The sequence below is a fragment of the Phoenix dactylifera genome, unplaced genomic scaffold (genome assembly GCF_009389715.1).
Source record: "Phoenix dactylifera cultivar Barhee BC4 unplaced genomic scaffold, palm_55x_up_171113_PBpolish2nd_filt_p 000447F, whole genome shotgun sequence".
Lineage (NCBI taxonomy): Eukaryota > Viridiplantae > Streptophyta > Magnoliopsida > Arecales > Arecaceae > Phoenix > Phoenix dactylifera.
In genome coordinates this window covers 114,244-186,332 of record NW_024067879.1, presented here as the reverse complement: position 1 = coordinate 186,332, position 72,089 = coordinate 114,244, and the positions used below count along the sequence as shown (strand labels likewise).

At 42.5% G+C, this 72,089-nt stretch overlaps 1 protein-coding gene, 1 non-coding gene and 1 pseudogene across 2 annotated transcripts; 2 read left to right on the top strand and 1 right to left on the bottom strand.

Annotated features, from left to right (window-relative positions):
- Window positions 1–10,129: 10,129 nt before the first annotated feature.
- Window positions 10,130–10,236, top strand: LOC120106073. Its single transcript, XR_005508301.1, has one exon. It is a non-coding gene; the product is annotated as a small nucleolar RNA R71 (small nucleolar RNA).
- A 30,618-nt stretch (window positions 10,237–40,854) lies between these two features.
- LOC103719920 (ubiquitin-conjugating enzyme E2 2-like) lies at window positions 40,855–49,442 on the top strand. Its single transcript, XM_008809402.4, has 5 exons — window positions 40,855–41,135; window positions 41,227–41,252; window positions 44,993–45,082; window positions 45,285–45,373; window positions 48,971–49,442. The coding sequence occupies exons 1-5, from the start codon at window positions 41,011–41,013 to the stop codon at window positions 49,097–49,099; spliced, it is 459 nt and encodes a 152-aa protein (XP_008807624.1). The 5' UTR covers window positions 40,855–41,010; the 3' UTR covers window positions 49,100–49,442.
- Window positions 49,443–49,754: 312 nt separating this feature from the next.
- Window positions 49,755–71,502, bottom strand: LOC103719935 (annotated as a pseudogene).
- Between the last annotated feature and the right edge of the window lie 587 nt (window positions 71,503–72,089).

The window sequence follows — 72,089 nt, the reverse complement described above, 5'->3', positions numbered from 1 at the left end:
ATAATCTATTCCTTCTTCCTGATTGTATCCTTTAGCTACAAGTCTAGCCTTATTTCTTATAACTACTCCATTTTCATCTAATTTATTTCTAAATACCCATTTTGTTCCAATTACTGAATTATGTTTTGGTCTTTCAGTTAATGTCCATACATTACTTCTTTTAAATTGATTTAATTCCTCTTGCATGGCATTTATCCAGTTAGTATCTTTTTCAGCTTCTTCATAAGTTTTAGGTTCTAATTGTGAAACAAAAGCAAGATAATCATTTAAATTCCTAAGAGAAGATCGAGTTCTTACCCCTTGAGATGGATCACCAATAATTAAGTCTTTGGGATGTCCATGTGCATACCTCCATTCTTTTGGCACGTCTTGGGGTTGTGGTGGCAGGCAATCTTCTCCCTTATCTTGATTTGGCACGTCATCTATATTCAACTTTTCAAAGTCTATAATTCCTGTATCATCATCAACAATACTTTCTTTCCTAGCAGACTCACTATCAGACTCATCAAATATAATATTGACCGACTCTTCCACTACTAAGGTTCTTTTGTTGAATACTCTGTATGCCTTGCTAGATGTGGAGTATCCTAAGAAGATACCTTCATCTGACTTGGCATCAAATTTACTTAAATCCTCCTTGCCATTATTTAAGATAAAACATCTACATCCAAATACTTTAAAATATTTTGCAGTTGGTTTCCTATTGTTCAAAAGTTCATAAGGAGTTTTCTTAGTTATAGGTCGTATTAAGACTCGATTTAGAATATGGCAAGAAGTGTTTATAGCTTCAGCCCAAAAGTACTTTGGAAGATTTGACTCGCACAACATTGTGCGTGCCATTTCTGCCAATGTCCTATTTTTCCTTTCAACAACCCCATTTTGTTGAGGCGTTCTAGGTGCTGAAAATTGATGTGATATTCCATTTTTAGTGCAGAATTCCACGAAGTGTTGATTTTCAAATTCCGTGCCATGATCACTTCGAATTGCTACCAATGTGAGTTTCTTTTCATTTATGATTTTATTGTATAGTTTCAAAAATTCTGAAAATGCTTCATTCTTATGTGCCAAAAATAAAACCCATGTGTACCTCGAAAAATCATCTACAATAACTAGTCCATACTTCTTCCCTCCTAGACTTGTAGTTCTAGTAGGTCCAAATAAATCCATATGTATGAGTTCAAATGGTCTAGTTGTTGAGACTACATTTTTCGATTTGAAGGATGACTTAGTTTGTTTTCCCAATGAACATGGTCCACATATTTTGTCCTTTTCAAAAGTCAATTTTGGCACATCTTTTATTAACTCCTTCTTAACTAGTTTTGATATTAATTCCATACTAGCATGTCCTAGTCTTCGATGCCAAAGCCAACTAGTTTCATTTTTCTTTTCTTCATTAGTAATTAAGCATAAACCATTTTTCTTGCCTAATTCTTGAAGATCTACTAAATAAATATTCCTTTGCCTTTGTCCTACAAGTACAATACTATTATCTTTAGGATTTGTGATTATACATACAGATGCTTCAAATGTAACTTTAAATCCTTTATCACAAAACTGACTTATGCTAAGAAGATTATGTTTCAAACCTTTAACTAATAAGACATTTTCTATAAAAACAGATGGAGCAATGAAAATTTTACCCTTTCCAATGATATACCCTTTACCATTGTCTCCATAGGTTACTACTCCACCATTCTTTGGTTCCAAGGTGACAAATTGATCTTCGTCACCAGTCATGTGTCTTGAACACCCGCTATCTAGATACCAACGTTTTTCAACTTTGTCAGCTGCAAGACACACCTGCAATCAAAATCAAGAAGAAACTTTAGGTACCCAAACTAAGTTGGGTCCTTTAGGGTTAGTACTCCATGTTCCTTTTGGAACCCAAACTTTTTTGAATTTTATCTTTTGATTATTACTTGATTTGTTTTGACTAGACTTTCTAAAGTTACATTCATATGCTCTATGTCCTAACTTATTGCAATAATAACAAGTAATATCTTCATTTTTAGCTTTTACAAAAATATTCTTTAATAATTTTTGTTTCCTATTTGTTTTGTATCCTAAACCGGCCTTATCATATACAGCTTTTTGGCTATCAAGAATCAAATTTAATTTGGTAGAACTAAGAGTAAATTTATCAACCAAAGTTTTATATTTTTCAGCATCTTCTTTTAACTTAATATTTTCAGCAATTAAGTTCTTGGTTTCATTTTCAAGTTTCCTACTTAATGTTTCGTAGTTATGAGACAGTTTTATCTTATCTTTAATGAGAGATTGATTTTCTTCTTTTAGAGCTTTGTTTTTATTAATTACTTTTTTATGTTCTTCCATGAGTTCTAAAAATGCATCATGTAATTCATCAACAGTAAAATCGCAGTCAAGTTCAGAATCTACCTCATCGTCATTGGCCATATGACATATTTGGGCCGTGTCTTGATGATCTTCGTCCTCCGAACTTGATTCCTCACTCTCACTCCAATCGGCCATAAAATTCTTCTTTTTCAATTTTCTTGCCATCCACTTCAAATCTGGGCAATCTATCTTATAATGCCCGGGTTTGTTACACTCATAGCAAATGGGAGTTTCTTTCTCCTTTTCTTTGTCCTTACCCTTTTCTTTGCTTGAGTTACCTTTAATGAAGGGCTTCTTTTTATGGAATCTATTCTTACCTCTCATGAATTTTCTGAATTTTCTCCCAAGCACTGCCATCCCTTCTTCATCAATATCTTCATCATCATTTGAATCTTCCGATTCAGTTTGTTGTCTAGGGGTGGTAGTCTTTAGGGCAATAGGCTTTCTCCTCTTGACCTCATCTTCTGAATTTTGCCTCATTGTCAACTCATAGGTCATGAGTAATCCTAGAAGCTCCTCTAACTGCAGTGTGTTGAGGTCCTTTGCTTCTTGAATAGCGGTTACCTTGGCCTCCCAATTTCTTGGTAGAGACCTGAGAATTTTACGCACCAAATCAGAGTTAGAATAAGACTTTCCTAAACTCTTAAGCCCATTTATAATATCAGTAAAACGAGTAAACATATCAGTTATGGACTCAGTAGATTCCATTTTAAACAGTTCATACTTGTGTACTAATATGTTTATCTTAGACTCCTTAACTTGATTGGTCCCTTCATGTGTGACCTCAAGTCTATCCCAAATTTCTTTGGCGGTGGTGCAAGTGGATATTCTATTAAATTCATTTACATCTAAAGAGCAGTAAAGTATATTTACAGCTTTTGCATTTAACTGTGCTAATCTTCTATCATTTTCATTCCAATCCATTTCTGGTTTGGGTATGATAGTGCCCTCTATGTTAAGTGTGGGTGTGTGAGGTCCTCTAGTGATGATTTGCCATAGTTCATAATCTGAAGCTTGAATGAATATCCTCATTCTGGCTTTCCAATATGTGTAGTTTGTGCCATTAAATAGAGGAGGTCTATTTGTGGATTGTCCCTCACTCATTGCACATCCCACTTGGGTTGTCATGATCTTTAACTCTTGATTGTTAGATCAATGAGTACTATTAGAGCACCTTGCTCTGATACCACTTGTTGCCCAAGGTGACAAGCCAAGAGGGGGGGGGGTGAATTGGTTTCTTCTTTACTTTAGTGCTTTTAAAACTTTCTTAGTTAACTGCGATGGATGCTTACTTAGGTTATTAGAGTGAGTTAAACTAATGCAAAAATAGAAAGTAAAGCAAGAGAGAATGAAAGCACAAACACAATCCAAACACAACAATATATAGTGGTTCGGTGCTCTCCTTAGCACCTACGTCCACTCCCCAAGCGTACCCTTGGGAATTCACTATAATCTCGCGGATTACAGTTGGATTGTTTTCCGGGCTCACAATCCAAAAATCTTGTTGGTTTTACGGGATCACCAACGAACCTATACAACTTTGGTTTTCCGGGTTTACCAAAAACCTTTGTTGGTTTTGCGGGCTCACCAACGAACCTTTACAACTTTGGTTTTCCGGGTTTACCAAAAACCTTTGTTGGTTTTGCGGGCTCACCAACGAACCTTTACAAAGTATTCAAACAAATGAAAAGAAAAGATTTAAACTCCTAAATGAGCATATAGAACAATATGAGCAATGAAGAAGAGTTAGAAAGAAATTATCGCTTTGAAGTCGCTTGGCTCTTCTTTGTCAAGGAAGCTTCACTCTTCAATGGGGGAAGGAGCTCTTGATGCCTCTTTGAATCTGCTCAATCCCTTTCTTTGATTTTTGAATGAAGCTCTTGATGAAGAAGATTAGGGCTCTTTGGTTTTCTTGTGTATTCTTTGATTTCCCACTCAAAAGTTGTTTATTCTGATGAATAGTGCCCCTTTAAATAGTTTTCAACCTTCCTTGGACAAGCCCCATTCGTCAGATTTGAAAAACTAGCCGTTACATGCCTTGGGAAGGACAAAAAGTACATCTGCAGAACTAGCCGTTACTGTTCAGCCCGTGTTTGGGTCGGCTCAACCTGTCCTTGGGTCGACCCAACTTGGCCTTGGGTCGACTCAAACATTCCTTGGGTCGACCCTCTCAGAGAACACAGAAACATGAATTTCAAACTTCCTTCACTTGGGTCGACCCAACCATTCTTTGGGTCGACTCAAAGTTCACTTGGGTCGACTCAACTTCTTCTTGGGTCGACCCTCTCAGTAATTCCAGAGAGCCATTTTCTGTCTGTCTTTCTGTCTTCCATTTGGGTCGACCCTCTCAGGGTTTGGGTCGACTCAAAGTTCACTTGGGTCGACTCAACTTCTTCTTGGGTCGACCCTCTCAGTAATTTCAGAGAACCATTTTCTGTCTGTCTTTCTGTCTTGTCTTTGGGTCGACCTTCTCAGGGTTTGGGTCGACTCAAGCTTGGGTCGACCCTCTCAGTAAATCCAGAGAGCATTTTTCCTTTGCATTTTGAGGTTCTTTGGAGGTTGGGTCGACTCATGCCTACCTTGGGTCGACCCAACTCACTGTTCATTTGTGCTGTTTTTGCAGGAGTGTGCCAGATGATTCCTTTAAGTCCCGGGGTCGACCCAATCAACCTATGGGTCGACTCAATTCACACTTTGCTGCATTCTCAAGATTAGATCCATCCAAATGAACAAGACCATATATATATTTTCAATTAAACAAATATACTGAGAGCAATGAACTTATAAATGAAGTATCAATTTTAACTTATAGCATACTCTAGAGAATTGCTTGTTAATCATCAAAATAACATTATCATCCTCAGTTTCAACATGAATGCATTAAATATGATAGTATGAAGGATAATAAGGCTGAAGGTTAGAATTTACCTGATAGAATGACTGCACACTGTTGTTGCTCACCAATTGTCATATGAAAGAAAGAAAAATTATGTACAAACAAAGGATCTCTAGCAGATATAGAGATCAATCCTGATAAACAGGATCTCCCAGATTGGTCGATTCAATTTCTGGGGTAAAGTTGTCCAGAAATAACTTCAAACGTTGGCCATTTACTTTAAAAATATTACCGGTGTTTGGATTCTCTATCTCAACAGTTCCATACGGATAAACAATTTTAACTATAAATGGACCAGTCCACCTAGATCTCAATTTTCCTAAAAATAAATGAAGTCTTGAATTATACAATAGAACTTTCTGGGAAGGCTCAAATGTTTTCCTTATAATATTTCTATCATGAAAGACTTTCATTTTATGCTTATAAATTCGAGCATTCTCATATGCTTCATTCTTGATTTCCTCTAGTTCATTAAGTTGAAGTTTGCGCAGTGAACTAGCTTTATCCATATCAAAATTAAATCTCTTAATAGCCCAGTAGGCTCTATGCTCCAATTCCACAGGCAAGTGACAAGGTTTGCCAAAAATAAGACGGTACGGAGACATACCAATCGGACTTTTAAAAGCAGTACGATAAGCCCAAAGTGCATCAGTTAAACGCAAAGACCAGTCTTTGCGATTTGGGTTAACCGTTTTTTCCAGAATATTCTTAATTGATCGATTGGATACTTCAACTTGTCCGCTTGTTTGTGGATGATAAGGGGTGGCGACTTTATGGGTGATCCCATATTTTCGCATTAAAGCCTCAAAAGGCTTATTACAGAAGTGTGAACCCCCATCACTGATGATGGCTCGAGGCATTCCAAATCTGGAAAGAATGTTTTCTTTTAAAAATTTTAGAACAGTTTTGTGGTCATTATGTTTGCAAGGAATTGCCTCAATCCATTTGGAGACATAATCTACAGCTACTAAGATGTACAAATTTCCGAATGAAGGAGGAAATGGGCCCATAAAATCTATTCCCCAACAATCAAATATTTCGATAATTAAAATTGGGTTGAGAGGCATCATATTCCTACGAGTTATCCCACCTAACTTTTGACAACGCTCGCAAGCTTTGCAAAAGTTATGGGAATCTTTAAACAAGGTGGGCCAATAGAAACCGCACTGTAAAATTTTTGCAGCCGTTTTCTTAGCAGAGAAATGACCACCACAAGCTTCAGAATGACAAAAGAAAATGACACTAATAAATTCGTCATTAGGTACACATCTCCTAATAATTTGGTCTGGGCAGTATTTGAAAAGATAAGGATCATCCCAGAAAAAATTTTTTATTTCAGTCAAAAATTTTCTTTTGTCTTGTTTATTCCAATGACTTGGTAGTTCACCTGTGACTAGAAAATTTGCAATGTCTGCAAACCAGGGTGACGACGTGATCTCAAACAGTTGCTCGTCAGGGAAAGTGTCTTTTATGGGCAAATTGTCTAAGGAATCTGGAAGAGTGAGACGGGACAAGTGATCAGCTACTACATTCTCTACCCCCTTTTTATCTCTTATTTCTAGAAAAAATTCTTGGAGTAGAAGGATCCACCTAAGCAAACGCGCCTTAGCATCCTTTTTTGAAAGAAGGTACTTAAGGGCAGCATGGTCAGTGTAGATAATGATTTTGGATCCAATCAAGTAAGACCTAAATTTTTCTAGTGCAAATACTACGGCGAGTAGTTCTTTTTCCGTAGTGGTGTAATTCATTTGTGCACTATTTAAAGTCTTACTTGCATAGTAGATAACATAAGGTTTCCTTTCTTTTCTTTGTCCTAGAACTACCCCAACTGCATATTCATTAGCATCACACATAATTTCAAAAGGAAGTGACCAGTCAGGTGGTTGCATGATGGGAGCAGAGGTCAGTAAGCTTTTAAGTTTATCAAAAGCTTTTTGACATTCTTCAGACCACACAAATTGGGTTTCCTTTTGAAGGAGATTACATAAGGGTTTAGATATTGAGCTAAAATCTTTAATGAATCTCCTATAAAATCCTGCATGACCCAAAAATGAGCGTATGTCTTTGATAGTTTTTGGGTTGGGTAAATTAGCAATTAAGTCAATTTTAGCCTTGTCTACTTCAATTCCTTCAGATGAAATGACATGCCCGAGAACAATTCCCCTAGTTACCATGAAATGGCACTTTTTCCAGTTTAAGATTAGATTCTTCTCCTCACACCGAATTAAGACTAGTCTTAAATGGTCCACACAGTTTTCAAAAGAGGAGCCGAAAACAGAGAAATCATCCATGAAGACTTCCAAAAAACGCTCAACCATGTCAGAGAAAATACTGAGCATGCATCTTTGAAAGGTTGCAGGAGCATTACATAATCCAAAAGGCATTCTCTTGTAAGCAAATGTGCCAAAAGGACATGTAAAAGTGGTCTTTTCCTGATCTTCAGGATCAATTGCAATTTGGTTGTAACCTGAATAGCCATCTAGGAAGCAATAATATTTATGACCTGCTAACCTTTCTAAAATTTGATCAATAAAAGGTAGAGAAAAATGATCCTTCCTAGTGACAGAATTAAGTTTCCTATAGTCAATGCATACACGCCAACTAGTGGGGACCCTAGTTGGAACTAATTCATTGTTGGCATTTTTGACTACAGTAACACCAGATTTTTTCGGGACCACTTGGGTTGGACTTACCCATTTACTATCTGAAATTGGGTAAATCAAACCCGCATCTAGAAGTTTCAGAACTTCTGCTCTAACCACATCCTTCATGTTTGGGTTTAATCGACGTTGAGGTTGACGAGAAGGTTTGGCATCAGCTTCTAAGTGGATTCTATGAGTGCAAATTGAGGGACTAATTCTCTTGATATCAGCAATTGTCCACCCTATTGCTCCCTTATGCTCTTTGAGAATTTCTGATAATTTTAATTCCTGATTTTGTTCGAGTTGGGATGATATGATCACAGGAAAGGTCTCTTCTTGACCAAGGTATGCATACTTTAGCTCAGATGGTAAAGGTTTTAGCTCAAGTTTAGGTGCTTGAACACTAGATGGTAGAGGACTATTGTTGCGTGTGGGCAATTCTTCAAAACGAGATTTCCACCTATCTGTATCCAACAAAGGAGCTGAATCTAATATAGCACTGATTTCTCTAAAGTTTTGGTTGATATCTGTATTTCCGAAATGAGTTAGGCATGTTTCTAAAGGATCAGAAGAAAGAGATGGGACAAGAACATCTTCTACAATGGAGTCGATCAGATTAACTCCATGAATTTCATCATTTTCATTGTCATTATCGGGTTGTTTACAAATGTTAAATATATTAAAATCTATAGTCATATTTCCGAATGACATTTTCATTATTCCATTTCTACAGTTGATTAAAGCATTGGAAGTAGCTAGAAATGGGCGGCCTAGAATGACAGGTATTGGAGTGGTACAATTCATGACAGGCTGGGTATCTAATACTATGAAGTCGACTGGAAAATAGAATTTATCAACTTGGACAAGTACATCCTCGACTATTCCTCTTGGTATCTTTATAGATCGATCGGCAAGTTGGAGAGTAACCTTGGTGGGTTTTAATTCACCAAGTCCTAACTGTTCATAAACTGAATAGGGCAGTAAGTTAACACTAGCACCTAAATCCAGAAGGGCTCGTTGTATCCTGAAGTTTCCTATGATGCAAGATATGGTAGGACAACCAGGATCTTTATATTTAGGTGGGGTGTTGTGTTTGAGAATAGCACTCACCTGTTCAGTTAGAAAAGCTTTCTTTTGTACGTAAAGCTTTCGCTTTATGGTACAAAGATCTTTTAAAAATTTTGCATAAGATGGAATCTGCTTAATGGCATCTAATAGAGGAATGTTAATATTTACTTGTTTAAAGATTTCCAGAATTTCTTGATCAGGTACTCCTTTTTTAGCTGCAAGCAAGCGTTGAGGAAATGGAGCAACTATCTTGTGATGCAGTATTGGATCATTTTGTTCATTATCATCTTCATCATTCTTTTCAATAGATTTTTTAGGTTTGTCATCTTTTGTTTGAATTTCTTTGTTAATTATTTTTCCACTCCGAAGGGTTGTGACAGACTTTACTTGCTCAAATTTAGGTTGGGATGAACTTGCTTCATGGACCTCATGTTGACCCTTTGGGTTAGATTGAGGTTGGGCTGGAAATGTCCCTCTTTCCCTAACATTAAGTTGAGCCTCAATTCTACCTACAGAATTTTTAAGTTCTTGGAGTGATTGCATTGTATTCTGATTTATTTGAGTCTGCCCTTGCATGAAGGTTTGCAAAGTATCTTCAAGGGATTTCCTATGTGGTGGCACATAAGGAGTAGGAACAGAATTTCCTTGAGATTCATTGGCAGTGGGTCCATGTCTCCAGCTAAAGTTAGGATGGTTTCGCCAACTAGGATTATATGTTTCTGGAAATGGTCTTTTATAAGTATTGGTGAAATTTGCTTGATCATGCAACACTTCTTGAAAAGCAGGGATTGTAGGACAATCCTTGGTTACATGTGCATTACTCTCACAAATTCCACATATACTTTCAACAATAGTTTGTGCTTTTCCTATATTGGCTTTGCTTAATTCCATGGCTTCAACCTTCCTAGTCAGATTAGCAATTTTTACATTGACATCATTATCATCTTTAATAAGATATATTCCTCCTTTTGTATTAGGTGCTATTTTTGATTTTTCATTTTTATCTGTTGTATCCCAAGCTTGTGCATTTTCTGCTAAAAGATCAAAATAATCCCAAGCTTCATTTGGTTCCTTACTCATGAATTCACCATTACACATCATTTCTACAAATTTTCTCATATTGGAGGACAAACCATCATAAAAGAAACTAATGACCCTCCAAATTTCATATCCATGATGTGGGCAAGCAAGTAGAAGGTCCTTAAATCTTTCCCAACACTGGAAAAATGTTTCTCCATCTTTTTGTGCAAAGTTCATGATATTTCTTCTAAGTGTATTTGTTTTATGTGTTGGGAAGAATTTCTTTAAAAATTCTCTTGTCATTTCTTGCCAGGTAGCTATGGTCCTAGGCCTTAAGGAGTGTAACCATGACTTAGCTTTTTCCTTTAAAGAAAAAGGAAATAACTTAAGCTTAACTACCTCTTCAGTGACATCATTGAAATGAAGTGTTGAACATACTTCATCAAATTCTTTCAGATGCAAATAGGGACTTTCAGAATCAAGTCCGTGAAACTTTGGAAGTAATTGGATTATTCCTGGTTTCATGTCAAAAGCTCCCGCAGCAGTAGGAATAACCATACAGGATGGGGTACTGATCCTAGTGGGTTGTAGATAATCACGAAGCGTTCTAAAAGGTAAGTCATCTTGAAATTCATTATCTTCCTAATTACTACCATTATCTTCCATTTGATTATTTGAATTTTGAACAATTAAATTTTTATCTTTTGATTCAACTCGAAATAATCTATTCGTTTTATCTCTTTGCCACAACCACATATACTGACCAATTAACCACTCGACTTTTTTTTTAATTATTATTATTATTAATTATTTATTTATTTATTTTATATATATATATATTTTTTAGAGTTTTGGATGAGTATGAATATTACCTAAAGCTATGAATATTGGCATCCTGCTACTAAAATTATTCACAATCAAACAGTATCAAAGCATAGCACCCTTATTTCTAATGTTTTCCTAAAAATTTCTAGACAACTCCTAACTGGTTTGAAGAGTACACTTAAGCCTCCAATCCGGTCTAATAACCTAGTCGACCAGGTAAGCTCCCAGGTAAGTGGAGGGGTCACGATGCGTATAGCAAAGGTCCCACTTAAAACCCACTTTTCTCGAACAAAAACTGTCTCCCTTTAATCACTTAAAGGGACAAAGCTTGCCTAGACATCGACCGGGGTCATAGAGCGAAATTGGTGCAACTTTCAGTGGTCTTCGTCCTATTGAGCTCGATTATCCTTAGGGGCCAACGTCTAGTTGATTTTAATTAGGCTTAGGATATTTATGCACTTGGATGATTTTTGGGCTAAGGACGAGTGATGAAATCTCGACCTTATCTTGTTAATGGGTTCAGCCCTTAGATTATTTTATGCAAATGCTTTATACTATATGCAACAATCAAGAAGATTTTTAACATTTTATGTCATGACATTAAATTGCATTTGAATAGTTGATCAAGCAAACTAGCTAAATTTTTTTTCTTCTTTTTATTTATTTATTATTTTTATTATTTTATTATTTTAATTAATAATAATTTTTTTAATTTTTTTAAAACAAGAGTAAAATTCTAATCTAGGAAAAATAGGACTAGTATGAGCAAAACAGGAAAATTAATTTAAATACTCACAGCCGGAGTTCGTTCACTCCGGGAATCCAAAAATGTGATCTTGATCTTCCTCGTTACTGGTCCTGCTTGTGTCGCCCTTGAATCTGAAAAGATTTGAAATTTCAGCTGTGTTAAAAATAAAGAAAAATTGAAGAACTAGAAATTAAATATTTGAAATTTTTAGCCTTGTTCTCATTCGCACGTTGCAAATCCCCGGCAACGGCGCCAAAAACTTGCTATGCTTTTAATCTTGCTCTTTTAAAAAGGGAAATTAAACGTAGGATACCCCAAGTATAGGGTGTAGCAAAGTAATATTCTCGGTGAGTCCGAGATTGAATCCACAGGGATTTGACAGTGAACAAAAACTAAAGGCTAAATAATATTCGGATTGACAAAATATAACTAAGGCATCAGGATTCAGCCTAGCACTTCATCATGCTTTTCTTAAAATCATCTATTATCTCAGTTAAATAGATTTAGTTTTATGGGCAGCATTACAGTAATTCTATTTTAAACTACAGAGATTTCTAAGCATCTGTTATACCCGGGGGAAATAACAAATCAAAGAAAATATATAAGTTTGAAATAATTTCTATAAATTTCCTGCACCATAAATTAAATCAAAAACATTAAAATCCCATTGATGATTAAATGAAATACATGAAGAAAATGCTAGGCTTTTCCTTAGCCTTAGCTAAAAGATATTTAGCTATCCATATGAGATGCAAGCAATTTTATAAAAAGGATTAGTATAGAGTAAATAAAATAAACATAAATCCTTCTTTTTTTTTTCTTTCTCCTCTTAAGAAAACAGGGTGCTCTGTTTTCTTTCTTTGGGTTTTCTCCTCCCGTTGCTTCTCCTCCTTCTCTTGTTCGGCTGAGAAGGTAGATCGGAAGAGGGAGCTTCCTGGTTCCCTTGGCCTCTAGCTGTCCTCTTCTCCTCTCTCCCGTCGGCTGCCTAGATTGGAAGAGAAGATGCTCCGGATGGATTCCCCTTAGATCCGTCAGCTGCTTCTCCTCTTCTTCTGTCGGATGGCTCCCCCGGCTGCTTTCTCCCTTCCGTTCCGTGACCTCCCCTCGCCTCCTCTCTCTTCCACCGGATGGCTCCCCCTTTTATAGAATTTTCCCAAAGCTCAAGAGACGCTGGGAATCAATGAAGATCAAACCGGCCGTTTAATTTGCTCCCTGTTTTCGCGATGGAAGTCGAACCGAGATTGCTGGGTGCTTTGCGATGGACTCGATCATGGGAAGGTTTTGATTCGGCTGGACTTCCCTGGACGAAACGGCTGGTACTCTGTTTTTCACTGGGAAAAGGAGATCAACCGGCTGGATGCTTCGTGATGGCTGTTGGGATGATGAAGCATCTGAAACGCATGGATTTGAATGCAGCTTGGAATGATCCGCGTTTGCTTGAGATACGGGATGAATGAAATCTGGATGCCATGAATTGCTTGGAACTCTTCGGCTGTAGGGATGCGAACGGATGGATTGGCTTTGGAGTTCCCTCGCTGCCGTTGAGAATTTTGAAACACAGACGAAACCGTTGGAGAAGAAGGACTAGGGAGCTTCGGAAGACATTGATGTTGGGAAGTTAAGAAGACTCATGGAAAAGAAGTGGAGGACTCGGCTTGGGACTCTTCTCCTCCCGTTGGCTGCTGGTCTCCTCCTCTTCCGTCGCACGCTCCACCGTTTGAATGAGCTGGTTTAGCTTAGGTCCCTTGAATGAGATGCCATGATGCTTGGAGGTCCACGATCGGTTGGGAAATTGGAAAATTTCAAAGCCCCCATGCTGTGGATGTTTGGAAAATTTATTGAGCTTGGGCTGCCAGGCATTGGGCTCAAATCCAGAGTTACTGGGTCTCTTGGATTAATTTCACTCAAACACAAATAAAACATTAATTAATTAATTTTATTAATAAAAATTAACTATAATACTAATTAAGATAATATGAAGATTTCACTTTTGTACTCTCATCACTTCACCTCCCCTATCCAGCTGTTGTTCCTCCCCAAAACAACCAGTTCCATCTACTACAATCGACAATATGGTCGATGCCATCCCATCTACCTCCATCATACTACCTCCACAACCTCCCCACAGACATTCCATGGTCACCAGATCCCAAACTGGGACTCTTAAACCACGCCGGATTCTCTCCATGCTCGGCTCCATTTCCACCGGTTCGGAACCATCTTGTTTTTCACAGGCTGTCACGGATCACCATTGGAGAAGTGCTATGTCCCAGGAATTTGATGCCCTATTGGCACAAGGGACTTGCGATTTAGTTTGCCGCTCACCCTCTCAGCATACTCTAGGGTGTAAATGAACCTATAAAATCAAACATCATTCAGATGGGTCCATAGCCAGATACAAAGCCAGACTTGTGGCACAGGGGTTCAAGCAAAAGTATGGGATTGACTATTTAGAAACTTTTAGCCCTGTGGCTAAATTTCAAACGATCAGGGTACTAATAGTTCTTGCCCTCTCATCCCGCTGGCCAATCAGACAAATTGATGTCTCAAATGCCTTCTTGCATGGGCAACTAGAGGAGACTGTTTTCATGGAGTAACCCAAGGGGTTCATTGATCCACTCCATCCACATCATGTCTGCAAATTAAAGAAGGCCATCTATGGTCTCAAACAAGCTCCCAGGCAATGGTTCACTACATTTTCCAAATTTCTGATCACTCTAGGATTTACGATCAGCTCTGCAGATTCCTCCCTTCTTTTGTTTCACCAAGGAAGCACCATCCTATATGTCTTGATCTATGTGGACGACATCCTCATCACCGAAAATTGTGCAGATGTCGTTTCTGTTCTACTTCAGAAACTTCAGCAACAATTCAACATTAAAGACCTCGGCACTCTTGCATATTTTCTGGGGGTCAAGGCAACTTACACACCAAATGGAGTATCTCTCTCTCAGTCCACCTATGCCTCTTATCTCCTCAATAAAGCAGGAATGTTAGATTGCAATCCGGTACAATCACCTCTCTCTAATAAAATCCAGCTATCCTCTGACACAGACCTCTTCGATGATCCTACACTTTTTCGAAGTCGGGCAGGTTCCTTGCAATATCTCACCATTACAAGACCGGACATTTCATTTGCCGTCAACTATATCTGTCAGTTCATGCATCGCCCACTTTTACAACACTTTCACATGCTGAAGCAGATTCTCCGATACATCAAAGGCACTATTGATTATTCCCCATGTTTTAGTCCAAGAGAATTGACACTATCAACTTATTGTGACTCAGACTGGGCAGGCAACACAACTGACAGAAGGTCTACCACAGGGTTCTATATTTTTCTTGGCTCTAACCTGATTTCATGGTGCGCCAAGAAGCAACCCACTGTTGCCAGATCATCTACTGAAGCTGAGTATCAAGCACTAGCCATTACAACAACAGAACTCATTTGGCTCCGACGACTTCTTCAAGAACTAGCCATTCCAGTCTCCTCCCCTACGACCCTTCTCCGCGACAACATATCCGCTATGATGCTAGCTTCCAATCCAGTATTTCATGCCAGAACCAAACATATTGAGGTCGATTATCACTTCATCCGAGAAAAGATTCAGTCTCATGAAGTTCAACTTGCACATGTCTCTTCCCTGGATCAATTGGCTGATATCTTCACTAAACCTCTCTCGGTCCAAAGGCATGCTCACATCAGCTCCAAGCTTCACATCAACCCCAATGCTCAGCTTGCCGGGGGGTATTAACATACAACGGATGAATTACCTCTGCCCATTGAACAGGGCACCTATAACAGCTCTGCAGCTGAAACGTCTCAGCTAAAATGGGAATAACGTAAAACATTTCAGCTGAAGACATTTCCTTACCAGAACTCCGTTACACCAGAATTAGTTCAGATCTAATTCTCCAAACGATTCTCTAACAACTTTCTTCCCATTTTATCCTCCTTCACACCCTATATAAGCAGTGACAATGTACTCTACGATTGTAAGAAAAATAATATGATCAATTCTACTTCTTTCTCTTACCTTCTCCTTACTCTGTCTCTGATTCTTCTCTCTACAGTATGAAGAACTCTATACAAACCAAATCTTTATTTTATATATATATATATAATTAACTTTTTCTTAATATTTTTATGAAATATTTAGCCATCTGTTAGCTGAATTCAAAAGATAGTACATAGGTCCTTCTAAAGTGGGGGGCTCCATTAATAAAAAGATAGCTTCAACTCACGAAGCTTTTTTGATGATGACTCAAGATACGAATAGATAATAGAAACCAGTAGTCAGTAGCTTTCGCACTCCTCAAATGGTCCAATTCATTTTATTATCAACACTATCACAAAATATTGAGAAAACCCTTAATCCACTAATAAAAAAATTTAAGAAAAAAAACCTAGTGGGAGCAAATGACCAAGCTTAGTGGCTAAACCAAAAGGTGAGACAAAGAATGGCTTCTGTTGAGGGAAAACCCAAGTCGTCCCGGAACGAAAGCGCCCGACCAGAAGGCGCCCGACCAGGGAGCGCCGACCGAAATGCGCCGACCTCACAACGCTCGAGTTGAAGGCGCCCAACTGGGCAACCGGCTCGGCTCGGTGCCGAGCCCCAAAATGCCTTGTCCAAATATTTGACCCCGGCCTGATTCCTTGAGAGAACCTGACCCTAAATATCCAACTCCACCATACTCTGCTACCGTCGTCAAGCCATTAAGGCACATAGCCTTCGCAGGCCTCCGGCACACCCGATCATTAATGCGCGTGGCCTCTGCAGGCCTCCAGTGCACTCAACCATTAATGAACACGGCTCAAGATGATCTCCAGATCACTTGACCATCAAAACGTATGGCTTTCCCTGATCACCGGTTCACTCAACAATTAATGTGCTTGTTATCTACGGACCCCAGGCCCTCCACAGTGGGCGGTTGAACCACTCCACCAGGTCCAATCAACCACGACAATTCGCTGACTCCGGTCTGATCCGGTCTCATCCTCCATGACGCCATTAATGAATATGATCGTGCTCAATTATCACGAAGAGGACAACCTGCCCTGTCACCTCCCAGGTAATATAATATCCTTCTATAAAAGGTAACCCGGGGGGGAGGGGGACAAGAAGAACAACAGAAAATCAAAAGAAAGAAACATTCTCCTCTTTTTCTCCCACTTACTGCTCCCCTTCTGACTTAAGCGTCGGAGGGCCGGCGCCGGAAACCCCGGCCACCGGCTTCTTGCAGATCTCCAGGAGGACGCCGCCCGCCGACAAGTCGCCACCCGCCACTCAGGCAGCAGAGCTCCTCCCCCTCAGCCGACGGTCGCCCCCGGGTCCAATTTTCCGCAACAGTTGGCGCTAGAGGAAGGGCCCGAGTCGCGGCCATGAAGCTAAGAAGCAAGGGAGCTTCTAATGCCTCTCGACGTCCTCCACCCAGTTCTGGACACTCTGTTCAGAACTCGCTACCTCCGGCCGAGTCAACTCCCTAAGTTCGGCCGGAGCAGTTTGATGCCCTGGTGCAGCAGGTCCAGGCCTTGGCCGCTGCTGTCCAAAGCTTGCAACCCAGGGGCATCCCGACGGCACCACTCCCTCCAGCCCCAGTTCAGCCGGTGCCTCCTGCAAGCGGATTCCCCCTCCGAGGTCAAGATCCCCAAGCTCAGGCCTCCCCCTGGAGGGAACACCAGGTGAGAGGTCCTGGTGACTGGCCACAACTGTCAGAAGCCGAGTCAGTCCCAGGGCAACCTGCGCCGGAGCGGACCGCCGTGGCGATCCCCCAGAGTGATGAGCTCGACAAGAAGGTCGAGAAGCTGGAGCGCCAGATTGAGGCACTCCACGGAAGGAGGTCGGAACGCGATGGTGACTTCGAGTTCGCCACGAGGTCCCCCTTCTCCCAACAAATTGAAGATGAGCCGGTCCCGCCAAGATTCAAGATGCCCCAGGTGGAGCCTTACAATGATAGGACCGACCCCCTTGACCACCTGGAAAGCTATCGGGCCTTAATGGCCCTGCAGGGAGCCTCGGAGGCCATGCTTTGCAAAGCCTTCCCAGCAACACTCCGAGGAGCAGCCCGGCTTTGGTTTACCGGGCTGAAGCCAAGCACCGTCTCCTCCTTCGAGCAGCTCGGCAGGCAGTTCGCCAGCAACTTTGCTGCCAGCCGACCCCAGCGGCGGACCTCGGACTCCCTCCTCGATATAAAATAAAAGGAGGGAGAGTCCCTTAGGGAATATTTGGACCGATTTACCGCCGCAACATGGGAAGTCCGGGAGCTTGACCAGTCAATCGCCATGTCAGCACTAAAGACTGGGGCCCGGTCTTACAGATTTCTCTTCTCCATTAAGAAGAACTTTCCTGCTGACCTCACTGAAATGTTGGTTCGGGCGCGGAAGTATGCGAAAGCCGAGGAAGCTGTTGCCGTTAGACGGAGCGGGGCCGAGCAGACTTCCAAAAAGCAGAAAAGACGCCGCGAGGAGCGCGGCCACCCTAGAAGCCCGTCCCCGCGCCGAGCCAAGAATCTGCTTCGTCTGAAGAGTCCACCCCGATTACGGGGACCACCTCGGCAAAGGTCCCCGCTCCGCCCGAGGTCTCCACCACGGGCCCGCATACCCAATAGGAGGTACGAAAATTACACTCCCTTACTGCTTCTCGGGCCGAGATTCTCATGGAGATCGAGGGCCGGGACTATTTCCGGCCCCCGCCCCCGAGACGAGATCCCGGAGCTTGGCGTAATCTCCGGAAGTACTGCCGTTTCCACCGGGATCATGGCCATGATACGGAGGACTACTTCCAGCTCCGAGACAAGATCGAAGCACTCATTCGTCGAGGAGTACTCGACCGGTTCGTGCAAAGCTGGCGTGAAGAGAAAAGGCCAGTGGAGAGAGCCGCACAGCCCGAAGATCCAAATGCCAACAGGCCCATCGCCGGCACCATCAACACCATCCGAGGCGGGGCCTCGGTCGGAGAAGCTCCAGAGGAAGGAACCCCCCCGAAGCGCCTACGCGCCTTGGAAACCATCTCGTTCTCAGATGAGGACTTGGGGGGAGTCGAAACTCCCCACGACGATGCTGTGGTCATCTCGATGGTTATGAATAGATTTGATGTAAAATGCGTCTTAATTGATAATGGAAGCTCGGCGAATGTTTTGTATTTTGACGCCTATTCTAGAATGGGGATGACAGAAAAACAACTGCGAAGGATGAACGCCCCGTTGGTCGGATTTACTGGAGACTCAGTCCCAGTAGAGGGCGAGGTCGATCTCCTGGTCATGGTCGGGCTCGCCCCCCGGAAAAGTACCGTGAGGATGGGTTTCCTCGTGGTACGCCTGCCCTCGGCTTATAATGCCATCCTTGGACGACCAGGGCTCAACGCTCTTCGAGCCGTGGTCTCAACCCGCCACCTGCTTATGCGATTCCCCACCAGCCAAGGAGTCGGCGAAGTCCGTGGGGACCAAGCGGTAGTGAGACGATGCTACATGGCGACCCATGAGGCGAAGCGACCGGCCAAGGTGTCGGTTCCAACAACAGACCAGCTTTCGGCCGGAACCCTAGAGGCACGGGTCGGCCCTCAGAAGAATCGGGTAGAGCCCGGTGAGCTACTAATTCAAATTCCTTTACACGAAAACTTTTTCGAGCTAACCGTGCAGGTCGGCTCCGGCCTCGATGATCGCGAGAGATATCGCCTCGTCAGCTTCCTGCGGAATAATATGGACGTCTTCGCCTGGTCGCCCATGGATATGCCGGGGATAAATCCGGAGGTCGTGGTCCACCGACTCCAAGTAAAACCAACCTGCAAGCCTGTGCGACAAAAGAAGCGAGGTGCCGCCCCCGAACGACAACGAGTAGCAGCCGAGGAAGTTGATAAACTCCTCAAAGCCGACTTCATCCGAAAGATATCCTATCCAGAGTGGCTCGCCAATGTGTTCCTCGTCAAAAAGGCTAGCGGAAAATGGCGCATGTGCGTGGACTACACCGACTTGAACAAAGCTTGCCCGAAGGACAGCTTCTCACTCCCTAGCATCGACCAGCTCGTGGACTCCACCTCGGGACATGAGCTGTTGACATTTATGGACGCCTTCTCCGGATACAACCAGATCCGGATGGCGCCAGAAGATGAAGAAAAGACAGCCTTCATCACCGACGGGGGTACCTATTGCTACAAAGTAATGCCCTTCGGCTTAAAGAATGCTGGAGCAACTTATCAGAGGCTGGTCAGCCGGATCTTCAAAGACCAAATAGGCCGAAACATGGAGGTCTATGTTGATGACATGTTGGTGAAAAGCAAAGTGGCGCAAGATCATGTGACCGACCTCAGTGAAGCATTCTCCACACTCCGAATATACCAAATGAAGCTCAATCCGGCCAAATGTGCGTTCGGAGTCACCTCGGGCAAGTTCCTTGGCTTCGTAATTACACAGCGGGGAATCGAGGCCAATCCTGAGAAGATCCGAGCGCTCCAAGAGATAACGCCCCCGAGGACAGTCAAGGAAGTACAACGGCTTACGGGCCGAGTCGCAGCTCTCGGGAGATTTGTCTCCTGATCGGCCGAGCGCTACCTTCCATTCTTTGCGGCTCTCAAGAAGCCAAAGAACTTTCTATGGTCGGCCGAGTGCCAGCAAGCTTTTTGAAGAGCTCAAGCACCTTCTCGCTTCTCCTCCTTTGCTCACAAAGCCTCAGCAGGGTGAACTCCTTTACCTGTACTTGGCTGTTTCTCCTATAGCAGTGAGCTCGGTCCTGATTCGGGAGGAGAGCAAGCTCCAAAAATCGGTATATTACACCAGCCGGGTCTTGAGGGATGCTGAGACCCGATACTCCAAGCTGGAGAAGACCGTTTATGCCTTGGTCGTCTACTCGTCTCAGCTCGGAGGCTCCGGCCCTATTTTCAAGCCCACACGGTGGCCGTGCTGACCGACCAGCCAGTGAAGCAGATCCTGCAAAGATCAGACCATGCGGGCCGAATTACTAAGTGGGCCGTCGAGCTCGGAGAGTTCGACCTCGAGTACCGACCCAGACCGGCGATCAAGGCGCAGGCACTCGCCGACTTTATAGTCGAGTGCACTGTGCCGGACGAGGCTGAGCCCGAACCCGAGCCCGCGCCAATAGAGCAGACCCCGAGCTCGACATGGGCTCTGCACGTCGATGGTTCTTCAAACTCGGGGGGTAGCGGAGCGGGTCTCCTCCTCACCAGCCCAGATGGAGTGGTTGCCGAACAGGCTCTACGCCTCAAGTTTTTCGCTTCCAACAATGTGGCGGAATACGAAGCACTCATCGCCGGGCTCAAGTTAGCCAAGGAGCTAGAAGTGAAGGACCTGAGGGCCTTCAGCGACTCTCAGCTCGTCGTGAACCAAATCTTGGGTGACTTTGAAGCCAGAGACCCTACAATGCAGGAATATCTCCGAAAGGTGCGGGACCTCACCTCGACCTTGAGTTCTTTTCGCATCCAACATATTGCCAGGTCGGAGAACCTTAGAGCAGACCAGCTGTCAAAGTTGGCGTCCTCTCGCATGAGCGAGCTTCCCAAAACGGCGGTGCTGGAGTATCTCCAAAAATCCAGCACGGAGGAGCCCGAGCAGGCCCTTTGCATTGAGGCCGAGCCGAGCTAGATGGACGAGCTCATTAGCTATCTGCGAGACGAAGTCCTCCCCAGTGATGAGCGCGAGGCTCGCCGAGTAAAGCGTTCCGCCGCCTGGTACATATTGTACGGAGGAAAGCTTTATCGGAGATCTTTCACCTCTTCCCTCCTCAGATGTCTCCGCCCGACAGAGGCGGATTATGCAATGCGTGAAGTCCATGAAGGGATTTATGGAAATCATCTGGGGGGACGAGCACTGGCGCATAAGATTTTGCGCCAAGTATACTACTGGCCGACACTCCAGAAGGATACCTTGGACTTCGTCCGAAGGTGCGACCGATGCTAGAGAAACGCCAATGTCCAACGCCGACCCTCGACCCCGTTGACCTCTATCAGCTCTCCTTGGCCTTTCGCCCAGTGGGGGATTGACATCTTAGGACCATTCCCTCTGGCAACCGGGTAAAGAAAATTCCTAGTCGTCTCCATCGACTATTTCACTAAGTGGGTGGAAGCCGAGCCAGTCGCCCGGATCACCGAGCAGAAGATGTGGGATTTTGTCTGGAAGTCAATAATCTGCAGATTCGGACTCCCCCGCATCCTCATCTCAGACAACAGCCGCCAGTTCGACAACATTCGCATTAGAGAGTTTTGCTCCGAGCTTGGCATCGACCACCGCTTCACCTCGATCGCGCACCCTCAGACGAACGGAGAAACCGAGGTAACAAATCGTACTATCTTGCAGGGGCTCAAAGCTAGGCTCGACCAGTCCAAAGGGCTTTGGGTCGAAGACCTGTATAATGTCCTGTGGGCTTATCGGACCACGTTCCGTGTCCCCACCGGCGAAACTCCTTCCAATTTAACATATGGAACGGAAGCCGTCATCCTACTGGAGATCAGATTCCCTTCTCCGAGGGTGGAGCATTATGACGCAAGCTCCAACTCCTCGCAGCTCAGAAATAATCTGGACCTAATCAAGGAGACGAGAAAAGCTGCCCGAGTTCGCATGGCGAGGTACCAGCAAAAAACAGCGCAATACTACAACGCTAAAGTCAAAGTCAAGTCCTTCAAAGCGGGGGACCTCGTCCTTAGAAGAGCTGAGGCCTCCCGACCGGCCGAGCAAGGGAAGCTGGCTCCGAACTGGGAGGGACCCTACCGAGTCGCACGAGTCCAACGACCCGGGGCGTACAAGCTGGAGTCTCTCGACGGGACCCCCATTCCACGAAGTTGGAGTTCCGAAAATCTCCGGGTGTACTACCAGTAGAACCCCAAGGGGTTTCCCATTTCAATCATAAATCTCACCTTTCTACCATGGCTTATTTGCAATTGTTCAATTGTGCCAAATTTCTCCTAATCATTGTATCATGACTCCCAGACTTGGCCCAGCTCGTCAACCAGCGTTGAGCGAAGCCGGGCGCCTTAACAAAACTCCGGAGCGTCGATGTCGAGCTCGGTCTCGACCTCCACCAAATACCCCGGCACTTCGGGAAGGCAGAGTAGTGCCCTCGCGGCTCTCCGTGGCGCTCAACGACGGGGTAATACCCTCGCGGTCCCCTCCGCGGCGCCTCCTTGACTACGATCGGGATGCCCCGACGAGTCGACAGTGAGCCCGAGCTCCCTCGACCTCGAGATGACGGGGTAGTACCTTTGCGGCCCCCGGACAAACGTTCGTGATCGCCGAAAATGTTCGTGGTCGACAATACATGTTCGTGATCGAAAATGTTCGTGATCGCCGAAAATGTTCGTGGTCGACAGTACATGTACGTGATCGACAATGTTCGTGGTCGACAATACATGTTTGTGATCGCCGAAAATGTTCGTGATCGCCGAAAATGCTCGTGATCGACAATGTTCGTGATCGTCGAAAATGTTCGTGGTCGACAGTACATGTTCGTGATCGATAATGTTCGTCGTCGACAATACATGTTCGTGATCGCCGAAAATGTTCGTGATCGAAAACGTTCGTGATCGCCGAAAATGTTCGTGGTCGACAATACATGTTCGTGATCGAAAATGTTCGTGATCGCTGAAAATGTTCGTGATCGCCGAAAATGTTCGTGATCGACAATGTTCGTGATCGCCGAAAATGTTCGTGGTCGACAGTACATGTTCGTGATCGACAATGTTCGTGGTCGACAATACATGTTCGTGATCGACAATGTTCGTGGTCGACTATACGTTCGTGGTTGGCAATAAACATTCCTGATGGCGACTGGTTTCTCCTAATGTGCCGGCGTCCCTAGGGAACGGACCCCGAGCAAAAGGGCATCCTCAAAAGTTCGCCGAGGAGCAAAGCTGCCGACCTCGGCGTAAGACGCTCGACCCCGATGGTACAAAAGGTACCTTTTTAATCAATGTTTACATTATTTCATTTACTCCATTCCTGATTAAGCATCTGAATAAAGCCCCGACTAGCGTCGAGGGTACTTAGCCGGGTCAATCGTCGCCTGATCTCGCTCGCCCCGCATGCACTGCTCGACGGCGAACTCTAGCCTGGTTTATACCGGCCGCCCGACGAAACCCTATCCCGAGCTTGGGGACATCGGACATGTTTTAAGTCGGAGAGGTCCGACAATCCGCCTCGGCAACGCGAGGTCCGAGCTCGCGGAGCGAATAAAATTCGAGTCGGGTTAGTGACCTTTGGTCCTAGGGCACGGCCGAATTCTGAGCCGAGCTCGAGAAGGCTTGACGAGCCTAAGCATATTCTTTTGGACCTAAATACCGCAACATCGCTGGTCGAAGGTCCGAGCGACGGAAACTTAGGACCTAAGCTCAGGGACTCGGCAAACATGCCGAACCTAAACCTAGGTCTAACTACGTAACGAACGAAATTGAGGCCGCAGAGCCCAGGTCCATAGAACCTAAAGCAGATCCGATTGAAGAAATCCAGATTTACTGAGGATCGGAACTTAAACCAATCACACAAGTTAGAAAAAGAAATTCATTTAAGAGAGCCCAAAGGCCAAGTACAAAGTCGAGGCTTGGCCTTGTAACAATGTGAAGGCCATCCCTATTTACAAGAACGATAAAGGATGTGAAAAATGGTCCTAAGGCTCGGCCCTATTGTCTTCGGCGACTTCGGGGACGGCTGGTTCCTCCGCGGCCAAAGTCTCCGCATGGCCGCCCTCAGTGACCTCGGAAGCAGCCTCGGGCGCCCCCGCTGGGCCCTCCTCGGCAGCTTGCCTAGCCTCTTCGGCGGCCTCGTCGACCGCCGGAGTACCCGCTTCTGACTCTTCAACCCCCGCTCCCGGTTGAAGCAGATCAAGGTCGAAGTCGGGGAGAAGTCGCCGTAGTTGGTTACGGAAGTCCTTAAAGCCCTGGATGAGCCCGTTTACGCCCTCCTCCTCCAGCAGGTCGCGAAACTCTTCCGATTCACGGAAGAGCTTAACTGCATGTTGGGCCTGCTCCCGGGCCTCCCTCTCCCGAGCTTCGTGATACCCGGTCTTCCGCTCCAGATTCTTCATTTCCCGCTCGCGGGCGACGAGCAAGGACTGCGCGTCGGACAAACGATCCTCGAACTCTTGGGCCTTGAGGTGAACCTCTTTCACCTCCTGCTCGCGGATAGCGAGCGTTGACGTAGTCTCGGCCAGACGTGCCTCTGCGGCGCGCACTTCGGATCTGGCCAGGGCATGTGCGCCCTTCTCCTCTTCGAGCTCGGCAGTCAGAGCCCGAATCTCGTCCTCGGCCGCCTCCACTCTCGTTTGGAGCTCCTTTCGCTCGGCCTCGGATACTAGACGCCTCGGCCTCCTCATGCCCTCGCTGATGCCTTCGGGCTCGGTCCCCGATAATCTTGGATTATATGCATCATCGTTTCGGTCTCGTGAAGATGCTGTAAAAGAGGGACATGAGAAACAAATCTAATTCAAAACAAACTTGCACAAATGTGGAGGTTAACTTACTCGGATGGCAGAGCAAAGGGTCGCGTCCATGAAAGCGCCGTAGTTCATGGACCGGATCTTGGCCTGGTCGGCCGGGAGCAGTGCGACCGGAAGAACTTCACGCGCTGTCTGGGGATTATCGAGAGCCGAATCGCCCTCGAAGACCGCCCAGCCAGGAGCGTAGGGCACCCTCTCCTGGTGACCCTGATGACCCGACGGGCCCGGTAGGCTAGGCCCTGCTGGGCTCAGCCGGTGCGGTTCCGTGGCTCCCTGGCTGCTCCCCGGCTCGGGACTGGGGAACTGAGGTCGGACAGGCGGCCGATCCGATTGCCGTGAGATTGGGGCGGGGCACGCAAGCGCAAAAACTGCCGTAGAGCTCATCCCTCCTTGGTCGGTGCTCAGGACTTCCTGCCGACCAGGAACCTGCGAAATCGGTGCCGGGCACGGGAGCGCCACCGTAGCTCCACCAGAGCTCGCGCCCCTAGAACTTGGGCCCTCCTCCCGACCAGATTTGGGGTGCTCGGCACGAGGAGCACCCTTCTCGGCGGCCACAACAGCCGAGATCTTTGCCTTCTTCTTTTTCGGCTCTGGTGGTTCTCCCGCGAGCTCGGCCGCCCTTTTTCGGAAACGAGCGTATAAGACGTCGCTCTTGGTCACCATTTTTGCAATATCTGCAAAGACGAACAAAAGAAGTTAGCCAAATATTGCAAAAAAAAAGGGGGGGGGGGACAAAGGAGAATTCCTTAGTCACTACCCTTACCCGGAGGGCGCGCCGAGCTCAGACCAACATTGACCAAAGCATCCTCGCTCACGAGACCACTCAGAAGAATGCCATCCCCGAGGTTGCGGATAGTGTCAAGGATTCCCTGCTCGCGCGAGGAAAGCCTGGGGAGTTGGTTAGCGATCTTGAGCCGGCTCCGCCTCCACCTAGGGTTGAACCCCCATGGTTGCTCAGAACTCAAGAAAAAGAATTTCTCCTTCCAACCATGAATGGATGACGGGGCGCCGTGAAAGAGTGGCCGACCTGCCCGAAAGGCGATGTAGAGCCACTCTCCGTCTCCCGGGTTAGACTTAAGTGAAAAAAGTCGCCGGAAGACATTCACGGAAGACGGAATCCCGTACGCCATGCACAGGGACAGGAACCCGATGATTGTCCTCCATGCGTTCGGAGCGAGCTGCGCAGGGACGATTTCATACTCCCCGAGCAACTCGTTCACAAACCCATGAAGAGGAAATCGTAGGCCGGCCCAGAGTCCTCCATGCGTTCACAAACCCATGAAAGGGGGAAGAAAGTTCCGAGCAAACGAAAAGGGAAACACCTTAGGAAGTTCGCCGGAGGTAATGGCGGAACGGCCGTTTCAGACTGAGAAGAAAGTGAAGGTAGAAGAAGACAATAAGAAAGCAGCCGGAGGCCGGGTAGGGGTTTATATAGATCCCTCCAACGGCCCAGATCAACAAGAAAGAACGCCGCTCACCGTTCAGATCATGACGCGTGTCGGCCCGAGAGTCAGAGCGCCGCATTTAATTCAGGCTGACGCTTCAAACACAGAAGCGCCTTGTCGGATCGTGCGGCCCCATCATAAGCCCACGATACGAGGACGCTTCGAGAAATGAAAAGGTACCCTAATAATGAAACGTTTCGGAAAAGAAGAGACGCCGCCCATTAAAAGTGCCTCGAAGCGCGCGATAATTCGAAATTTCCCTAACCCGTGATAGCCCAACTAAAACTACTTTCCGCGCTCGAGCTGGTGGCCAACTCGAGCTCGGAAGTCGGGGGGTAGTGTTAGGGGAAAACCCAAGTCGTCCTGGAACGAAGGCGCCCGACCAGGGAGCGCCGACCAGAAGGCGCCCGACCAGGGAGCGCCGACCGGAATGCGCTGACCTCACAACGCTCGAGTTGAAGGCGCCCAACTGGGCAACCGGCTCGGCTCGGTGTCGAGCCCCAAAATGCCTTGTCCAAATATTTGACCCCGACCTGATTCCTTGAAGGAACCTGACCCTAGATATCCAACTCCACCGTACTCTGCTACCGTCGTCAAGCCATTAAGGCACATGGCCTTCGCAGGCCTCCGGCACACCCGATCATTAATGCGCGTGGCCTCTGCAGGCCTCCAGTGCACTCAACCATTAATGAACACGGCTCAAGATGATCTCCAGATCACTTGACCATCAAAACGTATGGCTTTCCCTGATCACTGTTTCACTCAACAATTAATGCGCTTGTTATCTACGGACCCCAGGCCTTCCACAGCGGACGGTTGAACCACTCCACCAGGTCCGATCAACCACGACAATTCGCTGACTCCGGTCTGATCCAGTCTCATCCTCCACGACGCCATTAATGAACATGATCGTGCTCAATTATCACGAAGAGGACAACCTGCCCTGTCACCTCCCAGGTAATATAATATCCTTCTATAAAAGGGAACCCAGGGGGGAGGGGGACAAGAAGAACAACAGAAAATCAAAAGAAAGAAACATTCTCCTCTTTTTCTCCCACTTACTGCTCCCCTTCTGACTTAAGCGTCGGAGGGCCGGCGCCGGGAACCCCGGCCACCGGCTTCTTGCAGATCTTCAGGAGGACGCCGCCCGCCGACAAGTCGCCACCCGCCACTCAGGCAGCAGAGCTCCTCCCTCCTCAGCCGAAGGTCGCCCCCGGGTCCAATTTCCAGCAACAGCTTCCATCTTTTTTAGCTAAAAACTTCCTTACTTCGTGGGACATGTTACACAGTCATTCAGTCAATTTGCTAGTGAATATATCAGTCATACTTATGAGCCCAAATTGACCCGATCTAGCTCCAAAATTTTCAACTTGAGCACAATTTCCATTGCATCTAATATGCTTGGCCAAATAATTTCTCGGTAAAGTTAGGGTATGAGCTTTATTCAAGATAATAGGTTTACTCGCACCAAATTAGGAGCCTTTGGTCAGAATTGAGTTGTGTCAATTTGGAAGCCAAAAACTAAATCATGCATATTTGGCTTGGATCAGGTTGCTCAAGCTTTCATCGCAAAGTATTTGTGCACAAAAAAAATATTTCTTCCTCCTCAAGATCATGTTTAAAAGCCTATTTAACATAATTCTTTTAAGTATTTCATTGACCCAAACTCCAATTAACGCAAGCTGACCCAGAACCCTAACTCCATCCCTGTTTCATAAAATATGGAAATCTATATACAATGTCATAATTAAAAAAAGAAGGAAAAGGTCAGCACACCAGTGGAATCCTGGTTTTGTGGTTTAGTGGAAAGAGTGGCAGCCTACCTGTTTGACCCTTATGGTCCCATGACAGGGAAAGCATGGTAGGTGGGATGACTTGATGGCAAAGCATGAGAGAGAGAGATTGTTTTTCTTTGGCTTCTCATGTTCATTGAAATGTAAGCATATGTTGCTGCCTATATTGGACTGTAATTTTGGACTATTGTGTATAAATAGAGTGACACAAGAAATTGGCATGTGCTTGTGTTAGGTCCCAACCAGAGAAGAAGGAGCCGAACGGAAGAGAGAGAAAAATTATATTCAATGGCTCTACTTTGGGTGAGAGCAACCCATGCAAAATAGCAAACAACTCTGCTTCGGGTGAGAGCAACCCATCCCTTCTTTTCCACCCTCCGTCCCTCACGGCAATCCGTTCGCCGCTCCGAAGTTGGAAACGGCGGAACCGTCCCCTGCTCCTGCGGTTGCGAACGGTGGCGATGGCGGCAGCACCGGCGAGGTGAGGAGGCTGTCGGAGGAGCTGATGGCGGCGGCGGCGGCGGCGGCGGCATTGTCAGAGGCAGGTTCAATCCCGTGCAGTCAGTAAGGGGAACAGTAAAATTAAAAAGATTTCCAGCTTCCACACTGTATGAATTATCTAATCCGTATATCAACCTTTTGATGTCCCACAAAATGTACACAGGTGATAAAGTCTGCAGATGGTCCCTCCAAATACATGGGTCCTTGCTCTGTAGACCCCTTGGAAATTTTAGTCCCAGGCCAGAACGGGTCATGTCAAATATAAAGGGAAGAAATCTGAAACCAAGAGATGGTTTTATTATTTATAAAAATATTTTAATATTTTATATATGGGTCACTCGGATCGGATCGGGTCGGCTCGAAATTCAGTAAATCCGGATCCGACCCGAAAATAGAATGGGTCCAATTTTAAGACCCGGCCCGGCCTCACAGGTTCTCCAATTCGAGTCCGAGTCGGGTCATAGCTCAACCCAACTCATTTGCAGCCTTAGCTGCGGGACGAAGAGTTGAAGGCTGTGGATGGCCTCCAGGACTTCGGTGAAGCATCCCTCCAATCTCATCTCCACGTCACGCAGCTCCTCCTGTACAATGCTCATCTCGGCTTTTAGGCGCTCGATCCTCTTTTGTTCGGCATCTTCTGGCTTTGATACCAACTATTAGATCCCAACTAGAGAAAAAGGAGCCGAACGGAAGAGAGAGGAAAATTATATTCAATGGCTCTACTCTGGGTGAGAGCAACTCAGGCAAAACAACAAATAACTCTATTTCGGATGAGAGCAACCCATGCAAAACAGCAAACAGCTCTACTTCGGGTGAGATCAACTCTCCCCTCCTCTCACGCTCCTCGACCCTCATTTATTCTCTCTGATAACTGACTAACGAAAGATGGGATCACAGCGAGCTCTTGCGCCTTGAACGCGCACCCGGTCTGGGTGCAATGCTGGGAGGGGTGTGAGCGGGTGTGAGCGGGTGCTTTAAACTTCGCGCGAAGCACTCGGTCGGTGGGGAATTTCGTCGAGCGGGTGGTGTGTGGGAGAAATGACGGAAGCGGAGGTGGGAAGGAAGATAATGCCAGAGAGAGGCTTACCGGAGAGGTCCAAACAGAGTTACGAGGGGGTGGGGGGAAAAGGGCCGACGTGGTCGGAGGTGGCTAGAGGAGCTCCGCCACGGGCGCATTGGACGCACCACCATATCCCTATTCGAGAGTTGGAGGCGATGCAAAGACGGCATGGTGACGTGCTGGAGATTGAGGAGGACAAGCTGGAGGAAGCGAGGAACCACTGGAAGGACTCGGCGGTGCTGATCCGGAGTCTGGGAAGAGTAGTCCCAGCTGAATGGGTGGCTAAGGAGCTCAAACGGGTGATGAAGCTCGCTGAACTCCCTGGCGTTTTCCCCCTGCTGGAAGGGTGTTATGTTGCCCGCTTTTCCTGTGTGGAGCACCGGGAGATGGCGCTGAGATGGGGGCCGTGGATGGTGGCAGGGCAGCTTCATGCTATGGAACGTTGGAGGCCAAATTTCTCTCCGGGCTCCGGTGGTCTCAACAAGGTCATCGTTTGGTTACGTATGCCTGGGCTGCCATTGGATTTCTGGGAGAAATCTATTATCCTTCAGATGGCGGCGAAGGCTGGCATCCCCTTGGCGGTGGACGAGGCAACAGAAAAGGGTGAGAAGTTGGGCTTTGCAAGGGTGAAGGTCGAGGTGGATCTCAAGTTTCCCTTGAGAGGTGGAACATTCATGAAGGGGAAGGCACAACGGATGGAGGAGAGGTTTTGGCAGGTGTTTATCTATGAAAATCTCCCTAATCCTTGCTGTAGCTGCGGCAGAGTTGGTCATATGGAGGTCCACTGTCCCTTTACCTCTGTGAATGGACAGGCGGATGATTCAGGGGATAAGCGGGGGAAGATGGTGATGAAGGAGATTAACCCAGCTGCTGAGTCCTCTACACATGGAGCTGGCCTTCCGGAGCACCCGGGGTATGGGCCTTGGATGGTCACGCATAAGATCCGGCCACTGCGTACCGGAAAAGGGGGCGAGAAACCGAGGAAGGTGGCGGCAGCTGGTGGTGGAGTGAAAGGCACGCCTACACGCGCGGACCTGTCCTCGTCGGGGGCGGGGGCGAACCCTTCAGGCTCTCCGGTGGATCTAGACGGCTGGCAGAAGCCGTCCAAGGTCGCCCGGCGGAGATCGCCAGACAAGAATGCAGGTGGAAGCAATATCGGCAACCCGGATGATGGGGTGAGTCAACTCGGGAGGCCCACCGGTTCTCTGGTTGAGCTGAGTGTCGACTCGGAGATGAATCCGACGGGCCCGAGTATGGCGGATCGGGCCGGATGCCAGCCCGTTATGCGGCCCAAGCCCCCAAGTGGTACGCGGGCGGAAACGGGCCACGTCCCGCTTGGCAACGGGCTGAGCCCAATACCGGAAGTGAGCTCTCAGCCCACTGCTGCGCCGGGAGGTGGACCGGGTTGGAGCCCACTCAAGCGAGCCCGAAGCCCGTCGAAACGGAACACCGGGGGCTTTGCTTTTCTGCAGTACCCTGCGGGAGGCTTTCGTTCGGCCATGAGATCCCGGGGCGGGGAGCTGGGGGGTCGCCGGAGAAGCCGGAGTTCCCCGCCGACGGCACCGACGAGCTCCCGACCACCCAGGGCTACGATTGGAGGCGGAGGTGGGCGGGAATCCAAAGCAAGCGGACGGCATCCCGGCTGGAGACTCCTCCGAGCTACCTCGACGGGCGACCTGACGGCGGGTCTACGGGCGTTCGGGGCGACCGAGGCGGCGCAAAGCTCCGCTCCTCCGGAGGCAGAGGCAGCGGAGGCATCGGGGGCTGCTGGTGCGGGTCTGGAGGGTGGAATCGGCAAGGATAAGGGTCCGGGCACTGTGGAGGCTGCGTGCCATTTGGCACAGGGAGACAGTGAACAGTGTCATCGCCAATTACTTTCTCAAATCAAGGCAGCGGTTGAGAAGGGGAAAGTGGAGGCATCACCCAATGAAAGAGGCTTGAATGGGGAGAGTGGGATTGGCTCCGAGGGGAGGAGCCGGGCCAATCTTTTGGGTTGTCTATGAAGATGATATTTTGGAATTGTCGGGGGGCGGGGAAACCTTCCTTTGCCCCGGCTTTTCGGAGGTTAGTGCAGCTTCACAACCCAGATTTATGTGTTTTGTTTGAGACCCGATTAGCCGGAAGGAGTATTGTGAGAGCTAGGAGGGCTCTGCCGAGGTCCTGGGGGTTCTATGCTGTGGAGTCCCAGGGATTATCTGAAGGTATTATTGTTACTTGGAGATTGGATTTCGGCAAGTTGGATATCTTTAATGTTAGTAGCCAAGAAGTGATAATGGTGATCTCGGAGGGGACGGGGAGGCCATGGGTTTGTGCTGCAGTCTATGCCAGTACCGACTTTAGGGCTCGGAGGATCCTGTGGGAGGAGGCTTCAAAACTGGTGGATCAGGGGCAACCAATGTTGATTGCAGGAGATTTTAATTGTATAGATGATCCGCAGGAGAAGATGGGAGGGAAGGCCTTCTCCTATCAAAGGAAGGTGAGGGATTTTCAGGAGTTCATTACTGCAAATGGGCTCATAGATCTGGGTTTCTCGGGTCCAAGATTTACATGGTGCAACAATCAACAGGGTCCAGCTAGAGTTTGGGAGAGGATTGATAGGGCTTTTGCCACGGCGGGATGGATTCAGGAGTATCCAGACTTCCATGTCAGACACCTACCGAGAATTGCCTCAGACCACAGCCCGGTCCTGGTGAGTACTGATAGGCCCATCCCAGTTCATTGTCCTTTCAGGTTTGAGATGCTATGGTTGTGTTACCCCCGTTCTTAGGGTGTTGTGAGTGAGGCTTGGGGGACACCGGTTAGAGGAGATGCTATGTACCGAGTGTCCCGCAGATTGGAGTTGACAAGGAGACGTCTTCGGAGGTGGAATAGGGAGGAAGTGGGGAATATCTTTAGAAGAATTGAGGATTTAGAGGTGGCCATTGCAAATCTACAATCACAAGAGGTTTTGAGGGGAGGACTATCAGCTGATGAGCTATATGAGTTGAGGTCTTTTTTATCCATGCATGACTCTCTTCTACACCAACAGGAGATCTTTTGGAAGCAGAAGTCAAGGGTACAGTGGATTCAAGAAGGGGACAGGAATACCAAATTTTTTCACCAGTCGACATTGATCAGGCATCAGCGAAACAGGATCAGAGCTATTAGGGGTGAGGATGGACAGATCACAGAGGATCCTGCTTTGATAGGGAGGGTGTTAGAGCAGTTTTTCAGGGCGAGATGGACGGAGCAGACGGGGAATGGGATACATACTGAGCTACCCCTGCCATTAGAGGGAGTTTCCGATGAGGAAACTCTTGTACTGACCAGTCCGATTTCAGGAGGGGAGATTCAGGAGGCGGTGTGGTCTCTAGCTGGGGACAAGGCACCCGGGCCGGATGGCTTCCCACCCGCGTTCTTCCGGAGGTATTGGTCGATAGTTGGCCACGATGTGATTGAGGCTATCCAGCAGTTTTTCAGTACAGCTACGATGAGTCCGGAGTGGCAGAGGACTTTCATTTCTTTGATCCCCAAGCGTCAGGATGCTACTGAGCCGGGCCACTTTAGGCCGATTAGCCTATGCACCACCTTGTACAAGGTCACGGCAAAAATCCTGGCGCTTAGACTGAGAGCCATCCTACCCAGGATTATCAGTCCAGAGCAGGGTGCATTTATTGGGGGTAGGAGCATATCAGATAATGTCCTACTAGCCCAAGAGTTTATGTTCGACCTTCAGAGGGCCCCGTTGCGACGGAGTCTCATGGGGGTCAAGCTTGATATGGAGAGGGCATATGACAGGATGTGTTGGGAGTTTCTTCGGATTTCTTTGCAGAGCTTCGGCTTCCATGAGTTATGGATCAGGTGGGTCATGGGCTGCGTGAGAGGCCCCTCCTTCTCCATTTTGGTTAATGGTACACCCTCTCCTTTCTTTGATTCATCAGTTGGATTCCGCCAGGGGTGCCCTTTGTCCCCTTTGCTCTTTATCATTTGTGCAGATTCGTTGTCCAGAGCTCTTCGCCAGGCAGTGAGCTCATAGACTCTGGAGGTGTATAGGCCAGTGCAGGGGGCTTTGCCGATTTCCCACTTGCTATTTGCCGATGATTGCTTGTTGTTGACCAGAGCGACTAGGCAGGCGGCCCATGTGATTAGGATGATTTTCCATGTCTACTGTTCTGCTTCTGGCCAACGAATCAACTTGGCCAAATCGACAATTCACTTCAGCCCGAAGACTAAACCTCAGACAAGGGCCGCTATCATGGAGACTCTGGGAGTAGGAGAGCAGGAGAGTGCTTTGACATATCTAGGGGTGCCGATACTTGGACGACGACTGAGGCGAGGAGACTTGTCTCCCCTTGAGCTCAGCATCAGACACAGGATTGAGGGGTGGCAGATGCACACACTATCCATGATGGGCAGAGTCACATTGGCTCGGTCAGTACTTGGTTCTATTCCGACATATCTTGTGTCCAACACTGTTATCCCTTTATCTTCCCTGAGGTTAGTTGAGCAGCTCATCAGGAATTTCATCTGGGGGAGGGGTGGAATCCACCTGGTGGCATGGGAGGTGGTATGTCAGCCGTTTCGGCACGGTGGTTTGGGGGTGCCTTCGTTGGTGGCGAGACGGAAGGCGTCTGTTATGCGGCTGGCAGCCAGTTTCATGTTGGAGTCCGAGAGCTTATGGTCCTCCCTGATGAGGGCTAAGTATGGTGCACTGACGGTTGGTGTTAGGGCTGGGTGGCTCCATTCTCCTATCTGGAAGGAGATTTGTGCTAGAGCTCCATTGGTACTTCCGGCGATCTGGTGGGCCATAGGGGATGGACGGTCGGTGGATGTTCTCGAGGATAGCTGGACGACTGATCTACCGTTTAGTAGACTTCCGACCATGGTGGACTCGGGCAGACTGTCGGGGCATAGGGTCTGTGACTTGCTTATCCCAGGGGAGGGGAGATGGGATGTGGATCTGATACGTGAGGCCTTTGGGGAGCAGTTGGTGGAGAGGATTTTGGCTTTACCGATACCGACCCGGGAGGAGCCAGATAGATTGGTATGGTTGCCGACAGGTCGGGCGAGGGTACGGACCAGGGATGTCCACGCTTGGGCCAGTAGGGAGCCCGATAGGCGGATTGACGGTGGCTGGATATGGAGGATGAGGGTGCACCCCAGAGTGGCGCTCTTTCTTTGGAAGGTGGCCTGGGGCTGCCTTCCGACCAGGAGTGTGTTGGCTAGGCGGGGGATGAGGTTGGATCTACTTTGCGAGAGGTGCCTGGATGCTGAGGAGACTATTAGCCATGTACTGCTTCGATGCCCTATTGCTCTGCAGTGTTGGAGACGTGCATCTGCGTTGCTTCCTCCGCTGTGGGAGACGTTGGAGGATATGCTTCGGTACCTGCGTGAGTCTACGTGGAGGCCGAGTTCTGCTGAGACAGGTACTATAGTGGCTTACTTAGCCTATCATATTTGGTTGGATAGGAACGATCGCGTGTTCGAGGGCGGGCGATCCTTTCCTCGAGTTGTGATTGAGAGAGCCCTACGGCAGGCGGCGGAGGCATCTATGATGGCCTCATCGTATCCACCCGAGAGGGCCAGGGATATCTGGGGTACCTGTATTGCTGTCTCAGCGTCCAGGTTTCGATGTTTTTCTTGGGTACCCCCACCTCTTGGTTATCTTAAGGTGAATTTCGATGGTGGCATGGCAGAGGATGGCGCCTCGGGGGGCGTGGGCTTTGTGATCAGGGATCATGTAGGCAGTCTTGTAGCTGCTGGAGGACGGAGTACACCGGGTACGACTGTCGTGGGAGCGGAGGTGCGGGCAGCCTGGGAGGGCATTTTGTATGCGAGACGGGTGTTGGGGGCCGATTGCCTCTGCCTCAAGGGTGACTCCTCCACGGTGATTGATTGGATACGAGGTGTTGATACATATGGGGATGGCCACCCCCTGATACGGGATACGCGTAGATTGGTGCGGGAGCTGACCTTCTGTCAGATATCTCATGTATATCGGGAGGCGAACAGTGCAGCAGACTGGGTCGCCTCCTATGTTGCTCGGCACTCTGGCGAGTTTCTCTGGACTAGCTTAGAGTGCATCCCACACTCCTTATTTTGTTTAGTTTCCTTTGATATGTCAGGTTGTATTCACGTTAGAGGTACTTGAAATGAAATACCGCTTTGACCAAAAAAAAAAAAAAAAAAAAAAAAGAAGAAGAAGAAGAAGAAGAAGATGGGATCACATCAGTGAACCGTTTTCCCCGCTTCTCACGTCCCTGCGTCGAAGCCGTGTGCATGGCCCACCCAACGTAGAACTTTCTTCCACTCCCAGCTTCGAACTGCCTTCCAGTTCCCTACCTTCGCAACGTATCTTTCAACGGAGTCCCGTCTTCCTCCCTCTCCCAGCTCCATTGCAGCGGACTCCATTTCCTCCGGCAACTCCATCATTGAGTTCCATGTGTCGAAGACATGGTCGATGGCAACCAAGTAACAGGGGTTTGGCTTCCTAACCCGCTGTAGCCTGGTGGACTTGGTGAGCTTATCAGCTTGGGTTGTTTTGGATGCATCCAATCCCCCTCTCTGCTGGCCAGCAGATTTATGTCAGCCAGTCAACCTTTTATTTGTTGGTGAGAGTTCCTAGTTTTAGTATTCCCATTGTATTTAGAAAAATTAAGATTATAGCGAAGTTACTCTCTGCCTTGTTCCCTGTTCCTAATATTTAAGTTTTATTTTAGTGAAAAATTAAGATTATTTTATCATTTGTCGAAAATTAAGTGGACCGGGCTGTAATTCTCCAAATTACATCCAATTTTACTGTGGTAAAATTTTGGTTTGCTGGATATGGAAAACAAGGGCTTTTCACTGAAGTGAGATGTAATTTATCATGTTCCTCTACATCTGATTGCCTTTGAAGGGACCTGCAAATTTTTTGCGCGTCTCATCTATTATCATTTATAATGAATCTTATGGGACATTATCTGTAAAAAAAATGTATCTCATCATCTATTATCATGAATGCTGAAATTAGAAGGGCTGAGATTAGTATTCGAAATTTTGCTAATGACAATCTCCACACTCAAGATGTACGAATTTAATTAGAGCTGATCATGGGCCAGACCTCGTGCCTAAACTTTATTCATTTTTAATCGAGCATGGGGCTGGGCCTATGTAAAATTTGACATTTTTTATGCTCCAATCCGGCCGCTTTAAATTCGATATAACTTGCATGGGGATTCTTGACGAAGCCCAATAGACCTATCCTACGCGGCTTGATGTGAAGTACGGCTGGAAATGGGCTTGAGTCAGGCCTTGAGCCAGGCCCGAGACATTTAGGGTTGGACTTGGACCTAAAAATAGGGTCCAAAGCCCGAGTCAAACTTTTGGCTTAAAGATCGAGCTAGGAAATCGGCCTTATCCTAGCTCAATTTCATTATTACGATCTTTTGCCAGAAGTCTTTCGAGTCGGCATGAGCATTTGGGCTAATTAGACCAAGAATTTTAGGTCAATCAGGCCAATTCATGTTGAGCTAAATCTTTCAGCTCGAATAGGCTTTCAGGTTAGGTTTGATAATAAACCTCCTTTCCTCTTGATATGTTAGATAATGAAAAAATATAGGAAAAGGTTATATTTCTGGTCGACCGAGCATCTAAGCTGCACCATATCATTTAGGCTTGCTTTGAAAGAGAAACAAGTAAAGTGCACCAGCGGTAATAGAGATGAATTTATGTTATATAAGTAATAGAACATATTTAATTAAAATGACTGATCATGGCCATCCATGCTCATTCTATATACTTAATGCTTTTCTCTTTATGTTATAACACAAATACTTGATTTTAGCAGCAGATTGTTCACCTGCCTTTTTCTTGGGTGCAAGTGCATGCACAACAACCAAAATTACAAATGACTTCTTAGTCTAGCATAATTAATAGAAAGGAAGACTATGAATCACATTGAGATCATTACCATTCGTCCTGCCTATTCCTGTGTAGCATCATGAATGTTTAATTCCCCGAAAAATAACAACTAGACATATTTGAAGTCAGCTAAGTCTTATGACTATTTCATTAGAGTTTGCTCAAATAAAATTTTCATGCCTATGATATTTATGTATCCTTGAATAGAAAACAGAAAATTATCACAGCCTATAATATTTACATATCATCAACTAATAAGTATAGTTCTACTTTTTATAAGTTATATGGGCCCATGATCTCAAAATAGTATTTAGTGTTTGAAAGCAGTAATTGCTTTTGCAGGCAATGATAATGCTGTGAAAAATTCTAAGTAAAACAAATGCAATTTTGCTATTTGAATGCATAAGCATTATTCAATTTTGCATGCATGTATGATTGTGTAAGAAATTGCAAGTAAAATAAAAAAATAGGGTGCAAACTTGAATCAATAAGCTGAACTAGTTCGTTGACGAGTATAAGTAATCAAACCTTTATTTAAGTAGGATATTAGTGCAATATATATGAGAAAAAAGTTCCATCGAAGGGGATGTGGGATCGAGATCCTATATTTTTATTTAACCACAATATGTTCTAACCAAAATTATTTTCCATATAATTCAACCTCCTCTTCTGTCCCTATTCATTGTGGGACAAAAGAAAACTTGGTGCTTTCAAAATCTGAAGCTTTCTCCCCTTAAAGATCTAATTTTTGGTGAAACATGAAACACCAGTAAATCAATCATAAGAAAAATTAATGAAAGATTAAGAAAAATTCTCAAGCAGCCTCCTGAAGCAACCGTATCCATTCATCAATTCTTTAAAGTGTTTAAAGGGCTGCATCTCAAGCCAACCATGAACTTTGGGCTTGTTGTGTCTATTGTATTTTTGTACATTATGGCTCTCGCAGAGCTAATCCTACGCAAATGATTTGCCAAGCCATGAGCTAAATACAGGAATCTAAACATAGTCATCCTCTAGTAGTAGACATTTAGCATGACCCTTCAATTCACAAACTTCCAGGCAACAAATACCTATCTCTAGGGGAATTCTGATACTAATTGGGTGGCCAACTATGTGGAAAATCACCATGCCAATGTCTTGTGGACTCCCAAATTTCATGGAACAGATTCATTTTTGCTAAGTATATTAACTTTAGACTTATGTAAACAAAAACAAAAACAAAAAAAAATTAATACTACTATCTTTATCGAAATTGTGGTGTTTATATAGAGTAACATATGTTGGGTGATACATGATCTTGTGTGAGCTAGAAATCAATTATTACTCTTTTTCTCTTTGTATTTAAATCATGAAACCAAAAGATATATGAATTATTTTTATTGTTTATATATTTGTATATAAACTATAAAAATAGTTTATATATCCAAGAAATATCTAAGAAATAAAAGATAGTAGTATTATTTTTTGCCGTTTTATTTTTTGAATTGTTTTGAGATAAAACGTCGCGTCTTTTAAAAACACCCCTCTTTGGTAAAACGACGTGTCTTTTAAATACGCCTCTTCCTTTGGGGGTGGGGTGGGCTTGAGTCAGGTTTCTTTTTGCCGTTTTATTTTTTGAATTGTTTTGAGATAAAACGTCGCGTCTTTTAAAAACACCCCTCTTTGGTAAAACGACGTGTCTTTTAAATACGTCTCTTCCTTTCTTTTTAAACCCTATCAGATCCGATAGAGATATCAAATCAAAAAATCCTCTCTCTGATTCCCGAAAGCCTCTCGCCCTCTGTGTTCCCGAGAGGATACTCTTCTCTGTTTTTTTGAGCGCTTCTGGGCTGTTCGACAAGATCACTGCATCTGCGAGTGTGCGCTTGGAGTGATCCAGTTGTTGTATCCTGGAGGATAGGCCGCCATTACCTGCTACACCGAGATTCATTCTCCGAGGGGCGCGATCTATTCTTAAGGACAGTGAAATCACGCCTCAACTGATAAGTTCTTCCTTCTCTCCATCTATTATTTTACTACACAAATATGTGACCATCCAACCAACCACACCCAATTGGAAGGCATCACTTTGGCCTTTCCAAACCATTCAAAATATCATCAAGAGATGGCTGGAAACATCCATTCAATGAACAATAAGGAAGTGTGGTGAATTCCAAGTACTCCATCCTCTTCACAAGGGCATCCAATGAGAATCTATAATTTGGGGGAAAAAAGCAATGGAGGGATGAGATCCTATGCCTTGTACCCCACTCATGTTGCCACCCCCCTGACCCACCCACTTTTATTGAATGGTTACCATGAGATCCTCCAGTGCAAAGTAACCACAATGACTCAAAATTCCTCTTGAAAAATACTCATGAAAATATGAGAATCTTTTTATCAAATTGCATAGGTTTTATATGTTGCTCCAAAAGCCAAGTGACCTCTAAAAGAAAGCAATCTCAATACCCAAAATTCCTCTTGAATTTACTACACTCCCCAATGCAAAGCTCTCAAACACTATCTAAACAAAATAAACAAAGAAATAAGAATCTTCCAATCAATAAATTCTATAAATATTACATAGATTTTAGATTTTGCTCTACAAGCCAAGTGATTTGTGATATGAGAAAGCAATCTAAATGCCCCCAAAGTTCTCATGAACTGACCACAAGCCAAGTGACCTCTAAAATCCCAAACTTCCTCTTGAATTTACCACATCTCAATCCAGTGATCTTAAACACGGTTTAAACAAAATAAACAAAGAAATGAGAGTCTTTGAATTAATAAATTCTATCAATATTGCATAGATCTTAGATTTTGTTCTACAAGTCAAGTGACCTCTAATATAAAAAGTAATCTCAATGCCGTCAAACTTCTCTATTATTGACCACATTCCTAGCCAAATAGTCCCAAACACAATAGCCAAAATGGCAATACACATGACATGATGAGGATCTTCTATTTCATAATAATGGATCCTATGGACATTGCCTAGATTTTAGATTTTGTTCTCAAAGCCAAGTGATCTCTCATATAAAGCAATCCCAATGCCCCAAAAGTTCTCTTGGATTGACCACACCCACCAAATAAATAGTCCCAAATGGACAATGCATATGAATTGATGAGAATCCTCCATCCAATGACAGTAATTTCCATCAACCATTGCATAATTTTGGGTTCTTGTACCACAAGCCAAGTGGGCATTTAAAAGAGATGCGAATGAGAGTGCCAGCTTGAGCTCTTGTCGGCTTCTCTCTTTCTCTCCTCCCTTTTCTCGGTGGTCGGTTTCATTTCTTCTTTGGAGGAGGAGATTGAAGAAAAGATCGGACCTTTGCGGCGAAGGGAAGGGGAGGAGAGGGATGTCGACGCCGGCGAGGAAGCGGCTGATGAGGGATTTCAAGAGGTTGCAGCAGGATCCGCCGGCGGGTATCAGCGGAGCGCCGCATGACAACAACATCATGTTCTGGAACGCCGTGATCTTTGGGTAGACCCATAAAGCTTTCGTTTTTTCTCTTTTTGATCAATTAATTGTGTTTCAAATTGGGTTTTGATGGGTTTTTGGTAGGGATTTGCAGGCCTGATGATACCCCGTGGGATGGAGGTGAGTTGATGCTGTTGATCCGTTATTTCTTGATGCTCTAATTTAGTTTCCGTTCTCCAGTGATTTTGTTGTTTATACGAGCTTTTGAAAGGATTAAAACTGTGCTGGGGTTTTGGAAAGTTCTATGCTTTTTTTTCTACGTTGTATATTGTTGTCATCTTGTGAGTTTTCTGGAATTAGGATGCGGGGCGTGTGATCTATTTGGTGGCTTTGATTTGAGGTATCTGGAGACCCGGATTGTAAGAATTATATGGTATTTGAGTTAGAAGGTCTACAGAGGTTATCGAGCATCTAATTCTCTGGGTGGAGAGAAATGTCGAAACTTATTCCAGACTTTTGCTGAACTCTGAAATCATGAATATGTTTTTCTGGTTTTTCTGCTTTTGGTTGTGCTTATCTCAGATGGGTTTTGGACATCACCAAGAATAGATTTTAGGTTTCAAGTTAGCTGGCTTGTTTTGTTTCGAGATTACAATCAGGCTGTTTGGATTTCTCTTTTTCCCTTTGTGTTTCTCTCATATGGGTTTTGAGGCTTGATAATTTTAGCTCCAGATAATGCTAGGAATGGATAATATGTTTCAGGTTGTATGTGATTAACGTGGAAGGTGAGTTTATTATTTTCGATACCGCTAGATGTACTCTGATAGATTGCTTCTATATGTATGTTTTAACTTGGCATGATGGTTATGGTTATGGCTTGGTGAGTAAGAATTTGTAAATCCATCCTAAAATAGTTGGGACAAGGCTTGATGATAATGATCGTTGCTTCCATATATGATTTCAAAACTTAGCATGATATGCCTTGTATCTGAGACCTAGTATGGGAATTCAATCAATTCATGTTCATTACTTGTTGTGTGCAATTGTTCTAATTTGTATGACCTTTGATGCATGGTACCATCAGTCTTGAATTATATGGTGAGGTTCTAATCATTTTTTCTCTCTGTTTTGAGGTATAACTATGTATAGAGGGTTCTCCTTTGGTTCTTTATCAAATCTGGCTTCTCTATTCATACACTTATGATCTCCATCTAAGGGTGGCTTTGGAGGCTAGTATCTTGATGCTAGAAATGTTGATATAACTATCCCGTTACTGCAACTGCCCCTTCTCCAGTCATTCACTTCTCATATTGTGGCCATTGTGATAAGAGTCCTTTATTTTGGAAATTGATGACTCTTAGCTTGTTGGCCTACTAAAATCATATGCTGAATTGAATCGAATCCAAACTTGGAATTGCTATTAATCAAGTTTGGACGCGAGTTCAGAGCTTACTCATTTTGATGGATCCAAACCCAAATCCGAACTCGAGCATGGATTCAACCCAAATCCAACTTGTCTACGGCTCTAATTGTGATTCCAGCTGCGCGCAGTTATTGGTATAAATATTTCAAGCAGAAAATGACAAATTTTCAAAATATAGGACCACGAAGCATCAGGTTCTGATGATTACCAGGGAGCAGATCGCAAGATTCTTCTCTAATGGTACATTCATGATTATGGAGAAATCTATTTCAGTGGGGAAGACCTCTGTATAACCCCCCTAGCCCCTTCAGGAGGACAAGAGAAAATTCAGAAGATGCCTTGCAAAATTAGAGTCTTAGCATGAAAATTGTTCCAAGAGCTCTTACAATACCTCTTTTATCCTTCCTATCTTCCCATCTTGTCATGTGATATCTTTATCAGGTTCAAGTGTTATTCAGTTTTATTCATACATATGAATTGAGTTACTTGTGCAATTCGTCTCTATAACTAGATAACAACATCTATCTAATTATCCCTGATAACTGAGAGATAACCAATATTTTACTGTTTAGTTTTGCCCATGTTCTTCGAACCACAATTAAGCACTGAGCATCTTCAATTGCTATGAACCAAACAGACCCTTGGATTGCTGCGAACTCAAACAGAGATCCTATGTCTGTTCATAAGGAAAACTCTCTCGATCAAAAATCTAGATTTCAATCCTGTAGGAAGTTTCCACTGAGAAATCTAATTACCAAGCTGGAGCTGGCTCTTTATTATTTACTAGGAAACCTGAGATGATCTCGTTTCCTTCAAGGTGCTTGCTTTTGTACAGTTTGCTGCATAGAAGAATTTTTTCATGTGGCAATGTTCATAAAAGGAACTGATAATTTTTTTTTTCGAATCTATCTGCCTTTCCGCATCTAATGGAAAAGAGGTTAAAAACTATAGTGGTTGTTCCTAGATTCAAATTGAAAGTTGTTTCTATGCTGCTAATTTCCATCTCGCATGGAGTTCAACAGAATATTTTGAGTCTCATCATGGCTAGTGTAATCTGATACATCTGGAAAACAAAGCCATAGAACTTCAATAGTTTCATTCAGCATTTTGTTTGGCTTTTTGTAGGTTATTGTTGTCTTTAATGTCGCAGCCTCACTAGTATTTGTAGGAAACTTGTGCTGGTCTTGTCATTATGTTTATTGCTTCAAGGCTTTGCTTGGGTTCTCGAACATTATGAAAATGATTTCGTTGTCTATTTTGGCTTGTGCTACTATCTACCCTAGTTGTTGATGTTGTCAACACATGATTCATGTTTGATTTTTCTTCCACGCCCTGTTCCTTGTTTCTCCATTAGGTAAGGACATCAAGCTAAGCTTTTCCCTCCAAAGGTAGTGGATCATGTGCTAAAAATAAATCCTATCTTGCAAAACAACTTTTACTTTTTCACCTTTTTTTAATTTGAATGTTCATGTTTTGAATAATACTCAATTATTTTTACAACTACTAATATTATTAGGAACCATAACTGCCTTCTTATTTATTTTTGCCCTTACTTATTTCCTGTTATTTGTTTTATTTGGTTTTTCTTTTTGGGTTGGGTCTATGAATATGTAAGCTCCTCTGCGTCTCCCTGGCCTCTACCTCCTCCGCGCAGAGGCTCCCTAGCTTACGCCAGCCGGCCTCTCTCTTCCTTTCTCTCTCTCCCTCCCTTCCCCGCTCTCTTTTTTTCTCTCTCGTTCTCCCTCCCCCACATCTCTTCTACTGTGTCGGTACGGGCCTGGCCCAGCACGGTGCAGGCCCATACCGACTTGTCCTGCTGGACAACAGGTACGGTGCTTGGTACTAGTTCCACGGATGTTGCATAATAGTCTCTGAAAATGTAAGCCTCTTGGGCAAAGTTCACTATACCAATACATTTCATCCCATATTGGGCCTACCGTACTGGTACCAGTATCAAACCTCCTCTTCTTGAGTCTTGGTACGCCAAACCAACCCCCATATTGGGTGTACCTACACTATATTAGCATGGTTCTGGTATAAGGTCCAGTACCGAGATTGTGAACCTTGTCCTTGGGCCTAGGAATTCAAGCACTGGAGCTAATAATATTTGCCTATTGGCTTGGAGGTTTTAGTCCCCTTGAAGTGATTGAATATTCTTCTTCCACCTTTTTCTTCTATTTTTTCTTATTTTTCTGCTGAAAATACCATTGATAGGAACTAGGTTCCTATCAATTATGCTAGGATTGAAATTTTATTTATCTTTTTTCTTTATTTATAGGTCCTTATTATATTATTTATAAAAACTTTGTGTCCTAGATTTAATACTTTATTGGTTCTTAATCTAGAGTGACTACTTTAATTTTTTTGTTTATGACATGGTTTGTTCGACTGTTTTTATTTTCTTTGTTACATCTCATTATTTGGTATATGTTCTCTTCGCTTCATCCAATAATCTTCATATTCCGTTGTGTAACCATCTCTTTTGTATATTCTCTAGGTACGTTTAAACTGACATTGCAGTTTATGGAAGATTATCCTAATAAGCCACCAAATGTCCGGTTTGTTTCACGAATGTTTCATCCCAACAGTAAGTTGAAGCTTTAACCATAAATGTGCTTATCATAAAGTCAACAATCCAGATGATTATCACTTTAGACATTTATATTAGTAATTTTTTCCAAACTTGAGTTGTGTCTTGAATCTCTTGGTTTGCTAGCTGTATTTTTAACTATAATTAATCATCACTCAAGATTGTCATGGTGTCTAACCATATATATGGCTCCTACCAGTATATGCCGATGGAAGCATTTGCCTAGATATTTTGCAAAACCAATGGAGTCCTATATATGATGTTGCAGCAATACTTACTTCTATTCAGGTATGCTTTCTAATTTTGATAGTTCTTCCAAATTTTTATGAAAATGACATGCCCAACAATGTTTATTTTTGCTTGTTGGCTAGCATATTAAAGTTCTATTTAGTAGAAGTTGATTTTCAGTAAGTAGAGAAGGCATTGGTGTTACTCTATGCATTTTGGCTGAGGACAACTTTTCATAATAAAAACATTTTAATTTTCGAAATTATATGAAGATATGATAAGAAGGATGGAAAGAAAAGAAAACGTTAAATAAAACTTGTGATTTCATGCAGCTCAGTAGCAGAGTTACATTCAATTTTGAATCCTTCTTTATAGAAAATATATGATCACTATATATAACTAAAGTTCCTCATGAAGTTGCATGCATTGTTGGTATAGCACCACCAGTCATTTCATGCATGGAAGAAAAGGAAATTGTAAGAACAAACCTTTTGGATATAAATGTATCTTCTTAGTTTAATATGATATTTTAAGAAGATATGGACACGAGAATTCATGTTCTACCGATACCAAAACACCAATACCATACCATGTCATTTCAATGAGAGAATGGTACCCAAGATGCTTTTTGGACACCGACTCACTCATGAATTGAGATGTCTCGGCTATCCTGAATGTTACCAATTGGGACAGGCTAGGTTGCTAGTCGGGTTGCTTGGTGTCAATTGAGTCTTGCTCTCATTAAAAGAGAGCTCCTGATATTCTTGTTTCAACGTCAAGTGTCTCAACCCTGAACTGCCCAGTTCCGGGTGTACCGACCCATTCCTAGTGGAAACTAGGTTGAGACACATGTTTAGTTATGAACATGCCTCAAACCAACTTGAACTGACCCGAACCAAGTAAAATTGTCCAACTCTGATCGGTTCAAGGTGGTTTGCCGTCTTTATAACCTGACTCGAACCAGAGTCACCAAGTCTTTATCTCATCTTTCACCCAGTCTTTTGCTTTCTCACTAACAAGGCTTGATCTTCTATCTTGGTTGCATGAAAAGACCTACTAATATTTTAAGGGATGGAGCTTTACTAAGCTTCAAACTAATGTGGCACACTTTACATTTCCCAATATACGCGACGCATACATGCCAAGCTATTTTTTTGGTAGGGACCAGCCAGGAAAGAATCCTGGTCTGCCTAGAGTTTACAAATGGGTCACCAGCTAATCAAGGTGGTAATCTCTTTAAACCTCCCCAACACATCCGTCATGCAATGCACCTAGGAATGAATTAGAAGGTATATAAGCTTTTTGCATACACTCGACAAACACTCCATGACTGAACACCATCCCTCTGCTGATTTGATTCCTAGATTGGTGCTAACGAGCAAGCCTTGCATCCACATGAAGATGCACCTTCACTACATCAAGATCTGACCACTTGTGCATGCAACCTAATATCATGATAGTCGATGTGACTCATGCATGCAACCTTTACCTTGAAGTCATTCATGAACACTCTTGAGGTTCACGCTAAGAGAATATGAGTTTGGGTTGATGCTGCACACTTGGCACAGGGACAGGGCACCCATAGACACATCGTACAACATTAGATATTTTGATGCTTACGTAGAGAAGAGAAACTGATAAGTTAAGAGAAATATATGCTAACCAACCAAAAAAATGATAGATCAGCCAAGAATTAACAAGCATTTGAATGATGTCATTTTAAGGGGAAAATGCCGAAGGTCTACCCTTATAATGAACCCCAAACCCCAAAAACCATCAGCCTTAACATAAGAAAAGGGCTTTAAGAAATCAGATCTTGTTATAAGAACATTTCAGATCTTGATGTGCTTGTTCACAAAAGGAAAAACCTAGAAGCCAATTCCAAAAGAATGATAACGCCCTTAAGTGCTCAAAAACTCCAAACCCCGCAAACTTAAAAGTAAAGACTTACTACAATTTAGCTTGAGCACCCACTTGGAAGATGGGGATGGATAGGGGATGGTGGAGCAGGGAGTGGCCTAAATCATTCTCTCGGGACCAGCTATTACTAGTATTTGGAAAAGGCATGGTTTGCTGTACTGGACTATACTACCTGGTATGGGCTGTAATGGTGTATTATATTGTATTTGTAGGGTACGGAAACTCGTACAGCCTCTGTACTGAATATCAATATCAAGGTATGTACCACACTGACACAATACAAGGTAATACCAGTTGGGTACCAGAAGGGGTCCTGTACTGAGAGAGCAGACTTTGGTCAAGGGGCAGCAACAAAGCTTAAAATCCTTTATCTAGTTATCCCATAGGCGTAGTTTAGGTAAGTTGATGCATTTTAGTTAAGTTGGTGCATTTTAGTGAAGTTGATGTATTTGTTTAAGTTATTCATTGGGTACAAAAGTGCCAAAAGAGTATGTATGTATGTAGTTAAGTTTTGACCATGTCTGCATGTCCGAAAGTGCTGACACTTCTAGAGGCCTTAAAAAGGGAATGTTCTGGTAAAACATGTCTATAGGCTGTAGTTGCAAGGAGACAACTAATGCATGATTGTGATTTTCATGGGCATGAAGTATATGCGGTTTGGAAGTTGGTGTGAGCAAGTGCTCATGCTAGAATGAAGATACATTGTGCATAGAAGACCTCCATGAAAGAAATACTGAAAGAGCCAACCCATGAGGAAACTTGCACATACATATGCAGCTTGTATTTGGAGCTTACGTAGAACCTCATCCATTCCTCTAGGATAAAATGGAAAATTTTGAGGCTATTGGATGTTGATTATTGAAGCAATGCAAGTTTAATTGTTAAGGTTCAGAATATGGATCTTTAAAAGATGCCAGATTCAATTGGGATTGTAGGTTGTTTGATGAGTTAGCTGGTGTGTCTATTTCATAACATGAGATTTAGCAGGAAGGAGGATCATCTCCCATGTCCCTTCTTTTAAGTGCTTTAGTGATTGGAAGTGATCCAATTTGGTTAATCAGGCTATGGTAAATGGACTACTCCTTGATGAAAAGTTGCAATGCCTAAGATGGTAGCTTGATCCTTACAGAAGTTAATATACAAGGGTGTTGAGCTTCTACAAAGCTGCTGGGTGAACCATCTGGAAGGATGGTGGTGGGTCCTGGGCTAGGAGTTTGCCAATAACAGGATAAACAATGATTTTTGAACATGACTTACCTTTGATTAGCATAACTAGCATAGTTTCCTCAAATTTTTCTCTAGTTTGTTCTTGGTTGAACTTAGATACTAGTTTTTTTATGGTATTCTTGCCTGAGTTAGCTTGCTGCTCAAACAGGACGTATTATGGATGAGATATTCTTCTATCAGCATGCTAGAAAGAGATGAAGAAACAAAAGCTGTCACCCAATGTTTAGTATCAATGACCGCATTTTATATATGAATCATAAACTTGCGTTTCATTATTAGTTGTACAACTTGTACTGTTTTTCTAGCTCGTTCTTTTCTTAAAAATGGCTCCTTTGCCCACATTGTTGCCCCTTTCTCTCTCACACGCATTCTGTGTGTGTAAAGTGATTGGTTTCAACGACTTGTCATCTCATAGTCTATTGCCCATTTATGGCATGACTGCTGGTTTATGATTATTTCATAATGATTAAGATACAGCAACTAACCCAGGCACTTTTTTTTCCCCTGTAGTCTCTCCTCTGTGACCCAAACCCGAACTCCCCTGCAAATTCTGAGGCAGCTCGCATATTCAGTGAGAACAAGCGTGAATACAATCGCAGAGTTCGTGAGATAGTAGAGCAGAGCTGGACCGCTGACTGAAGGCAAGAGCTGTTATGAGCGAATCGGCGGGATCAGCTTGCCATCTCTGTAACAACATACCATTATGTGTTCTTGCTGCGTTGTTGTGGGACTTGCTCTTGAACTGTTGATATGCTAGATTCAGCTGCACTGAGCCTTATCAGCAGCTTTCTTGTTCCTTATTTTCTTTATATAAACATCAATGATGTATAATATTCTGCTTCATATAAAGGGATTGTAGCTGATTTGCCGAGATAAATCTGTGACAGTGGGGATCAAGGAAGAGCTTTTTGTTACTGAAAGCTCTCATGACTGTTGTTTTAAGATAGGCTCTGGTAAATGTTATGCAGGTGTTACTTTTTGCAGCCGCAAGCCAGTGAGTGCAATGTAAATGATACATCTCATTTAAAATATCGAGTTAGGTTTTTCCTGCATGGCTGCAGAATGATTTGGTTCAGTTCCACTGGCTAAATCCCATCAACCAGTATCGTTAGTGTACTGGGTGTCATTGTAATGGGAAAGAAAATATGAAATATAGTGCAGAAACAGAAATTTCGGTACGTTGATATAGAAAGAGTCTGAAATGGGGAATTAGTTATTTTATTTATTCACCATTTGAAATTTAGTAATTGAGGTTTTTTATTTCAGAAGGAAGCATAACAGGATTTTCCCCATATGAACAAAGCTTCTGTTTTACCCTATTTCATTACCTGATTGGCCAAAAGTCACAGATATACTTGGATTCCAAGAAAAATGTTATAAAATGGTGCCATTGATACTCCTTTATTCTTTTTTCCCAACTCTCAGAAATAGCACCTTTTTTAAATCTTGAATAGAAGTAGCACTCTCAATATTACATGTATAACATTGGCAATGCTAATGATAGGTTGTGCTTCTGTTGCCAGATGGTGGAAAAGCCTGGCGCCGCCGAGGTTGCTGAAAGCCCTTCAGTCTTTCTTCACCACGAGACAGACCAGACATGGAGCCTTTACACGTCTCCAGAATCTGGTAAAGTTCAAAGCGCATCATCACCTTCAGCTCTATCCTTTTCTTTGACCTCTCCGAACTTCATATTTTTCCTAGCGGTGGCATAGTCAAATGGCTTCAACTGATAGCTAACCACCGGTTCTCGAGACAGCTTTTGGTTCTGATGAGAGCTTCTTCTCTCATTAATTGACTGAAAGCATTTCTCAAAACTGGAGGCAAGATCTGATGGCGATGCCAACCCCTCCACAATACCACATTCTGGTTGAAAACCTCCATCACTACCATTTTCAGGTGGACGGAACCGTTTCATATGCATCATACCATCATCAGCCTTTGGGCTCTCTGCAGTAGACTCTGAATTGTGGGGATCATTCTCCAAGTGTACAACCTCTTCCAATTTCACTGTCCCGGTAATGTTACCAGTACAGTGCTGCCGATTTTCCACCTGTGGATGGTTTGAGGTTTACCTCAGGACACACTTCAGGAGGCTTTTCTCCACCAGAAGGATAATGGAATGGAAGGGCTACTGTTGACTTTATCTGCTCTACTTTGTTCTCATTCTTGACCTACAAAAGTAAAATGAGATGATCAAGATGTGGGAGCATGGTTCCTTGTGATTGTGCAGCCCATAATGGACTCCCACTTAGAATTATACACTTGGATGAGGAGCACTAAACCACCATGCATACAAGAAATTATACACATAGAATGATATCATTTTCTCTTTCATATTATATCCATATACATTTATTGATGTGAATCAATTAATCTTTTATTGGAAAACTTTCCCCCGAAAAAAGCTTATTGAATCTTATTTCTTGTTTCATGCATCAATTTCCTACTTCTATACAGATTAATATTTAATCCAATTCCATTTCTGCCAGTGTTTCTGAAAGTGTCATTCTTGTTCTTTTTGACTTCTATAAGGAAAATGGCAGTGGTTGCAACAGTGCAACCAGGAGTATAGTTTAAGATAATGATACTAATGAACAAACTAATAAGAGAAGAATTTACAGAAATATAATTGCATACAGAAGCAATTGACTAGTGGAGATTCATGATCATTTTACCTTTCCAAATAAGTATTTTCATCAATAGAAATAAAGTAAGATTCAAAAAGATTTAGTTGTACACAATAAATAATTTAAATACCTTTTCGGCGCTTCCCCCTTTATCAGCATTAAACTTCCTCCTAGAAGATGAATTTCCTAACAATGCTCCAAAAGCACTAGTTGGCTTTTTCAATATTTGGACTGAAACAATGCTAGCCTGCAAAAGAAAATGTTCCTATGATCAAAATAAATACAACCTCACGACTAAGATAGGATTGGCAGAACCATGTGCGTACATCCCTAGCAGGATGTACATGCTTGGTGCTTTCATTATCCATGTTCTGCATTCTTCCAGCTGCATCAGATAGCTTGAGTGAACACCCAATTTCTGATAATCGCACCTCTTCTTGCTGACATTTGCTCACTGTAGAAATGGGACTACCGAAATGTCCAATATCTGCAGGTTTGGCGCAATCATCCATGGTAGCTGTGGAAGCTGCAGCTAATTCAGCACTCCGCATGGTATCAATCGTCCTAATTTCATCAGAACGATCTTCACCAACTGCTGATGCCATTTGATACTCAGCAGCAGTGACTAAGTCAGAATTGTAGCTGACTGCTTCTGTATCCTGCATGGATGACTGCATGCAAAAATAAAGTTACAATAACTTGTCAATATCTATAAAAGAAAATTTAAGAATTTCATAATCTCTATTCTGAAAGGTCTGTTAGTTACAGCTTCCTGCCGCCCCACCTTCAGTTGCGCAGCTATGCTCTCAAAAGCAGCAGAATTTGCAACTGAACTCCTAATAATGCTAATGATGGAGCTAAGATAGCGCACGACAAACGGGTGCTTAAACCCCACCACATGGTGTAATTTTCCAGGAGTTGTGGGCATCTCTCTTGCTTTTAGACAGAAGAATATCAAGAGTCAAATAAATATATCCAAATCTAGCACCTAAAGAAACATTAATATTAGGCAATGCCTGCTCAAAATTCAAACTACCAATCTCAAGTAGAGCTTTGTTTGGCAATATATAGCCAGTGCTCTCATCCTCTTCACGAGCAATATCATCTCTCCATTGACATAGCCCCTGTTAAAAGTGCATGGGAAGAGTCAAACGAACCAGACAAGATAAAGTTGATTGAACTAAACAAATTTAGGGACCTTCTCCCAAAAATTTTAGATAACTTATATGCTTCTTTTCAAAAAGGGTTTCATATCAAATGGATGAAATTTTTATGTTACTACAGTAGATAGCCAAAAAACTTTTAGCAAGCAATCTTCTCAGGAATTTGAACTCTCAAGACAGGTGGCCGTAACCACTCTATAAGCATCAAATATGTTCCAGAAATAGGCCTAGCTCAAAGACAGATAACTGCAAGAACTTTTCATTTTTAACAATATTAAAGAGATGGCACTGAGAAGATGAAAAGGGGGCAAGAAAATTTTGATTGAACAAGGAAATGTCAACTTGATTATAAACAAGTCCACAACCATCAAGTCATTAGTAGCATAAGAAGATCGGTATACTGCCAGAGTTCTCAATGTCTAAAAAGAAGTGATCACAAATCTAAATCCAACAATGTTGAAACTGAAATACAATTTGAAGTAGATTAGGTGATGTCCCTTACAGCAACAACAGCAAGTTGCTTTGAGTTGAAATCAGCCTCCTGTAACCTGTCAATGATGCAGTTAGAAATGCCATCAGGAGAGAAGAATCAAATGGCAAAGTATGGTAAAAGCAATATTTTTAATATAGAAAAAGAACACTGCAAAGTGTCATCTTGAGAAAAATGATTCCCTATACAAAATGGATAAGAATGCAAAACTGCAAACCCGTATATATGGAGAAATGATGTATCGGTCAAGAGATCTTTTTCATAAAGCTGCATGCAAATTAAATTGCTACGTTTGTAGACCTGCAATTAATAGAAAAGAAAAGGGCTGGTTCTTAGTACAATTAAATCAGAGAACAAATTGATCATGAATATACATATGATCAAACATGGGTTTTGGCACATTACACACAACATACATCAGATTAATACAAACAAAAGCAAACTAATTGATAACTGTTCAAGCAGTCACCCAATAAAGAGAAAAAATCATAGTGGCATCAAAAGTTAAAGGATCATAAATTTCATATTTTGCAAGCAGAAGACCTACAGTAAGGTTTTAAACAACAAAAGTCAAGACCATTTTTCCCCCAAAGTTCTAAGAGTAATCCACTTTTTTATCCACCTTGTATAGACTTCTTTAGCATATCCAGAAAAGAAAGAAACAAAAACTATCAATCACAAGAGGTGTAACCTCTAAAAGAAGATCATTTTCATTTGTAGATGCTGATATCAACCTACTTTTCATTAAATCAAATATATGTAGGAGAAAGTGTGTATCTTCTCTGGCATACCTGCAAAAAAGGAAGCCTATTTATAAGTTGTCATTGGCTTGCATTCCATGTTCTGAGTTCAGGTAAAGTGCACACAATGAAAATGAACAGCTGAATTTCATTATAGATAGGCCTTTCGTTTCAATGCAACATTACTTGAGCATTTCATCAGGAAGTGGGCGCAATCTCCAATCTGCATGCTGATATCTGCAAGAAAAAAGGCAAATTTACAAACCTCTGACTGAATGTATTGAACTTGAAATTAAAGAAACAATTACTGGAAAACTGTAAGGGCATCTCATATAACAAATAAAAATACATATTATATATAATTATAAAGAATGCATGAGACGGTAAAGATGCTACTCTTTATTTGCATTAACTCCACAAAAATAATGCAGGAGGTACTCCAGGCTATTTCTCTCCAATTGCAAAACTCTTGATGCCTGCACAAGGGGAAAAAGAAAAAAGAAAAGAAAACCAATCACATGGAGGAAATCTATCAAAATATTGAACTTTCCAAAGGCTAAAAAACAAACAATAACAAAATCCAATAACAGAAGACCTTTGCAAATAGTCCATCCTCAAAAGCACAAAAATTTACTCCCAGTTAAAAAATAATTGTTCAGACCTTCAGGCATGAAGAAGTTTATTAAGATCTGGACTGATATGCAGACTCCTTGATAACATCTATGCCCACGTAATTACATTATGCAATTAACAATGTTAGGTGCCTAAAAGACTGATCTTGCTTTATGCTACAAAAAATGGCAAAAAAAACACACATGCATGTATGCATGCACATATAGAGAGAACCATGCGTCTGTGCACGTACACAAACACAAAATTCCAAGTAGGGCTGGAAATGGACCTGGGCCATGCTACCTTCAACCCAGGCTTTGTGCTCAACAGGCCACAGCTTTGGGTACAGCCAGGCCACAAAATTAAGAGCAGAAGTTGAAACTGTTTCAAGCTGACCTCAGCTACTCCTAAACACCCACTACTTTCAGGCCTCTCCAACGAAATTCAGGATAACCTCCAAGCCTTCCCCTCTCTTGATGGTCACCAGCCCACCCTCTCCAGAAAGCACTTAATATCCCACCAAGGATTGGGGCAAGGTTGTAACCTCAAGTAAAAATCAAGACAAGGCCTGAGCTTGACCCTGACAAGATGTTTCAACTTAGACCTAGGCTGAAACCTGACATAAAAATATCTAGTTTTGCATCTGGGCAAAGGGGTGATCCTACCTTTGCTCGACCTTCCACCATTAATTTTTGTGATACTATTTGTATAACAAACTACAAGTAGTTGTAGGCAAGTAGAACTAGCTACAGTGGTGTACTTGGGAGCAATCAATGGTAAGAAGTGATGCTGCATTTCATATGTGAATTAGTGGAATGATAATTAGGCTACAGTGTGATACTATTGGACCCACCTTATCCAAAACATAGGCTCAAATTAAATATACTCCATCATATATACAAAAAAAATACAGGCATAGATAGTGTGTGTGTGTGTGTGTGTACTTAAAAATTCAAAATTCCATGTTTTTTTACACTAAATGTGTTTTGGGCCAAGATTGACACATAAGTAGCCTTGAACATCTCTTTTACCTTAAAAATCTGGGCATAACTCAAGGGTCAAACTTCCTCAGCCTAAACCCAACCCACAAAACACCTCAAGCTCACCCAAGCCTACTAGCAACCTATTCAAGACCAGCTAATCTCTTACATGCCAGCCTTCATAAACTCACTTATCATCTTAAAATTCTGATCACAAAACTTGAGCATCCTTCTTGCAATGTGCTCTATCCTAGGCAAAATGGATACTTCAGACAGGGATGCAACTAGGGGGGCTCAACCCAAACCTACCAGCCCAACCCGCTAATTGGGTGGGTTGGGAGAGATTTTACAAACTTTGCTTGGGCTTGGCCTAAGGTTTGGTAAGGGATGACCTTCAACCCAGTCTGGACCTGACCCTAACCCAACTTGAACCTGACCCAACCAACTTAACCTGACCAACCCAATACATAAATATATAAATAATTCACATTTATGTTTCCATTTCAAATTTTTGTCTTATATAGGCAATTTATATGTTTTATACAGTTTCAGTTTCATCTTTGTCCTTGTTAAATTTTGTGTAGGTGTAATACCTTGAAAACTAATAAATGGTACGGCCTCGACACAACAAATATTAGTCCAACAAAAAAAAGTCCCAAACATTTTTTTAAACCTTAAAATCCCTATTCAACTCAATCTAACCAATTGATATGACCTAAGGAGACACAACCCAAATTTAGCTAAATATGAGGTAGAGATGGGTTGGTATCCCAACCCCAAGACCCAGTTGAGTTGGGTTGGGTTATACAAAGGCTGGGGTTGGTTAAAATTTGCCCTCAACCTGATCCAACCTGCCTAAGTTGTAGGCTGCATGTTGCGTCCATACTAGATGCATATCAGATACCAATACTTGGTGGATAGCCCTAGGATGTTTCAGATGCTTATTTTAAGCATCCTTCTTTTAAAATTTTTAAAAAGACTATGGACACATTCTAGATACATCTGATTTACTTTCCTTACAGATCTATGTGCATGGGGAAGGACTTTATTTTTTTTAATGCATGTCTTACTTTCGTTCATGAATAGTTAATCTAGAGTTTGTAATGTTGATATTATTATATTGAGTTGCTATTATTCTATTGAGTATGGATTGTGGTCTATTGATTTGGATGATGACCAAATAATGGAGATTCTAAATGTTAATGCTATAGTACATAAATTGGATTTTTTTGTTTGTTCACACATTTTTTTATATGCTCTTTAACAACTAAGTAGAAAATATATATTTACACATTGTCGTATCCAAGTGGTTTCACATCCTACGTTTTTTGAGACTTATAGTATAAGCATCTCTGCATCATGTTGGATATGTATCTTGTATCCATATTTATGATTTGTACGTTCTATCTTTCAATGGCTTATGTTCCACCTACATTGCTTTTTAACAAATTCAAAGTAACAGCCACATTTGGTACCTCACTTACAAATTGTCTTTTCTTCAACTTGATTTCGCCAAGTAGCTTCTTCTATTGCCAATCAATTTCCTTAAGCCAGTCTACCATGCTTCCAATTTTCAAAACAAGCACAAGTTGCTTATGAGTATAATAGGTCCTTCATAATAGACCATGTATGCAAACTATAGTTTAAAGTTACGACAATGACCAAAGTTTTTGGAAATTGTAAGGTGGTCACACAAAACAACCCCTAATATAGTTACTTGCATGTTCAAGGTAATTACTATTGCTTCAATTCAAATAGTGCTACTAGACTTGATCACGAGTCAAACGGCCCGCACGGCTCGATCAAGCCGAAACCTTTCAAACGGTCTGGGGCTACTTTTTAAGCTGGCGAATTGGGCCGAGCTTGACATATAAGCCCACCCATTAAATGGGCTAGACTTGGGTTCAGGTCTGAAAGCCCGATTTGAGCCTAGCCCGACCTAGATTCATATAATACTATATAAATTGCATTTCCAAATAGTCTAGTGGCCCGATCCATAGCCCATACCATAGGTGAACCAATGTGGCACTTGTTTCAAGAATAGGGTTCCTCAATTTGCTCCTCTGCCGCCTCTACACCTATCCTAACCGAGCTCATTCTCCTCTTCCGTCTCTTCTCCTCTTGTTCTCAACTCCTTTGTCACTCGCAACGGTAAGGCCAAGTGATCGTCGTCAACCTCCATTAACCCTCCACCACCGCACCATTGTGACCCTCCACAACCGCTTTGAGATTCTCTCCCTCTACGGCTCGTTCCTCCACCCCGCTATGCTGGAGGCCACTTTTGTCGTCAGTTCAAGGATTGCCCCCCTTCCTCTTCTTCTCTGGTCATCGCCGACAATACCACCACTTTTGCCGCCGTCGTCTTTCCCTCTTCTCGTCGTCTTCCACTCTTATTCAGTGAGAAGCCGATGTGAGATAGTAAGAAGCAGCAACTAGCAACCTTGACGGCGAATGCTGCAACACTCAAAGAAAAAAGAAAGAGAAAACAGGGGCCGATGTGAGATAAGTCTATAGAGCCTGGCATCATGCCTTACCAGTAGCGGAGATTTGATACACACAGGAGATGGAAGAGGTCAATCGACCAGAAATTAGTGGCAAGTTCTGTTCCCAAGGAAACAACAGCACCCAACCCGAAAGCCCGAAGCTTGATATATAGCAAGCTCAACTCAGGAAAGTCGATCCAAAGGCTAGGCCACACCTATCCCGAACCTGACTATATTAAGTTGTCCCTTGGGCTGAGACCGGCTCGAACCCGACCCATCCCATCCATTGAGCGGTCTAAGTGTTATTGAGGGCTATATTTCCCAAGCACTTCAACCTTTCTGATTCAATATGTTTGGAAAGTTAGACACACATCACAAGACACATTACATGGAATTCTAAACAAGATTCACTATATTGCCCGAATTGCCCGATTCAGGGTATACTCAGCCATACCGAGGGCAGACCGGCACAATTCTGCTCCTCAGTTCGAGACACCGATGAAGGAGGGGGAGAGGGAGAAGGAAAGAGAGGAAGAGAGAGAGAGGGGGGAGGGATAGGGAGAGGGAGGAAGGCATGGAGAGAGAGAGAGGGAGGGGGATGGCGGCCCCCCTTAAAATTTTCAAAATAAAAAAGCCCCCTCTCAGAGCCCCTATTTCGAATGAAATAAGAAACCAGAGGGCAGAGCCTTTCTCTGTCCCCTCCCTAGCCCTCCTCTGGCCCCCTCCCAACCATCTCCCCTCTTCCCTCCCTTCTCGTTTCTTCTCCCCCCTTCTTCCTATCCACCACCTCCTTGCTTTGCTTTGTCTATAGGCCTGGCAAAAACGACATGGTACCATACCAAATATGCTGTCAAGCATCGGTATTAGTTCGGACATCAGCATAGCAACCTTGCTCTTACGGTCTTACCCATGTCAACTACAAGGGTCAAACATTTGACACTTATTTAAAGTTATTGTCAAGAAACACCTTGTTGTAAAAGACATTACTTGAATTCAACTATGTTGCTACACAATTTATCTATCTTTTTTTCTTTTGTACTAAATGGTATTATGCATGAAATAGTTTTCTTAGTTAAAAGTGCTATTGGTTGTCAAGTTATGCTAGTCATGGTAACTCTATAATACAACCACATTGAGTTGTCCTTATGTTGCATGTTAAGTGTTCGCACCTAGGGATACTAAACACTTGGAACTCATGCAATATTGACATTATTAATGATTTCTACCAGATTTTTCATTAGAAATTTCTTGCTAGAAAGCTGAATCAATTTTGACCATCTAGGTCAACAATTATTAATCTTTTTATGTCTTTTGAAAAGCTTTGGCTAATTATCTAGAACTTATGATATGGTCAACATGAGATGTAGCACATGTGACATCTTCAGAATTTCTCATTAGCAACCATTTTGTTGGCTAAATCTGGATCAAATTTGACCGATCTTGATCAACAATTATTATTCTTTTATGGCTTTTGGAAAGCTCGGCTAATTTCAATCAAACCTATGACATGGTCAACATGGAGATGTAGATCACATGGTGACATGAAGACAAGTATTGACATGGAAAATTCCAATATCCAAAAGCTGCGATGCAAGGACTTCTTCATTGTAAATGTGCATGTATCTATGTATCAATGTATAAAAAATCATGACATGTCCTAGAATCACTATATAGCATGAGTATGTGTAACACCACCTGAGGCACATGACACGGATACATGAATCACCAAATCATACTCCACAACTAAGCAAAGTGTACCAAAGTATACGTATCACATCAACTTCTATGTTTATGACTTCTACTTGTTAATGGAGATGCTCCATGAGCTCCTCCCAGTAGTGTTAGCAAGACACTCTATCCCAATCACGTGCTCCCAATTTTCGCAATCTGATTGTTCTTGATGCCCCCACATATTCAAGCTTTAGTAGACATTCATCACTAAGCTCTCTTGAGACTCAGCATTGTGGAGACCCTAATGTAACAATAGGCAACCTTATCATGGCACGCCCTTTCTTACTTCCACCTTCATTTCCAAGAAGATGGAAGGTGATAAAGAGGTAGCTCAGAACATGTTTGATCATATTACACACAAAGGCAAAAAAAAGTAAAAAACAACAGCAGTCAAGGAACAACCCAAACTATTAGTATACAATAGATAAATATAATAATCACGGTTGTTCTTAAACTAATAAATCAGCGATATAAGCCATATATCAAATTGCAGCAATCATGTCATCTAGGTGAGAGAAATTGCAAAACCCCAAATATTGAAATTACAATTACAAAAAAGGTAGCAGAAACAATAAATAAACCCAGAAAATGCAGATCAGTTTGAGATAGAAACTTTCACCAAAAATGGTGGTAAGACTGCTACGCAAATGTTGCAATTAGCATGCCATGCATTCACTTACATCATATACAAATAGGGATGGTATTGAACAGTAGATGAAGTAGCACCTGCCAGTAATCAAAAAGGTTGCACACATATATGCCAAAGTCCGCTGAAGCCACATTGTCGCGGTCTGCCCATGCATGACCTGTTGAGAAAAATGCAGGAATAACAGATTGGATAAGCTATCGACTAAGATCAGTATACAGAGTGAAAAAATCACACTTTCTCTTTGAGGGGTCTTTAAAAATTTCTCTAGGTATGGACCAACATGAATACGCAATTCAGGTGTCTATTACAAATCTTCTGTTCTTGTAAATTTGCATCAACAGTCAGTCCTTGAAATGACCTATATTGGTTGTGCTCCAAATCAACCTAGAACAAGAATCTCATAATAAGTATGAGAAAATTAAAACACACACACACACACACATGAACAGTAATTAACAAACAAACTATAACATACATAATTCAAGAATGAAGAAGATAAAATGAGATGCAGCATATCTACTAAAGAGATCCCAGAAGCAGGTGTAATGATGCAAGCTCAAACCAAGTAATGCAAGCTAAACTGCTACAAGTCAATTTTGTCCCTCCAGCCCTAATATGACAATGCAAGGAGAGTGGCTCTTATACAAAACAATCACTCTATTAATTGTTTCCAAGAGTGGTCGGAGATTGGAGGGGGTTTCACCAATGTCAAGAAGAAAGCGATATCGATATTGAATTTGTTTCCAAGAGTGGTCATGGAGATTGGAGGGGTTTTCACCAATGTCAGAAGAAAGCGATATCTATTGAATTTCTTCAAGGATAATGATGAAGGTTGTCTATAATGTTAAGTACAAGGTGTGCAGGGCATGGATTAATCAAATCATTTAGAGAGGAATAGAGTCATGGTGCACCTACTGGAGGGATTAACTTGTCAATGTACAAAAGATTGAAGAAGACTTCGCTTTAGACATTTGTAAGAAAATAGGTGATCACATGTGGATAGTTGTCTAGGCCTTAGTGCAATGGTAAGGCAGGTGTTGGCGCAATGGTAAGGCTGCTCTATCGTGACCAGAGTATCATGGGTTCGAGAACATAGAAACAACTCCCACATAGAGGCAAGGGTATATACATTTCTCCCTCACCAGAGTTAGCAATGATCGGAACCTCATGCACTAGGATGCCTTTTCTTGCATATCTTAATTGCATGGAGATTTCAAAGACCTCTATGTGATAGAGTAGTATGAGCATTGTTTGGATCAACCACTCGTGATTAAAACTCGAGACTACTCTAGAAGACAAGTAATCAAAGACTCAAGCCTGGGAAACGTTGCTGCATGAAACATAAAAGGTGGATTAACCTCTAAAAAAATCAGAAATTTGGAGAATTTACTCTATATTACATGTATAATACTATTTTGTTCCCAATTAGCAGAACGTTTCCCCGAATTTTAAGAATGACAAAAATTTGAAATCTAATGCAAACTAGTTACATATAAAATTCTCAAGCTAGGAACTAAGTGTTTTTTTATTTGTTTCTAATACTTGATTGTTTAACTTTGGAATTCTGTTTTGATTTAAATGTTTAGCCTTAATTTATTCCTCAAAGATGAATACAGCTCCCCATATATGAAACCTAGCCTTCTTCATCTACTTGATATCTAACAATTTTGTATTGTTGCCCACGATTTCATGAACCTAAACCACACTTATGTCAGTTTGCCTATGTGACTAGCAAACTTTAAATTGTCATGGTATGACATTCTTGCCAAAATTGTATTCACAATAGGATTCACATCAAGAGGCGGTCAAAAAAAATATTGTGAAACTTTTGTGAATAGTATCTCCATCCTCTGTAGATTGACTAAAGATTCCCAAGCTTTTGGAATTTCTGCAACTATATTGAAGTTCATATTCTTTGCTTATAATCAAGGTCCAATTCTAAGCATGATGTTAGGGTTCTGAGAGAGGCTTTCTGAACTTCTTGTTATATATTAAGTCTAAAATAATAATTTGGTGTTTTCTAACATGAAAAATAAGGTTGTTGTTCTTTCGAGTTTGGGTCACCTCTCACCTACTAAAGTATCCTTTTCAGCTTTTCCATAAACTTGATTTAAATGTTCCTTGGAGATCCTTCCAAACTATAAGAGCATGTTTGGATATTTCTATAGAATTGAGCTGAAATCCTGTAGGAATGGGCTTGTTGGTCCATTTAGCTTGCACTTTCTAAAAGCCAGTCCAATCCCAGCCCAAATCCTAGACTTTGGGCTATAGGAAATTTAAAAAAAAAAAAAATCCATAGGTCTTTTTTTCTTCCCACGGGATTTGGGTTGGGTGGATTATGGTTGATACAGGCCCAAGCTTAAATGGACAGCCAATCCACAATCCTACAAGATTTTCAGCCCAATCCCGTAGGAATAGCCAAACAAGCCCTAAAAGTTTGAGGAAGGGTTTAAGTTAATTCCTTATCAACAAAAGGTCATAAAATCAGCAGATTTTTGGACTTGGGGTGTTCGCTCCCTTTATTTGGAGCCAACTTTCCAAATTTACAAAATTAAAACCCCAATCCTATTGCAAACAAGCTCAAAATTATAGGAAAAAACATACTTTGAGCATGAAATTATACGGGTTGCATAATCAGAAAAAATACCTAGAAAGCACACAAAGGTACAATTGTCAGATTCCTGATGGCCATAGAGCTATGTGTCAATAGGAAAATTGCTGATAATTATCAAACAAACTTGTCCAAATAACATGCATAATTGCATTTTTCTATTAAATGATAATATCATCTGAATATCGAAAACTAGAGGATATTTCCACATTCTTGTAACTGCAGAGGAATTTTTTTCCCTACAGAGTTACAGTAATTTGGTTGTTTGAATGCCCAAAATGGGTGGTAAACATCAAATGAAAATTACAAAGGCACTGTAAAATATCAAAAAAAAAAAAAAAATTCATAGACATTAGCATCTTTTTTTAAAAACTGAAACCTTCTGAATTCCAGCAACCTATTTGCACTATGGGGTGAATTTACTCTTGCATGTGCTTTTATTGATAGGATGGCAATCTGATGCTCTATATTCAAAATCAATGTCATTGTATGAGGGTTATCTTCATCTTTTTCTAACCAAAACTATACTTGAACCATCGCATACAGTTAGAATCCACCCTTGTTTAGTAAGGCTGAGGATTAATGCCTTCCAACATTGTAGGCATGCTTAGACAACAGCATGAACAAACCTACTTAATGCACTTAAACATGTTACTGTGGATAAGCTTACAAAAAATCAATAGACTTTAAAAAACAACATAGCAAACTACTTATCCGCAAAACTGAAAGCAAAATGATTTCAACCATAGTAGATCTCTTCATTACCATAAACATAACCATCCTGCCTTCTCCCAACTAGTTGAGGTTAGGGCTACCTCTGATGTTTATTCATGCTTTCTAAATCCTTTCTAATAACCTCCATCAAGTCACATGGGTCTTCCCCTCTGTCTCCTAATGTTTCAAATAGATTAAAGTATGATCCTATTGGAGGCTCTCAGATCTTCATTTTACCTATCCAAAGCATCTCAACTAATTTCCATCAGGTTTTCTTTGATTATGCAAATTCTACAACTCCTCTAACATATCATGACTCACCCTATCCTCCTTTATGGCCATGCATCCATTTCAGCATTCTCATTTCCACCACATTCAACTTTTTTCTAGGAACATTTATTGCTCAACATTTGAGCCATAAAACATATACGCCTTCTGTCGTCCATTTAACAAAGTATCCATTCATCACATATATCCCAAAAACATCTCTTTTATACAAAAATGTGACATTCAAAAAGGTAATCAACAATCCCAAAACAAAACCAATTCATTGGATTTTCAACATCCCACAAAATCGTTAATGTTTCACATTTCAATTCCATCTTTAAAATGATCAGACAATGCAAGAACATCAGCAGAAATAGACCATGAGCCGCAACCGACTTCACTTAAAAATCGCAAAATTTTTTAACCGCGCCGGACCCTGTTTGTTCAAAAGTTGAAACAAGAGAATCTATCGCGGCCTCGCCTGCCGCGGCCTCGCCACCCTCTACCGGCGCCCCAACCTCTCCCTCTCCCTCCCTCCCCACTCGCTCCTCTTTCCTTCTCCTCTCCGGCTCTGGCAATGAGTCTCGTTTCCGTTGCCAGAACCTACTGGTGAGCCACTGTACAGCTCAGAATGGCTCGAACTGCCCAAGTCGGGACGGTTCTGCCAACCTTGATAAATTGTTAGAGATTTGCAATAGGTATTAACAAGTAAAAATATCATCTTGAAATATCAAAATAAGTTATTAGTGATATATAAATTCCCATACCAAAGTATTATTTATTAAACCAAAGTCCTTTTGCAGTGTATGCAAAACAAACCTCACCAAGAAGCACGCATACAAACCAAGGAATATAACATGACTTTATTGGGTAATCATGAATGTTCTTGTTAATATAAAATAGAGGGAAGAAAGTGTACAAATGGTTTACAGGTCAAATATAGGCATATTTTCAGGTGAAGAAGAATTAGAAGGTTTCAAAGACAACAAATGCTTCAACAACCATATGCTGTACCGCAATTCATTCTTAAGCAATAACAGCCATTTAATGAGACAACCATAAACTGTCACAAGAGAGATTTTATTATCCTTTAGCTGGCCAACAAGCAACAGTTAAGTTATGGCCCATGGTTCTACAACTACCCAAATAAGTCTGGACTGCATTATTTGCTGCACATGATAGAACCAAATTGCGAATCAAGCCTACATGTCCCATGTTGATATTGTTTGAGCCATGTCCATGAAAAACAATAAAGGGATTCACTTTATTATGTGCTATAAGGAATAAATCAAAGGCATGAAGGCAGGAATAATTTTTTTAAAAAAAGAAAAGCCATGAATGATGGAGATTGACATAATGAGCAAGATTAATAAGCTATGGAAGGATGCCTCAACAAGGTATGCAGATGATATAAGTAACCAACTTTGAGCCGCAACAAGGACAATGGATCAAATAATAAATAGCATGGATATCCACAACAATGTTCACTATTTATTAGTAGAAGGAAGCCACAGCAAGGTAGAGAGAGAGAGAGTAATATTTAAAGCCAAAAAAGGTAACCAGATAGAATAGCAAAACAAGTTTGCTAACAACCAACCGCAAATTCATTTACACCCCGCAACTTGGCAGCTAGTCTTTTAACTCGTTCACTCCCTCCACAAGCTTAAATGGAGTGCTCTCTATGGGCAGGGGGTTTAACTGGCTCACCTTCCCCAACATTTCTATCAACAAAATCCAACACAGACAGCTTCTCCTGCATATAAAAGAAACTCTGTTGGTAAGTTTACATAAAGAAGAAAACCACAACAATAAATGATGGCTGAGAGATGGAGGGAAAAGCTTAGAGAAATTACAGCTAATTGTTTTGATGTCCAAAAAAGCAGTCACATGTAAACATCCCATACAACAGAATTAGTCCCATAATTTGATGATAACTTTATAAGCTATGAATGTCGAACTTCCAGTAGAGAGATACAAACAACAAAACCATAAATCAGTAACATTATCGTTCGAGGAATTTGAAATAGCTATAATTTTCAACCCTTTAGTGATGGTCAAAGTTTACCAAGCCACTGTCCCGTGAAACAGAATAACCTAGAATTTATTTATCCATAGCCATGATTTCAATTATCACTACACACTCACCCAATTTAGATGGTTTTACTTGATGAAAGATAAATTAACTGCGGCAAACCTTAATATTGCGACATAGTGATGACTGAATGTTGCAATTGGCACTGAAACCTGTCAAGTCTGATTCTCTCTCTATTCCAAAAAGTATGTGATTTTCACAATCAAAAGACTAATGACTTATAACTTCATTTAACCACTAACTATGATGCTCTTAAACTGGCTTTCAATATATTTTTTGACTTCATTTTCCCAAGTTGGAGTCAACTTTATATCACAGTAATCCAAATACTCGTATTCTATAACCATGACTACATCAGATATAGGCTAACAAACTAACCCATAATTTTTTCAGATCTACCACAACAAGCAAGATTCAACAATTATATGAAGCTACTAAGTTGGTTTCTTGATTAAGTTTTTTGCCAATTAATCCCCAATTACTTGGAACCAATTAACTGATAAAATCTGACTTAAATGCATGATTTTATGCTTGTAGCTTGCTTACAGAATGCTGGTTATTAATAAGTACACTTCTAAATGTATGCCAACATTATGATCTAAACACTGAAATTTGAAGGGTGAAAAAAAAAATTCTCTATATGTTATAAACTTGATTGAAAAGATGGATCCACCTTTTTGTCCAATCTATGAAAGGAACTAAAGCTAACTGACTTCTGGTTGAACTAATTGGGAACAAGAGCTTTCAATCCAATCTACAAGACTTTTTTAAACAAGACGTTAAGATTAAGATAGAGGTATTCTTCAAGTTCAAGGGAAGTTTTTTACATGTCTGATATGATATCCATGGGAATATTCTCATATACAGAAGATGTACATGGATTCCTATTGTAGTTCATACCTGTGTGGTTAAGGAGTTGGAACCAACCATGCTAGTATACATGTTACTACAATCTGAGAGGTGAAGTTTCATACCTTAATGGTACAGTACAGACCCGTAACTGTACCATCCCAAACCAACAAAATGGCACTCCTCTTGTGCCAACAGGACAAATATGAGGTGATGTACCTTCTGTTGGTACGATATGGTACCAAGGGGCAAACCAATACTTTACCAATATGATACAGTATAATGGCCCCTATGGACAAGTACAGAGCAATACTTAAATCCCTTCTGCAATTCCATTTCAACTTTAATCATGCATCAAAAAATTTAGGATGCAATAGAGACAATTCTTTTTGAAAGCATTACAATTTGTCTTAATGCAAAGTTCAAGCATTGAAACACGAAGTTCCTTAATAGCTCTTCAAGTAGGTAACTGGTCTCATGTACAATACATTTCACAAATGCACACGAGAAACTTCATAGATACCTCCAAGGACAAGAGGGAGGGTTTCTAACTCATTTCTAATAAATGTTGACATCTCCATGATCGATATTATTATATTAATATCATTGTATGGAGTATATATTTTGGTCTATAGAACTGATGAGGATTACAATAGAGTTTGTGGATGTTCATTTTGTTGTATGAAGTAGTATGGACTACGTTATAGCCATAATTCATCATGCTTTATGAATGATTTTTTCTGTTCACATGTCCATGATATATTCAAAAGAGTGAGTTGAGGTCTTTAATACCAAAACTAACCCCAAGTGGAAAAATAAGCAATCTATTTATACATATAGGTAAAATTAGAGAAACACAAAGATCTTCTTGTTGGACGAGAATTACATTTAGAGTTTAAAGTGGGTTATTTTTCTACTCTCTCAAATAATCTACCTAACCACCCATCATGATAGTCCATTAATCTCAATCCTTTTGCATCCTCCAATCTTATATTTCCAACTTCATCCATCAAAAACAAAATAAGAGGTTTAAATTATCTATAACCATAATCTTTTCCTAAATGTGTGTTTGGCACGTCCCCCTATAGCCAGTACGTACAACTAATAACATTTATTTGCTGTCACATCCCAACTATAGCATATTGTAGTTTCCAAGATTTGTCATATCGCTGTCTTCATATCATGTCCTATTAGTATCTCACATCTGACTCCATGCATTTTAGGATAGAGTAAGGAGAAACAGAAATTGTTAATAGACTTAGTAAGATCATAGAAAGGTGGTCAAGGAAAAAATTGGGAATATGAAAATAAAAATATGAACCCTGCTCCCCTAAGGAATGACATTGGAGAGTGGAGACTGACCATAGTCGTGATCAACAGTGGAGAGGGCATGGTAGGCTGTCATATCGGAGATAAAAAGTATCAAAGGAGGAAAGAAAGGTTCAGATTATATTCATTTCAACAAGTTCTTTGTGGGAATAGTGGCACAGGCAAAAAAGCAAGACTGATAATAAATTTGTTGTGTGGTCTATCACTTTAAAGGTTGAAATTTCTTCTTCATTTTCAATTGCTTTGGAGTGAGGACTGGGGGAGACTAAGCAAGGGCTGTTTTGGAGATAAGAAGAAATAAATACTTGCAATTCCCTGTTTTATGGCACAATCTAACTGTTTTTTCTTCACTCTTAGCACTTCTTTAGGCAGTAAGGACTGTCACCTGCATCCATAAATGATGTCTAGGTGTTAAACCTCGGCAACAAAGGGGAATTTCCTCATCAAAACTTTCTTATCACCTCATAGACAACGAATGAAAACTTTTGGCCTTTCAAGTTCAGTTAAAGAGCTTTCAAGGATATGAAAAGTTTGTGTTCTTTGACTTCTGGCTTTTGAAAAAAAAAAAAAACCTTATACATGTAAACATCCAACAGAAATGGACAAGCATGTAAGAAATTGGAAATCAAGCAAAAAACAAAAGATAATGGCATTCCTCATTTTCTCTTTTAATGTAGTGTACACCTTAAGGAGAGTTATACAATTTCTTGGGCCCTCTTAATACTTTTCTAGAAGCATCAGGCAGGAGTAGCGTAGAAGAAGCAGTGTTACAAGTAAGGTCCATTACAGAATGCTTAACAAATGGGAGTGGGAGTATCAAGGAACTTGATATCACATGTTGGATCAAGGGTCATCAAATTACTAATCACTAATTTTAAGGAATACCAATTGGCTTATTCAAGCATCACAATACAAGACTGTACGTGCACGCTGACCAAATAGTGGGTTAATTTTAGTCATAAGATTACTTTTATCTCCTGTTCAAGAAGCTGAATATTGCAGCATATCGATTCTACTTGTTGATCATCATTGTAATTGATGTGATTTCCAATTCAAAGTTTTAGTATTAGTTTAAGGGCAGAGTTTGACAATTACTTCTATCATAGGCCCTTGGGAAAACTTTGAGCATTTTTATTCTAAGCCACTTGCAACTGTTCACAAGGGCTTTAATGGTCCATAAACTACAATTAAGTTATCTGGTTTCCCTGTGGACAAAGCCAACAATCAATTATTTGGAGAGCTTGATGTGTTTAAAGCGTGTTGGATGGCTCTTCGTTACATATTTTGTTAGCACTCTCTAAAAACGGACATACCAACACAGGGTGGTGACTTAGTTAATTGCAAATGAAGAAAATGCGGAGAAACATGTGTATCAAATTCATCATCAATAACAAACACCATAAATGCTCCATAGAAACTACAGACACATTGGTTAAGGTAAGTTTCAAGTCTTCTCAAGCTCCTACATGACGAAGCTTCAAACAAATAAATTAATGAAATGATCCTATTTGACTGTTGTATATTGCTAAAACCAGGGAATAGGATAATCATGAATTTTGCATAACTGGCTAAGACACTAAAGTAGCAAAAATTTTTGATAAATCCTCTCAACAAAATAGGTCAGTGATGGGTAAATTTAGAAGTCATAAAAGTGCCCGGTTTGACATTTGCCGGAAAGTAACGAAATTCAATAGGTGAAAGGGGAATGCAAACAATTTCCATGGTTATTTGGATCAGTTTGAAATATTAATATGTCATGGCATTCACCATTCTATACCCACTAAACATTTGAGGCAAAATTTGCCCTACCGGTCGGTACCCAGTGCGCCGTAATCATACTATACCGTACCAATATTGGTGCCAAACTGATAAGTGGTAACAGGGAGGGAGGGGCATACCGATACTTGTTACGTGAACCAGCCTCCATACCGAGCAATAGTGACACTGTAATAGAATAGTACCAATACGGAATCCAGTACCGCTGAAATATTCTTTTCTTTTTAAAGTTCTGCCTCATTGAATTGTATGTCGATGGTGGACGGTGCCCATAAACTCAACATTGATGACCACTAATCCATGGACTTTCTACGAAAGGACACATAAAAAAATAGTTTGATCTTTTTACTGGTTAATCAGCATTTATAAAAAAGAGACCCACAAGCCAAAATCAAAAACCATCAAAAGGAAACAAACATAACAGCACATTGAGCAGCAACATAACTATTGTCATCCTGTATAACATGGTGTATAGTCCTGTAATTTTTAACTACCAAATCCTATACCTTTCACTCTTTTCCCTACTCTTTCATCTTTTGCACGTCCTAACCCACCCACACCCCCTCCCGCCCCAAGCACCCATGATCAGCAGACAATGAATGAGACCCTTGCTGTGGACCTAAGTTAACCTCATCAAATCCTATCTCTATCAACAAAAGACAACAAAGTAGAATAAAAGGAAAGGAATCAACAAGTCTTGTCTGCAAAAGGGCATCTGTTCTTAAAGATTGGGTTACCGTGCAATTACATGTCCATCCAAGTTATCAGCAACACGATTCTCTTTTCTTGATATTATAAATCAAATTAAATGACTAAAATAATGCGACTCAAAAGAAATGAACCTACACAAGAGGAAGGAAAGCAATTGCACGACTGACCAGTGGATGGACGAACCGGCTCCCATCATCGCTCCTCTCCAACCAAACATGCTCAAATGGCTGGTTCTTGTTGTTTACCAGTATATGGTACTGATCTTGCGGCCTGGGAATGGATGGTATATGAAAGGGCACCCTCGAGCGGGGCACAGTCGTCTTCTTGTCTCTCGATGACAACTTAACCCCGGCCACCGAGCTCGAAGTCAAACCACCCTCAGCTTTTCCCGTTTCCCGCATGCTCCCCTTCTTCTTCTTCCCGTAAACCATCTGAAACCCATCGTCCAAGTCCATCAAGCTAATTTTCCCACCGCTCTCCTCCTCTTTCTCCCTCAAGCTCTTGAATTCATCCATCGAGACACCGAACCGCTCGAGAAACTCGTCGTTGAGGTTGACAATCCAGTCGAAGGCCTCGTCGAGATCGTCAGGGAACAGCGGCGGCTTCTTGCTCCCCCAGAGAGAGTCCGAGGCGGCGACGCCCTTCAGAGAGGAAACGGATTTCGCCGCGATCTCCCTCGCGGGGGCCTTGAACTCGTCGAAGTTGTCGTAGAAATGGAAGTCTTTGCCGGAGGGGATGCTGCGGGAGCGGCCGGAGAGGCGAGTGGCGGAGGCGGCGAGGGGGCCGGAGACCAGCGCCTGGAGGTAGTCCGCCTTGTGCTTCCGAGACGATTCGGGGCGAGGGGAGTCCACTTCCATCGATCGGAGGTGCGGGGGGTTTCTCCTCGGCTCCACTTCCAGGGCCGGAGAAGGGATTCCAGGGCCTGGAAATGGAGCGAGAGGAGAAGAAAAGAGAGAGTTCTGGCGAGAGCTAGGGTTTCTCCTCTCCTTATTCGAGGGTTTCTTCGGGGTCTAGGGTTAGGGTGTTGAGTACGCCATGGGCGAAAAGAACTCGGAAAGAGACGCCTTCGCTTTTAAGCAGTGAGTGGGGAGAGGGAGGGAGAAGAAAGCCGTCGCTGTTTAGTATTTTCATGAATTGGATTTGTATGCATGAAACCACGAACTTGGCCTGTTTCTGCGATTTTTTGGGAATTTTTTTCCTTGAAAAAAAAGGAAAGGGCAAAAAATAAAAAGAGAGAGAATTTGTAATGGAGCTGTGTCCCGTGACTTATGTGAAACTCACATGTGATAAGGATGAAATCATCAAACTATGATTTGCTTGGTCATGTTTCATGCGCCAAAGACAAGAATATAATCAAATTATTCAGACAAGTAATATGATTGATATGATTAGTTTTACTTTCCTCATGAATGTGCATGCAATCTTGTTTGAGGCATTAACTACAATCCACATCCACACACTTTAACAGAGCCATAATTTTTATGTTTCCTAAAAGCTATAAAGATAACTTTGCAGGCAAAGCGCGTATATTGTGAGACCAACAGAGCAGCAGATTGGATAGCCTCTTATATGACTAACTATTCTGAAAAGACTTTATGACTAAAGAAGAGGGATTATTTAGTGCACTCCGGGACTTGTTATCTTTTAATTTTTTTGGATGCATTCGTATCCAACATATATGATACATCTGTTTCAATGTAAAAATAAAAAAAAAAGAGAGTTTAATGTGGTATTAAATAGCAATAAATGAAAGAGTGAAATATTTTTAATATATACCTTCCATATATATATATATATATATATAT

Coding starts and splice junctions, on each gene's coding strand:
- LOC103719920 (XM_008809402.4), top strand. CDS start 41,011: ATGTCGACGCCGGCGAGGAAGCGGCTGATGAGGGATTTCAAGAGGTTG. Junction 41,253..44,992: donor TGATACCCCGTGGGATGGAG/GTGAGTTGATGC, acceptor TATATTCTCTAG/GTACGTTTAAACTGACATTG. Junction 45,374..48,970: donor CAATACTTACTTCTATTCAG/GTATGCTTTCTA, acceptor TTTCCCCTGTAG/TCTCTCCTCTGTGACCCAAA.